This window comes from Mobula hypostoma, chromosome 28, assembly GCF_963921235.1.
Source record: "Mobula hypostoma chromosome 28, sMobHyp1.1, whole genome shotgun sequence".
NCBI classification, from domain to species: Eukaryota; Metazoa; Chordata; class Chondrichthyes; order Myliobatiformes; family Myliobatidae; genus Mobula; species Mobula hypostoma.
In genome coordinates this window covers 31,003,178-31,075,266 of record NC_086124.1, presented here as the reverse complement: position 1 = coordinate 31,075,266, position 72,089 = coordinate 31,003,178, and the positions used below count along the sequence as shown (strand labels likewise).

The 72,089-nt window shown below is 44.2% G+C and overlaps 1 protein-coding gene across 1 annotated transcript; it reads right to left on the bottom strand.

The window, feature by feature from the left end:
- Positions 1-19,988: 19,988 nt before the first annotated feature.
- LOC134338979 (probable G-protein coupled receptor 139) lies at positions 19,989-68,627 on the bottom strand. The gene is made up of 2 exons (XM_063035200.1): positions 68,531-68,627; positions 19,989-20,887 (listed from the first exon to the last, which is right to left on the bottom strand). Exons 1-2 carry the CDS (start codon positions 68,625-68,627, stop codon positions 19,989-19,991), a joined length of 996 nt encoding a protein of 331 aa, XP_062891270.1.
- Positions 68,628-72,089: the final 3,462 nt, after the last annotated feature.

The window sequence follows — 72,089 nt, the reverse complement described above, 5'->3', positions numbered from 1 at the left end:
CACGCACCAACCACTCTCTGAGTAAAAAATCTTCATCTAATATCCGCCTTGAACTTCCTACCCCTTACCTTAAAGCCATGTCCTCTTGTACTGAGCAGTGGTGCCCTGGGGAGGAGGCGCTGGCTATCCACTCTATCTATTCCTCTTATTATCTTGTACACCTCTATCATGTCTCTTCTCATCCTCCTTCTCTCTAAAGAGTAAAATCCTAGCTTCCTTAATCTCTGATCATAATCCATACCCTCTAAACCAGGCACCATCACGGTAAATCTCCTCTGTACGCTCTCCAATGCTTCTACATCATTCCTATAGTGAGGCGACCAGAAATGGACACAGTACTCCAAGTGTGGTCTAACCAGACTTTTACAGAGCTACATCATTACACAGTGACTCTTAAACTTTATCCCTCGACTTATGAAAGATAACACCCCATAAGCTTTCTTAACTACCTTATCTACCTGTGAGGCAACTTTCAGTGATCTCTGTACATGTACTCCCAGATCCATATGCTCCGCCAGACTGCCAAGTATCCTGCCATTTACTTTACACTCTGCCTTCCAAAGTGTACCACCTCACACCTCTCCGTGTTGAACTCCATCTGCCACTTCTGTATCCTATCAACGTCTCTCTGCCATCTTCAACAATCCTCCATAATACCCAGAACACCACCAACCTTTGTGTCGTCTGCAAACTTACCAAACCACCCTTCTACCCCCACATCCAGGTCGTTAATAAAAATCACGAAGAGTAGCTGGAACAGTTTGTGGTTAGGGTGACTCGGGTCGCTAATGATCCTTCAGGCCCTTTTTACACACTTGTGTTTGGAAAGGTCCTGAATAGTGGGAATTTCACATCTGCAGATGCATTGGGCTGTCCACACCACTCTCTGCAGAGTCCTGCGGTTGAGGGACTACAGTTCCCAAACCAGGCAGTGATGCAGCCAGGCAGGATGCTCTCAATTGTGTCCCTGTAGAAAGCTCCACTTCAAATTTGTTCAGTGGTCTGAGGTGAAAGAGGCGCTGTTGTGCTTTATATGCCGCAGTGATTACAGACCACATGAGGGCCTCGGTGATGTGAATGCCGGGGAAATGAAAGCTGTTCACCCTCTCAACCCCAGATCCACTGATGATGATAGGAGTTGGCCTGTCTCCATTCCGCCTGTAGTCCACAACCAGCTCCTTGGTTTTTGCGATATTGAGGGCGAGGTTGTTTTCTTGACAATCCTGTGTCAGAGTGAAGACTTCTTCTCTGCAGGCTGCTTCATTATTGTTTGATATTAGGCCAATTAGTGTAGTGTCGTCAGCAAATTTATTTAGCAGTTTGGGGTGTGGGTTGTGTCAAAGTCATGGGGACACAGGTCTCTGGGTACCTGAGTTGAATGTCAGAGTGGCAGAGATGAGGGAGCGCACTCTTTCCACCTGCCGGACATCTGATAGGAAGTCCAGGATCCAGCGACGCAAAGATACACAAAGCGTGTTGAAATGAGACAAAACGTTATAGCCGCTTGCAAAGTTCTCCACAAAATTGTAGAGAAAATCGATAGATAAGATTGGCATTAATGTCATTTGCTGCATGAGAAACAATGTTAAAAACAGAGTCCCAGTTTGAATGTAAGAGACCACACGTGTTCGTGCTCAATGACGCAAAATCATTGAGCGGTATAGTGAACTACGTCTTCAGAGCACAGAACACAGAAAATCGACAGCACAGTGCTGTGCCGAACATGTACTTACTTCAGACCTTACCCTAGGTTACCTATAGCCCTCTATTATTTAAGCTCTAATTTTCTAGGCACCATGCACCTATGCAAGAGTCTTTTAAAAGACTCTATTGTATCCTCCTCCACCTCCGTCGCCGGCAGCCCGTTCCACGCACTCACCGCAGTCTGCGTAAAAAACGTACCCCTGACATCCCCTCTGTACGTACTAGCAAGCACATTGAATCTGCGTCCTCTCGTGTTAGCCATTTCAGCCCTGGGAGAAAGCCTCTGACTATCCACACGATCAATACCTCTCGTCATCTTATACACATCTATCAGGTCACCTCTCACCCTCCGTCGCTCCAAGAGGAAAAGGCCAATTTCACTCAATCTATTCTCATAAGGAATGCTCCCCAATCCAGACAACCCCCTTGTAAATCTCCTCTGCAGCTTTTCTATAGTTTCCACATCTCTCCTGTGGTGAGGTGACTAGAACTGAGCACAGTACTCCAGGTGGGGGCTCACCAGGGTCCTATATAGCTGTAACATTACCCCCAGGCGATTAAGCTCAATCCCACGGTTGATGAAGGCAAATACACCATATGCCTTCTTAATGACATAGTCAACCTGCGCAGCAGCTTTGAGTGTCCTATCATCCCTTTGATCTTCTACACTGCCAAGAGTCTCACCATTAATACTATATTCCGCCATCATATTTGACCTACCAAAATGAATCACCTGACCCTTAACTCTATCTGACACTTTTTAGCCCAGTTTTGCATCCTATTCATATCCCGCTGTAACCTCTGACAGCCTTCCACACCATCCAGAACACCCCCTACCTTGGTACCATGAGCAAGTTTACTAACCCATATTTCCACCTCCTCATCCTTATAAAAATCACGAAGAGACGGGGTTCCAGAACAGATCTCTGAGGCACACCACTGGTCATCCACCTCCATGCAGAATATGACCAGTCTACAACCACTCCTTGCCTTCTGTGGTCAAAGCAATTCTGGATCCACAGACAAGGTCCTATTGCATCACAGACATCCTAACTTTCTGAATAATCCTTGTATGGGGTACCTTATAAAATGCCTTGCTGAAATTCATATGCAGTACAACTATTGCTCTACCTTTATCAATGTATTTTGTCACTTCCTCAATAAATTCAAACAGGCTCGTCAGGCACGACCTGCTTTTGAGAAAGCCGTGCTGAATGTTTTCCTAATCATATTATGACATTCCAAATGTTCTTACACTCTGCCTCTCGGGATCTTCTCCATGCACTTACCACCAGTAAAGTAAGAGTCACTTTCTTGAATAAGGGAACAACATCTGCAGCCCTCCAGTCCCCCGCAACCTCTGCCGTCCCCATTGATGACGCAAAAGTCATCGCCAGAAGCTCAGAAATCTCTTCCCTCGCCTCCTACAGTAGTCTCGGGTATATCTCGTCCCGTCCCGGAGGATTATCCAACTTGATGCTTTCCAAAAGCTAAAACGCATCCTCTTTCTTAATTTTTCTTTGCTTAAGCTTTCAATCCACTGTGAGTCATCGCTACAATCGCCAAGGTCGTTTTCCGTAGTGAATACTGAAGCAAAGTATTCATAATCTGCTACCACCTCCGATTCCATAGACGCTTTTCCACTGTTACACTTGATTGGTCCTATTCTCTCACGTCTTCTCCTCTTGCTCTTACAGACTTGTAGAATGCCTAGGGGCTTTCCTTAATCCTGCTCACCAAGGCCTTCTTTTGGCCCCTCGAGTTCTCGTAATTTCATTCTTAAGCTCCTTCCTACTAGCATTTTAATTTGCCAGATTTCTATCTTTACCTAGTTTTTGAGCCTTTCGTGAGCTTTTCTTTTTTTCTTGCCTAGCTTTTGTACACCACGGTTTCTGTACCCTAGCATTCTTTCCCTATCTTATTGGTACGTACCTCGGCAGAACGTCACGAAAATATCCCCTGAACGTTTGCCATATTTCTGCCTTACATTTCCGTGAGAACATCTGCTCCCATCTCTTTCAACATCAACACTTCCCTGTTGGTAAGATTACGTTATATTCCTGTTGTATAAATTTTATTTCTGCTATCTTCACCATTATTGTCACATTAGAATGGACTCCCAGAAAGAATAGCATTAACGTGTTGTATGAAGCAAAGAACATTACATGTGGCCAAAAAAAAGAAAAGAAACTTCAGCACTTTATTCACTGCCAAGGTATATATGGCCCTTTCTGGGGCTGTGCAGAAACACATTTAACTGCTGTATTATCCCACAGACAGATGATGTACATTCATACAATTTTAACGATGTACTTGAAAATCTAAGATTGGTCACACCGGTGTTTGAGGAACATTTCTAGTCATAATAGTAAACAGCAACTCCCTGAAAGAAGCACGTGAGGTAACAACATCTTAGGCATAATTTGAAAGTTCTAGCGTCATCTCGGTACGAATTACAGCGATCTTTACGTTACATTTTAAGCTCCTTTTTTTCGAATAGAAATGTTACAAAAAAGCAATATAGCATTGGAGGCTGGATATTTTCGCGACTCTGCAATAGATATTATCGATAAAAAGTAAAAGAATGTGCTGAAGTTATACAAAAGAAATCTTTCAGCCGCTTTCTGTGCTTTCCACAAAATTTCGAAGAGAATACAAGTGATAACCTGGAGACGTTAAAGACATTTGCAGCCAAATACGAAATGATAAACCCACTTTGAAAGTAAGAGACCTCACATGTGCGTGCTAACTAACAGAGCAGCATCGTAAATGGCAGAGCGGCATCGTATATTTCTTCCGCTCGAACATAAACTCTTTCTTGTTGCTAAAGTTTCATTATATGCCTGTTGCGTCAATTCTATTTCAATTATCTTCACTAACATTTCCTACTTAATAATGGACTCACAGAAGGAGTATCACTAAAGTCTGGCTTGAAGCAAAGAACATCACATATGACTGAATAAAACCTTGAACACTCTTTTCACTCCCCAGCGATATTTCACCAAAGCATACGCACTGCAGACACTCTCCTAAGGAAAAGTACTTAAAACACGTGCACGCTGTGAAGAAACCCCAATTAAATTTCAACACCTTGAAGCTCTTGAAAGTACATCGGAAAATGCACACCAGGATAGTATAGATGTTAGCGCGACATGTCACAGCTCGGGGGTCGGGGTTTTACGTCCATTGTAAGAAAGGTTTCCTCCTGGTATTTCTCTTTCTCCCATAGTCCAAGCACCGACGGGTTAGGAGGTTAATTGGGGATTGTAAGTTCTTCTGTGATGAAGCTAGGCTGTTATCGGCGGGTTGCTCCTCCATGCGGTTCTTTTGGGCCGAAGGGCTTGATTAGCGCTGTGTCTCTAAATGGTCTGTATCTCTGATCTGTACGATTTCAACGGTGTCGATGATACCCAAAAATATAACTTTCCGAGGATGCACAGACACACAAGTAACTGTTAAATTATCCCGCAGACACATAATGTACATTTATGCATTTATATGACGAAATATCTGAAAATAGGCGATTCGGCACCCTGCAGAAGGAAGAACGATTCTCGGCAGATTACTAGGCACGGATTCCTCTGAAATAAACAAACACAGTAGGGCTCCCAGCAAACACAATCCAACCCAGTAAATCTGTAAAACGTGGAAAGCGAGACAGAAGCGAGAAGACAAAGGGAAAGAACAGAAGGTGAGTTAACTACTGTGAAAAGAGAGAGAGAGAGAGAGAGAGAGAGAGAGTGTGTGTGTGTGTGTGTGTGTGTGTGAGAGAGAGAGAGAGAGAGAGAGCGAGAGCGAGAAGAGGAAATTAACTAGTCTTGACGAAGCCACATCGTAAGGTCTCAGGCAATAATTTATTGACACATCTTTCCATATGCGCGCATTCTAAGAAAAAATAATAGTCATGAAAATTCAAAAAACATCTTATTACTTATTGCAGTGATCCTGATCTATTGACAGATTCGGTGATAAATGACCAATTTAAAACACAAGGTATTTTAGTTGATATATAACGAAAAATAAGTGATTAAACTATGGGATTAAACGTCCATGTTAAAAAGTTGCGGATTTTCCACCGATTTTAGACAATCAGGAACACTTTACTCGTTGGCTCAACTGAGGAAATTATGGGCACTGTCCTTGCTGGGAAAACGGGCTTTTAACCTTCACGCACCTGGTTTATGTTATGTTTATCAGGCATACTGGTGATTGACAAAATGTATGTGACCTCATAATAAAATATACAATACAACTCACGTTTTACCTACAAAGTCGCCGATTCAATATGATCAGGTGTTTCACTACTTTCTTCAGCTCGTCCCTGAATTTCCTCTGGCACAGAGTGTAGATACAGGTGTTGGTGCAGGTGCAGAGAAATTGCAACATGAACCCAACCTCTTGCAGAATAAACAACGGCGAATTAAGGTACCTATCTGTATAATGGTAATTTTGTGCTTGCCACACCAGAGAAGAGACTATAAAGGGGATCCACAATAAAATGAAATTGGCTGATAGAGCGAACAGCAAAATCATTGACTTTCTACGGTTCTCCACCTCTGCATCCTTCTTATTGTCACTGCTGCTCCGGAGACCTCGGCGGACTCTGTTTGCCGCTATGATATATCTGACTGTTAAAACATTGAACAATATAATGAAACCGATTGGCAATGAAGGAGTAATGATAGAATGCAATATCTGGTAAGCTTTCCAAAATGGTGAATTAAAGTAGTCTGCTCCAACACTACAGCGCCATTGAACGTCATTAAAACTCGCGGAATGATCAATTCCAAAGTAAAATGGAGAACACCTTAAACAACTCCCTATGCCCACAATCACTACCATTACAGTCGCCATCCTATCGGTGCAAAATAGCTTCCTCAGTTTTTGGCTGCAAATTGCAATACATCGATCAAATGTGAAAGCCACCGTCAGCCAGACAGAACAGTCCGTGGCTGCGAGCCTTAAGACAACTGACGTAGCACAAATCGGACTGATGAACAAAAATCTCGCATAAACGTAAATCTGATTGATCCGCTCCAATATAACACCAATGATAACACCCAATAGATCAGCTGATGCCATCGCCACCAGGTAACGGGTGATGCATTTGGAGAGTCCGCATTTTCCACGACACAGGATCACAATAGCCAACAAATTAACTGCAAGGAAAACATAAGAGTTAGTTTCAAGCGCACAAAATGCGATTAATTTTAATGGTTTTGCAGACAAAGAACTTTTTAGTGACAATAGTGGCACGATTCTTCCGATTCCAGGGAAGATCTGAATAACATCTGAGTCAGCAAACCTCCAATAGTTGACAACAGAATTACGCAGTTCAGGCATATTAAATAGAGGACGGCTGATCAACACAGCCGTCTTGATTAGGTCCAGCTTTCCATCTGATAAACCTGAACAGAGCATTGATAGTGATATTAATTGGCCTAATCTCAAATAATAATGAAGCAGCCTGCAGAGAGGAAGTCAACACTCTGACACAGGGTTGTCAAGGAAACAACCTCGCCTTCAATGATGTAACAACAAAGAAGCTGGTTGTGGACTACAGGGGGACTGGAGACAGGCTAACCTCGATGGTTATCAATGCATGTGGGGTTGAGAGGGTGAATAGCTTTAAGTACCTCGGCATATGTATCACCGAGGATCTCACGTGGTCTGTATATACCGCGGCTTAAAAGGCAGGAGAACGCCTCTTTCACTTCAGACCGTTGAACAAGTTTTGTGTGGGCGCCAAATCATAAGAACTTTCTACAGGGGCACAATTGAGAGCATCCTGACTGGTTGCATCACTACCTGGATTTATATCCGGTAAAAGAAACATACGTTTGAAACCTAATCAAACCAAACTCCCTCATCAGACAATGCACGATTTGCCCTGGATTTTACGGCGATTATAATGCAGAGAAGCAGACAGGTCAAGGAGAAATTGCAAACATACTCAAGTTACTTACTGGGGATACCAATCGCAGTCAGTACAGGATAATAAACACTTTCTATGTAGTAAATTGCTGGATATCCCATTTTCTGAATGACGTGATGATCAGGTTAAAAAGCTCTAACTCCTACTGACGAACAGCAGAGATGATTGATTTGAAAGCTTTTATAAAGGAGAGGAACTGCATTCTCCAAACTAATCTTACCAGCTTATTAGTCACATCAGAGACAGCCCAGTGAACAAACAACTAACAGAAGGTATTTATATACATTCTGTCACAGCGCGATGGAAATCGCCCGTCGAGGAAATCACATCTATCTTTTGTTCATCCTATCAAACGAGACTGTCATACATTCCCTGTGCATGACACAACATTTAATATGCTTATATGGTAAATTAATGGGAAGAAAATTTTAAACGGTGTTATCAGTTTCAAATCAATATCATTTATAACAGTTGGTGAATTCCTTCAGGACTCCTAAATTAGTAAAGAAAAGTTAAATACTTTTTTAATGAGCTAAAATAATTTAATAGTTGATGAGAAGAAATGTGATGTTGCTGAACATGAGGTACTTGGTTTTCAAACAGAGCAGTGTGCAGTGAGGGTACTCGCAAGGAGAGACTAATGATAGAGAAATTGCAGTCAACAGGATAATTTGCAATGTAAAAGGCGGACCAAATCGAAAAGGGTGAAGATGTTATGTTTGAATTCATGTAGCATATGGAATAAGGTAGTTGAATTTGCAGCACAGTTCGAGATTGGCAGGTATGATGTTGTGGGAATCACTAAATCGTCACTCCAGGAAGTTTAAACCTGGGAGCATTCCGTTCAGGATACTAATTTCATCGAAAGGATAGACGGGGAGGTGGCGTATCGCTATGAAATCACATAATTAGAAAGAGGTGACATAGTGTCTGAACGTGCTGAATTGTTCTGGGGTGAGCTGAGGAACTACAGGGGAGAAAGGACCTTGATCGATTAAACAGACCTCCAAACAGCAGAAAGGATGAGGGCTACAAATTACAACAGGAGATAGAAAATATTTGTCTGAATATAAATGTTTACAATAATAATGGGAGTCTTCAATATGTAGGTAGATTGGAGAAATCAGATTGGTGTTGCACCACAAAAGACGGAATATCGAGAATACCGGCAAGTTGGCTTTTTCGAGTAGCTCATGTTTGAGCCCACCGGGGTCCAGCTATTCTGATTTCTGCGTTGTGTAATGAACCGAAATTGATTAGAGAGCATAAGGTAAAAGAACCCTTCGGCAAAAGTCATCACACTGAAAGTTGGGGAGAAGCAAAAATTAGATGTGTCAGTCTTACAGTGCAGTAAATTGATTACAGAGGAATGAGAGAGATGTTGGCCGGAAGTGATTAGAAAATAACACCGGCAGGAATTATGGCACAGAAGGAATGGATAGAAATTCTGGAAGCAATTCGGAAGGCACAAGATAACTACACCCCAAAGAGGAAGACGTATTCTCATGGCGAGCTGACACAACCGTGGATAGCAAGAGAAGTCAATGCAATCATAAATCGAAAGAGAGGGCATATATTAGAGTAAATATTCGTGGGACGTTGGAGGATTGGAAATGACCGGAAGAATGCAAAGTGTAGGAATTAAGGTAGCCTTTTCTTCTGTGCTTACTCGTGTTCCAGATGTAGCTGTTTCCATCATATGTAAGACGGAATCGATGGCCCTTTCGCTAAGTTTGGAAATGATACGAGAGTAGGCGGACGGCGGGTAGTTTCGACGAATTAGAAAAGTTACAAAAGGAAATAGATAGCGGGGAAGAATGGGCAAAGAAGTGTCAGGACGTGAATGGTCATGCACCTTGGTAGAAAAATAATAAGACCATAAGACCATAAGGCATAGGAGCAGAATTAGGCTATCTGGCCCATCGAGCCTGCTCCGCCATTCAATCATGGCTGATCCTTTTCCTCTATACACCCAACGGCCGAGCCTCCACACATGCATGTGGCAGCAAATTCCAGAAATTCACCACCTTTGGATGAAGAATTTTCTCCGCATCTCTGTTTTGAAAGGACGGCCCTCCATCCTGAGGCTGTGTCCTTTTTTGTCCTGGACTCTCCCATCCTGGGAAACAATCTTTCCACATCTACTCTGTCTAGGCCTTTCAACGTTCGAAAGGATTCAATGAGATCCCCCCTCATCCTTCTGAATTCCAGCGAGTGCAGACTCAGAGTCATCAAACCTTCCTCCTATGCTAATCCTTTCAATCTTGCAATCATCCTTTGGACCCTCTCCAGTGCCATAGAACCATAGAACCATAGAAACTACAGCACAGAAACAGGCCCTTTGGTCCTTCTTGGCTGTGCCGAACCATTTTCTACCTAGTCCCACTGACCTGCACACGGACCATATCCTTCCATACACCTCCCATCCATGTATCTGTCCAATTTATTCTTAAATGTTAAAAAAGAACCCGCATTTACCACCTCGTCTGGCAGCTCATTCCATACTCCCTCCACTCTCTGTGTGAAGAAGCCCCCCCCAATGTTCCCTTTAAACTCCCCCCCCCCTTCACTCTTAACCCATGTCCTCTGGTTTTTTTCTCCCCTTGCCTCAGTGGAAAAAGCCTGCTTGCATTCACTCTATCTATACCCATCATAATTTTATATACCTCTATCAAATCTCCCCTCTTTCTTCTACGCTCCAGAGAATAAAGTCCTAACCTATTCAACCTTTCTCTGTAACTGAGTTTCTCAAGTCCCCGCAACATCTTTGTAAACCTTCTCTGCACTCTTTCAACCTTATTTATATGCTTCCTGTAATTTGGTGACCAAAACTGAACACAATTCTCCAGATTCGGCATCACCAATGCCTTATACAACCTCATCATAACATTCCAGCACATCTCTTCTAAGTTGAGGGGCCCAAAACTGTTCACAATACTCAAAGGGAGGTCACACTGTGCCTTATAAGGCCTCAGTATCACAACTTTGCTCTTGTATTCTAGACTTCTGGAACTGAAAGCAAACCTGGCATTTGCCTTCCTCACCACCGACTCAACCGGGAAGTCAACCTTCATGGTGCTCTGCTCAAGGACTCCCAAGTCCTTCTGCATCTCAGCTCCTGGATTTTTCCCTGCTTAGAAAATTATCCGCACATTTATTTCTACTATCAAAAAGCACGACCATGCATTTTCCAACACTATATTTCATTTGCCATTTTCTTGCCCATTCACCAAATCTGTCTAAGTCATTTTTCATCCTACCTGTTTCCTCAACACTACTTTCCTCTTCACCAATCTACGTATCAGCTGCAAAACTGTCAACAAAGCCATTTATTCCATTATCGTAATTACTTACATATAGCATGAGAAGAAGCAGTCCCAACACCGACCTCTGTGGAACACCACTAGCCACTGGCAGGGAAACAGAAAAGGATCCTTTTATTTCCACTCGCTGCTCCCGACCAATCAGCCAATGCTCTAACCATATTAGTAACTTTCCTGTAATAACATGAGCTCTTAACTTCGTATGCAACCTCATGCGTGGCACCTTGTCTAAGCCCTGCTGAATGTCCAAATGTACAACATCCACTGCAGCCCCTTTCGCTACCTACTTGTAATCTCCTCAAATAATTCCAACAGGATCCTCAGGCAGGATTTTCCCCTGAAGGAAACCATGCTGACTTTGTACTATCTTGTCTTGTGTCACCAAGTACTCCATCACCTCATCCTGAACAATTGAGTCCAAAATCTTCCCAGCCACTGAGGCCAGGTTAACTGGTCTATAATTTCCTTTCTGCTGCCTTCCTCCTTTCCTAAAGAGTGCAGTAATATTTGCATTTTTCCAGTCCTCTGGCACCATGCTGGGGTCTAATGAAGGTATAGAATTTTCTAGATGGAGAGAATATTTAATGAAGGGTAATACAAAAGGACATGGGAGTCCTTGTAAATGCAACCCCCCACCCCGCCCACCAACTGTTAACTTATAGGCTGAGTCAGTGATGAGGAAGCAAACGCTATGTTAATAATCACTTGAAGAGGAATAGAATATAAAAACAAGGATGTAATGTTGAGGCGTTATAAAGCACCAGTGAGACCTCACTTCCTCACTTGGAGCTTTGTGAGTAGTCTAGGTTCCCTTATGTTAGAATGGATGTGCTGACACTGGAGAGGGATTAAAGGGCGTTTACGAAAATGATTCTGGAATTCAGCGGCTTGCCATAGGAAGAGCGTTTGATGGCTTTGGTCCTGATTTCACTGGGATTCAGAAGAATAATGGTTGACTTCATTGTAACCGATCTAATGTTGAAAGGCCACGATAGAGTGCATGTTGGGAGGGTCTAGAACCAGAGGACGCACCCTCAGGATAGAAGTGCGTCCGTTTACAACAACATGGAGAGGAATTTCCTTAGTCAGAGTGCCTAATTTGCGTAATTCGTTGCAACAGGTGTATGTGGAGCCCAAGTACTTACGTATATGAAAGGCAGAGTTTGATAGATTCTTGAATAGTCAAGGAATGAAGGGTTAGAGGGAGAGGGCAGGAGATTGGGCCTGAGAGGGAAAATGGGGCAGCCATGATGAAATGGCGGAGCAGATTTGATGAGCCAAATCTCCGAATTCTGCCCATATATAATGCTCTAAAAACATATGGAAGTGGAAAACTCTCTGTTCCTTTCTCCTGCTAAATTGAAAAAGCCTCATTTATATCGATCTCTCAGTTCGGATTTGCAACAGCATCTCCTCCACGATCTCTATCTGCGCAGATGGACCACGTGGCTGTGAGCTTAACCCCGGGTCCACTCGTGTAATTCTTCTGACTGTGTGCCAAAGCACAACATCAAAGCCATATTCCAGGATGCCGGCAACACCACAGCCGTAGGCCGATTCAAAGGTGGTGACGAATCAGCATGTCGGATGGAGATTGAAAATCTCGATGAGAGGTGCAATAACTGCAATCTCTTACTCAATGACTCTTACTCAATGACGACAAGACCAAGGAGCTGATTATTGACTGCAGTCGGAGGAAAACAGAGGTCCAAGAGCCAGAACTCATCGACGGATCAGAGTTGAGGACAATTAGCAACTTTGCCTGACTCGCAGTGATTGTTCTGGAGGACGTGTCCTGGGCCCAGCATGACACTACAATGACGAAGAAAGCACGGCGGTTTCTCTACTTCCTCAGGGGTTTGCGGAGATTCAGCATGGCAGCTAAACCTTTGACTGGCGACTGTCTATTCGTAGTGGAGAGTGCATTGACTGGCTGCATCCCAACTCAGTATGAAAACACCAATGTTCATGAACAGAAAATCCGTCAAAAAGTAGTGGTTACGGCCAGTCCATCAGACCCCCTCCGCACCTCTGGGCACTTGTATAAGAACAGTTACACCGCTCGACATCAGGCTATGATCTTATGGAGTTGTTGAATCTAACTATGTAATTTTTTCCTGCAGGACGCTAAGGAGTTCAGGTCAAAATTATAAAACAGATTTTCTTTTTCCTTGAATGAAGATGCACTGAAAGCAGTTCAGGGTAATTGAGAGGGAACAGATTAACAGAGAGACTTAAGTCTGTAAGAGTGGCGAGAGCATTCTTATATATTCTATTTAAAGTCCGACGGTATTGTGTTAATATTTGCATAAACTGGGAAAATCGAAGACTGCGTGACGTAATAACATACAGCGAGTGCACCAGAGATGCACACTTCCGGTCGTGATGGCAACTTTATACAATGTTCCTTCTGTTGAAATCTCTGGATGCATCATGAAAACATATATTTCACTTCTTTAATATCCTTTACGTTTGTTTTTCGTCTTGAATATGATTCTGGAACCTTTGGAAGCTGTGAGTCTGGGTGTTTCAGCACTCTGCAGTCTCTGATTCCGGGAGAATGTGGTTGCGTGCGGCGTCCTGACGAGGAGGCTGAGGAACTGATGTTCGACTGCGATCGCAGATTAAAGCTCTCACTGGTCGCCGATTAAAGCGACAAGGGATATTGAAACATCGAGGCGAATCCGCAAGGTTAGCGCCGACTGCCTGCCTTTTAGTCGCTGGTGAAATTGTTCTGCTCCAGAGGGAACAGTTCCTTTGATCGCTGGGCATTGCTCTGCTGCCGGAACGGGGAAATTTCCTTTCATCGTTGGTGGGACCGGTCGCTGCCGAGAGGGAAAAGCCTGCCGTGTGCCCGGAGCAATTTTACCAGCTTTTCTACGTTTTGGACATGGACTTGAATAAAGTTTTTCTGTTTCATTCTTACGGATTTTTATTTATGTTTTCTTCACCATATCTTTCCCGTTATTTTCTGTGCCAGCGACGGGGATTTATGTGTCGATGTGCCTGTGCGTTTTTACCGTTTCTCTTCTGCGGATAGGAGGGATTTGCAGGTTGATAATCGTGCTGCCTTTCTTCTCTATCTCGGTTTCGTGGCCACATGGAGAAGAATCATTTCAGAGTTGTACACTTTGATGATAAATTATCCTTAGAACCTCTGAACCTTTGAAAGTTGATTGTAACCACGTGGAGGAGGAATTTCGGATCGTCGACTTAAAACGCGACTGAAGAGAAAACGAGGTACCAACTACTTTATGTGGGAAAAGCCTCCAAGCGATCACAGCCACGTCGTAGGGTTAGGAGGATTGCGTATCGCAATGAGCTGGAAGCTATGTTGACTGGAGTGAGGACTTCTGCCTTGCATCTTGGTAGGGTAAACCAAGCCTAGCAGTTTCAAGGATATAGGACAGACTAAGTGTGGTCCACCGATCTTCCTGGTTCTGGCTTCAGCTCATGGCTAACAACCCTGACTATTTTTTAAGAAATTGTCATGAAAACACCAATGAAGAATCCGTCTATATCTGTGTGCGAGGGTATGGACAGATGTAGATGGAGAACCTTCATTGCTGCCCTTGCGGCGTCATGGACAGTAAGTCAGGAAGTATTGTGGCAAAATAAGGCATTAGTGACACTCCCTGATATTGGATAAACGCTATCTGAAACAGTTGAGTACAAAATGGGAGAATTCTGCACGAAATGAATAATAGTGATTTGATTTATTATTTGATCTGACTAAAACAGATTTCCCAAGTATTGTAATGATTGCATATACATTAAAATGACAAATGGTTCATATTTAAGAAATTAGTACGAATCGAGTGCTGGAATTGAATTCGGAGGTCGAAAAATACTGCAAGTCGTGCATTTGATGCATACGGTGGAAGACGCTGCCTACGCGGGCAGCTCCCTTCTCCCACATGCAGGGTGTGGGGCCGCTAGACCTGATGCGTATGAATTTCCTGTCAATAGAACCCAATGCCAGCAACACAGCGAATGGCTTAGTCATCAGAGTTCAAGACATCAGATATGCGCAGGTTCTTCCAACCAAGGACCAGAGGGCACCCACGGTGGCAAAAGTATTATAAGATATGAATGTCATTTATTATGGTCTTCCCAGGCGGATAAATAGTGATCATGGACAGGGTTTCGAGAGCAGACTCATCGGTGAGTTACTGGGCATGCATGGAGTCGAGAAGTCGAGGACCACGCCCTATCATCCGCAGGGTGATCCCCAGCCCGAGAGATTTAATCGGACGTTGCTAGACATCCTCGGGACCTTGGAGATCAGCAAAACGAGCAGGTGGAGTCAACATATTCGACATCTGGTCCGCTGTTACAACTGTACACGAAATGAAGTTACTGCGTACTCGCCATACTATCTGATGTTGTTGCCCATTGACCTTTGCTTTGGGACTGACGAGGGCGACCTACCACCGAAGACGTATCTGGAGTATGTGTTTGATATGAGAAGAGAACAGAAAAGGGCTTAAGCAGTAGCGGCCACCGCGGCTGCCAAGCAGAATCAGGAAAATAAGAGGCGGTATGATCAAAAGGTTAGGTTCTCCCAACCCCTGCCGAGAGACCGAGTCCTCATAAGGAATTTGAGGCTATCTGGGAAACATAAATTGGCTGACTGCTGGGCGGCTACGCCCTATGTTGTGGAGAGTCAGATGCCAAACCTACCAGCTTTCCAGGTGAAACAATAGACAATAGACAATAGGTGCAGAAGTAGACCATTCGGCCCATCGAGCCTGCACCGCCATTCTGAGATCATGGCTGACCATCTACTATCAATACCCGGTTCCTGCCTTGTCCCCATAACCCTTGATTCCCCTATCCATAAGATACCTATCTATCTCCTTCTTGAAAGCATCCAGAGAATTAGCCTCCACTGCCTTAGAGGCAGCGCGTTCCACACCTCCACAACTCTCTGGGAGAAGAAGTTCCTCCTCAACTCTGTTCTAAATGACCTACCCCTTATTCTTAAACCATGCTCTCTGGTACTGGACTCTCCCAGCATCTGGAACATATTTCCTGCCTCTATCTTGTCCAATCCCTTAATAATCTTATATGTCTCAATCAGATCCCGCTCAATCTCCTTAATTCTAGCGTGTACAAGCCCAGTTTCTTTAACCTCTCTGCGTAAGACAGTCCGGACATCCCAGGAATTAACCTAGTGAACCTACGCTGCACCTCCTGCACAGCCAGGATGTCCTTCCTTAACCCTGGAGACCAAAACTGCACACAATACTCCAGGTGTGGTCTCACCAGAGCCTTGTACAAATGCAAAAGGATTTCCTTGCTCTTGTACTCAAGTCCCTTTGTAATAAAGGACAACATTCCATTAGCCTTCTTCACTGCCTGCTGCACTTGCTCATTCACCTTCAGAGACTGATGAACAAGTACGCCTAGATCTTTTGGTATTTCTCCCTTACCTAACTCCACACCGTTCAGATAATAATCTGCCTTCCTTTTCTTGCGCCCAAAGTGAATAACCTCACACTTATTCACATTAAACGCCATCTGCCAAGTTTCTGCCTACTCACCCAGCCTATCCAAGTCACCTTGAATTCTCCTAACATCCTCATCACATGCCACACTGCCACCCAGCTTAGTATCATCAGCAAACTTGCTGATGTTATTTACAATGCCTTCCTCTAAATCATTGACGTAAATCGTAAACAGCTGTGGTCCCAATACTGAGCCCTGTGGCACCCCACTAGTCACCACCTGCTATTCCGAGAAACACACATTCACTGCTACCCTTTGCTTTCTATCTGCCAACCAGTTTTCTATCCATGTCAATATCCTCCCCCCAATGCCATGAGCTCTGATTTTACCCACCAATCTCCTATGTGGTACCTTATCAAATGCCTTCTGAAAGTCAAGGTACAACACATCCACTGGATCTCCCGCGTCTATCTTCCTGATTACATCCTCGAAAAACTCCAATAGATTAGTCAAGCATGATATGCCCTTGGTAAATCCATGCTGGTTCGGCCCAATCCTATCACTGCTATCAAGATATGCAGCCATTTCATCTTTAATAATGGACTCTAGCATCTTCCCCACTACTGATGTTAGGCTAACAGGGCGATAGTTCTCTGTTTTCTCCCTCCCTCCTTTCTTAAAAACTGGGATAACATTAGCCATTCGCCAATTCTCAGGAACTGATCCTGAATCTAAGGAACATTGGAAAACGATCACCAATGCATCTGCAATTTCCAGAGCCACCTCCTTTAGTACCATAGGATGAAGACCATCTGGACCTGCGGATTTGTTAGCCTTCAGTCCCATCAGTCTACTCATCACCGTCTCCTTCCTAATGTCAATCTGTTTCAGTTCCTCTGTTACCCTATGTCCGTGGCCCATCCATACATCTGGGAGATGGCACGTGTCGTCCCTAGTGAAGACACATCCAAAGTACTTATTAAATTCGTTTGCCATTTCTCTGTTTCCCATAACAATTTCTCGCAACTCATTCTTCAAGGGCCCAACATTGTTCTTAACTATCTTCCTTTTCTTCACATACCTAAAATAAACTTTTGCTATCCTCCTTTATATTCCTAGCTAGCTTGCGTTTATACCTCATTTTTTCTCCCCGTATTGCCTTTTTAGTTAAGTTCTGTTGCTCCTTAAAAATTTCCCAATCATCCGTCTTCCCACTCACCTTAGCTCTGTTATACTTCTTCTTTTTTAATGCTATGCTATCTCTGACTTCCTTTGTCAACCACTGTGGCCACTTTCCCCCCTTTGAATCCTGCCTTCTCCGGGGGATGAACTGATTTTGCACCTTGTGCATTATTCCCAAGAATACCTGCCATTGCTGTTCCACTGTCTTTTCTGCTAGGATATCCGGCCAGTCAACTTTGGCCAGCTCCTCCCTCATGGCTCCATAGCCTCCTTTGTTCAATTGGAATACTGACACTTCTGATCTGCCCTTATCCCTCTCAACTTGCAGATAAGGACTTATCATATTATGGTCACTACCTCCTAACGGCTCCTTTACTTCAAGATCACTTATCAAATCCTGTTCATTGCACAACACTAAATCCAGAATAGCCTTATCCCTGGTCGGCTCTCGTACAAGCTGCTCCAAAAATGCACCCGGAGGCATTCTACAAACTCCCTATCCTGGGGAAGCCGGAGGATGGGAATGCAGCTGACAAGATTCACCATCGGAATTACTGGCTGCACCTGGAACAAGAGGTGCAGGTAGACCCAGAGCCCGGCCTAGAGCCTCCATTTCGTAAGTGCACTCTGCAGAAATGCGGGGCGACTGCAGGGCCAACAGCAGGAGACGTTAAGCCGGCCCCCTCCCTGAGACCGATACTGATTCAGAGGACCTGAATGGATGGTATATGCTGCCTTAAGCTAACTCCCCATTGATTGAGGAAGAGACTTCTAGATCTTGTCCGGCTGAGTCAGGTGAAATGAGGAATGGCGGCTATCTGTGGACACCCTGGGTTGCAGCGGGACCTTGCAAGACATGAAGGAAGGCTTGGCCAGGGGACAGAATTGTCCGAGTAGCAGGTGCGCAAGGGTGATATGCCGGGGAGGCCGCACAGGTAGACCGGAAGGTTCCCCAGTAGTGTCTGAACCGGAAGTGTAATTTGAAGGGGGCCAGAGGTCTCAGGGAATTAAGAAACCACCGGATAGGCTGGCCTACGTAGCTCCGTGGAGGGCTATTTCACTGCCTTTTACACCTGGATTGGTCTTTGTGTTTTGCAGGAGGGTTTGCGAATTACCTCAACGTTATGAAGGCATCACTAAATGTGGTGCAGCGGGGGAGGAAAGTGCCACGCGCTGTCATACTTTACTGCCAATGTAATGGCCTCTCTATAATGTTTCACTGCTGATGTAATGGTTTCTCTGTAGCAGCAATGTTTGGGTTATGACTAGAGGTAACGGGGGCTTTGGAAGTCGCACCATCCAATGAGAGGCATGATGTTTTATCTTCTGGGTCTGAGAGAAGGGATTTTGCGGTCTTTTGTCGGGCAGAGATGAAGAGAGCAGACGCGAGTTGGTAGACTGCCGAACGGAGTAGACCTGGAGCGAGCGGCCGAAGGTCCGCGACGCTTGGAGGAGGTCGATCGGGAACGAATGGATGGAACGTGAGCTCCAACGTGCTTATTAGACTGTTTCATGTGAATAGGCCATGTTTCTTTTTTTTTTTTTTTTGCTTTGTTTTGTTTCTTTACTAACCTACAGTCAAATTAAGAATTATAAAGCTCGATCGTTTAATTGCATATTGTGTACTGTTTCTTATTTCGTGATATTGAATTGTAACAGGGAAACACATCAGATATATAAAGAAAAATATACATTTAAAAATGGGAACCAAATGTCCATGCTAAAAAGTCGCGGACATTCTACCGAAATTCAACCATGACTTAGGCATAGATCTCGCCTTTGGTGCAGCAAAATTGGGAGAACGAAACCACCTCCATCAGATAAATCATTTCATCACTCGAAAACATCAACGAACGGCCTATTATGAGAGCAAGTCATAGTTACATATTTAGACTTCCATTAAGACTGCATGACAGGACAATGTACATCTCAGACTAGAGTTGTAAAGTTCCCTTTTTCGGGGAACCGTGTGCTTCTTCAATTATCAAAAATAATCCAACGGAGATCCGATTCATACATCTTGGGTTGGTACGTCGAAGGTAAATTTCTCCTTCAATCACAGAGGATGCAGACGCGCATTCAGTAGATCGACGATCCAGTCAATTAGAATTCAAGTTTACCAATTTAAGAATCATGACAGCGTCACATGGTTTGTTGCCCAAGACAGCGAGATTCGTCCAATGAATTTAACCATAGTTCTGCCAAAATAAAGAATAAATCAGCAACACTCTGTTCGATGCACACCTGAGCCTATTAGGCTTGCTGCAGTTGTTGGAAAACGAGCTTCTAACCATCACAAACCTCGTTATGTAGATTTATGGTATATTCATCTGACATACTGATGACTGAGAAAATATATCTGTCATAAATCAACGTACAATTCAACTTACGGTTTATCTACAAAGTCGGCCATTTAATGTGACCAGATATTTCACTCCTTTCTTCATCTCTTCCCTGAATTTCCTCTGGGACAGTGTGTAGATACACGTGTTGGTGCAGGTGCAGAGAAATTGCATCATGAACCCAAACTCTTGCACGATAAACGACGGCGAATTAAGATATCTGTCTGTATAAAAGTAATTTTGTGCTTGCCAGATCATAGCAGAGACTATAAAGGGGATCCACAATAAAATGAAGTTTGCTGATAGAGCGAACAGCAAAATCATTGACTTTCTCCGGTTCTTCACCTCTGAATCCTTTTTATTGTCACTGCTGCTCCGGAGTCCCCGGCGGACTCTGTTTGCCGCTAAAATGTGACTGACTGTTAAAGCATTGAACAATAGAATTAAACCGATTGGCAATAAAGGAGTAATGATAGCATAAAAGAGCTGGTAAACTTTCCACACTGGTGAAGTATAGTAATCTGCCCTGGTAACACAGCGCCAAGGAACGTTTTCAATAATCGCGAAAGACTCCAGTGAAAAGTAAAATGGAACACACCTTAAACAACTCCCTATGCCCACAATCGCTACCACTATGGTCGCAGTCCTCTCTGTGCAATATCCTTTCCGCAGCTTTTGGCTACAAATTGCAATACATCGATCAAATGTGAAAGCCACCGTTAACCAGACAGAACAGTCCATGGCTGCGAGCCTAAACACAAGCGATGCTGCGCAAATCGGAGTGATGAGCAAAACTCTTGCAAAAACATAAATATTATTGATCCTCTCGAATATAACGCCAATTAAAACACCCATTAGATCAGCTGTTGACATCGCCACCAGGTAACGGGTGATGCATTTGGAGAGTCCGCATTTTTCACGACACAGGATCACAATAGCCATGAAATTAACTGCAAGGAAGAAAATAAGAATTAGTTTCAAGCGCACAAAAACTGATCTATGTTGTTTTATTTGCCTGCAGAGGATTGTTTACAGACCGAAGCGAAGCCACCCTTTAAATTGGCTTCGATCCAAAAAGTACTTAACCCGTGCGCCGGGACTTGCTGTTATGTTTGAGGCCAAGGGACGATACAGCTGAGTAGGCAAATTTTCAGCAGTTTGCCACGGGATTCCGCAGTCCGCGGTTTATTTAACAGAGGACTGTTCATCAACGCAGCAATCTTGAATTGGTCCCACATTCTAACTGATAAAGCTGAACGGAGCGTTGATATTTGGAATATCATCGGAAGCAGATAGACTGTTTCCTCTGATTTAACACTTCTGAATTCAGGGATCCGCAGAGTTAAAATTAAGAAGAGAAAAGATCAAGTCGAAAAGGGAAAACGGGAGTCATATTTTCTCTGGTTATTGTTGCAGCTGAAAAGATATTTAGACGATTTCAGTATATTGAAAATGAGATCTCATTTGTTGCATGATGGTGTAAAAGAACCGCAGTTCGGATGCAGGTCGAAGGAAGCAGGCAGTTTAAATGGTTTCAGCCTGGAATTGAGGAGCCGAACGGGATGTTTATGTGCTCAAGTTTTTTCATTAGCTATGTTTCGTGCATAAACCGGAGAGCTCCATGAACATATTATGGGAACAGTAAAGTATTCCTTTCGTTGCTGTGAAGCTTCGGTTTTAGACATCGATCCCTACTCAGATTCAGAACGACATTTACCATTCATGCTTTAGAAGCTCAGGCGAGGGGAATTGTTGGAACTAGATTAATACTAGTGCGAACTCGGTTGTTACAGTTGAGAAACCAACCGGCAATAAAACAGCCAGAGGAAGAAACAAGCATATGTTTGAAACCTGTTAAGACAGAAATACCTCGTCAGAGATTGCACTGTGTATAATGGATTTTTACGGCGCATACAACGCACAGCAGCAGATAGAGCAAGAAGACATCGCACACATTCTCCAGTCAGTTACTTACGAGGGATGCCAACAGCAGTCACTACAGGATAATAAAGAGTCTCTATGTAGTAAATTGCTGGATATTCCATTTTCCCTGTGACGTGACGATTCGGCTATATTGCTCCTACTGCCGAAAGTCACTGCGCTTATAACGGAGACGATAATGCAATCTTCAAAGTAATTTTACCAGCTCATTGGTCACATGAGAGACATTCCAGTGAACAAACAATTCTCGTAAGCTATTTTTAAACATTGTGTCACAACGAAATGGAAATCGATCATCGAGGAAACTACAACAAGCTACACTTTGTTTTATATTTTGTTCACGCATACAAAGGTGAATGTCGCACATTCCTGCTCTATTACATAAAATTTAAGATGCTCATTTTTAACTTCATCATCTCTGTCAAAATAGCATCATTTGCAATCGTAGGTGCAGGTCTTTATGATTCCTGAAATTAATAAAGAAAACTTAATTTGCCTTTTAATAGATGTAAACTAATTTGGCAGGGAACTGGGTAACAGAGTGGTAGTGTTGAGCATGAGGTCACTTGTTTGAAAACAAAGTCAGTGTGTAGTGAGACTCTCAGCAAGGAGAGACTGATGATAGAGCGAAATTGCAATCAACAGGACGTTGGAATGTAAATGGTGGGACAGAATCTAAAAGTTTCAATGCAGGACTGAAATCGTTTCGTTTGAATGCCCGCAGTATAAGGAATAAGAGAGATTAACTTGAGGTACATTCAGATTGAAAGTTATGACCTTGTGGCCATCACTAAATAATGACTCAAAGAAGGTTATGGCTGGGATCCTGACGTCCAGGAATACACGTTGTATCGAAAGGACAGGCAGAAATGGTGGCGTGGCGGTATTAGTAAAAATTATTTCAGACCATTAGAAAGTGGTGACATAGGGTCGGACGTTGTTAAATTATCCTGTGTAGAGTAAAGAAACTGCAAGAGTGAGAAGACCCTGATAGGTGCTATATGGAGACACACCAGCAACAGTATGGATAAAATCTAAAATTGCAGCGGGAGATAAAACACACGCCAAAATAGCAATATTACAACAGTCATGGGGATGTCAATCTACAGGTAGATTGGGAAAATGAAGTTGGTGCTGATCCCAAGAAGGAAATTTTCTAGAGTTCCCCCAAGATGGCTTTTTTATGCAGCCCGTGCTTGGTCCCACTGGAGGGCAGGCTGTTCTGGATTGGGTATTGCACAATTAACGGGTATTGAATACAGAGCTTAAGGTAAAATAACCCTGAGGGACAGTTGATTAAGATATGACAGACCACACAGAAACTTGAGAAGCAGAAGGTGAAATAGTACGGCCCAGTATTACACTGGAGGAAAGGCAATTGCAGAGGCATCAGCGTGGAGTTGGTCTGAACTAACTGGAATAAATGAACACCGGCAGGGATGACGGCAGAGCATCAATGGCTGGAAATTCTGAAAGCGATACTAAAGGCACAGGCTATATATACATCCTAAAGAGGAAGAAGTATTCTAAAGACAATCTGACACAGCCGTTAATAACAAGATACTTCAAAGCCATCTGAGATACCAAAGAGAAGGCATCAAAAATGCAGCAAAAAATTCTGGGAAGTTGGAGGATTGGGTTGCTATTAAAAACCAAAAAAAAAAAGTCATGAAGAAGCTTCAGATAGCATTCCAGAGTAAGCCGCCAATAATATTAAGGGAATAGCACGTTTCTTCAGATACATAAGTTTAAAAGAGATGCGAGAGTGGATATCGGATCTTTGGACAACAATACTAGAGAGGTTGTAATAGGACACAAGGAAATGGTGGGCGTACTGAGTAAGTATTTTGCATCAGTCTTCACTGCGGACGACACAACAGTGCGTCGTCAATTCTCGGCAGTCAATGGTTAGAAATGTGTGCACTTCCTATCACTAGGGAAACGTTTCTTGAGAATCTGGATCAGATTGTGTTATGCCCAGGGTTCTGAAGGAGGTGTCTGAAGAGATTCTGGATGCACTAGTAATGATCATTCAAGAATCACTAGATTCTAGAATGGTTCCTGTAGACTAGAAATATGCAAATCCCACGCAACCCTCCAAGAGGGGGCAGAGGCATACGAAAGGAAATTATAAGCTCCTTAGTCTGATCCCAGTGGCTGGGAAGATGTTGGTGTGGATAGTTAAGGATGTGGTTTCGGCGTACTTGAAGGCACATGATGCAGTAGGCTGTAAACAGCATAGATTCCTCAAGGGAAAATGATGCTTGACAAATCTGTTGGAATTCTTTGAAAACATAACAGGCAGGAAAGGCAAAGGTGAAATAGTGGATCACGTAACGAGGTGCAAACTTGAGGCGGCTTAATATGTTAATAGCCAATGCTATAACAGGAAAGATACTGGCTGACTGGCAGGAGGCAAAGAATGGGAAGAAAGGGAGCATTTTCTGCTTTGTTACGGATGACCTCTCGTATTTCACATGGTCTGTGCTGCGTTCGCTTCTTTTTACGTTACATGACAATGATCTGGGAGGCGGAAGTGAGGGCTTTGTTGCAAAGTTTCTGAAAGATACGAAGATAAGTAGAGGAGCACGAATTCTCGAGGAAGTGGAGAGTCTGCAGAATTATTTAGATAGATTATTCGAATGGGCAAAGAAGTGGCAACTGGAATACTTTGTCGGAAGATTTATGGCCGTGCACTGTGGTAGATGAAATAAAAATGCAGGAGATTTTCTAAATTGAGGTAACATTTAAAAAGGGGAGGCGCAAAGGCACTTCTTGATTCCTTGTGCAGGATTCCTAAACTGTTAATTTGCAGGCTGAAGCGGTGATGAGGGAAGAAAATATGAATGCAAGGATATAGTGTTGAAGGTTTTTAAAGCACTGGCGAAACTTCACTTGAAATATTGTGAGTGATTTTGAGCCCCTTATCTTAGAAAGGACGTGCAGACACTGAAAAACGATTCGCATTGAACGACTTGTCATAAGCAACACACATAAAAGTTGTTGGTGAACGCAGCTGGCCAGGCAGCATCTCTAGGAAGAGGTGCAGTCGACGTTTCAGGCCGAGACCCTTCGTCAGGACTAACTAAAGGAAGAGTGAGTAAGGGATTTGAAAGTTGGAGGGGGAGGGGGAGATCCAAAATGATAGGAGAAGACATGAGGGGGAAGGATGGAGCCAAGAGCTGGACAGGTGATTGGCAAAAGGGATACGAGAGGACCATGGGACAGGAGGTCCGGGAAGACAGACAAGGACTGGGGGGACCCAGAGGATGGGCAAGGGGTATATTCAGAGGAACAGAGGGAGAAAAAAGAGAGTGAGAGAAAGAATGTGTGTATAAAAATAAGTAACAGATGGGGTACGAGGGGGATGTGGGGCATTAGCGGAAGTCATCAGGTTGGAGGCTACCCAGACGGAATATAAGCTGTTGTTCCTCCAACCTGAGTGTGGCTTCATCTTTACATTAGAGGAGGCCGTGGATAGACATGTCAGAATGGGAATGGGATGTGGGATTAAAATGTGTGGCCACTGGGAGATCCTGCTTTCTCTGGCGGACAGAGGGTAGGTGTTCAGCAAAGCGGTCTCCCAGTCTGCGTCGGGTCTCGCCAATATAGAAAAGGCCACATCGGGAGCACCGGGTGCAGTATATCACCCCAGCCGACTCACAGGTGAAGTGTTGCCTCACCTGGAAGGACTGTTTGGGGCCCTGAATGGTGGTAAGGGAGGAAGTGTAAGGGCATGTATAGCACTTGTTCCGCTTACACGGATAAGTGCGAGGAGGGAGATCAGTGGGGATGGATGCGGGGGGGGGGGGGGACGACGAATGGACAAGGGAGTCGTGTAGGGAGCTATTCCTGCGGAATGCAGAGGGGAGGGGGGAGGGAAAGATGTGCTTAGTGGTGCGATCCTGTTGGAGGTGGCGGAAGTTACGGAGAATAATATGTTGGACCCAGAGGCTGGTGGTGTGGTAGGTGAGGACCAGGGGAACCCTATTCCTAGTGGGGTGGTGGGAGGTTGGAGTGAGAGCAGATGTACGTGAACTGGGGGAGATGCGTTTAAGAGCAGAGTTGATAGTGGAGGAAGGGAAGCCCCTTTCTTTAAAAAAGGAAGACATCTCCCTCGTCCTAGATGCGGCGGAGACGGAGGAATTGCGAGAAGGGGATGGCGTATTTGCAAGAGACAGGATGAGAAGAGGAATAGTCCAGATAGCTGTGAGAGTCAGTAGGCTTATAGTAGACATCAGTGGATAAGCTGTCTCCAGAGACAGAGACAGAAAGATCTAGAAAGGGGAGGGAGGTATCAGAAATGGACCAGGTAAACTTGAGGGCAGGGTGAAAGTTGGAGGCAAAGTTAATAAAGTCAACGAGCTCTGCATGCGTGCAGGAAGCAGCCTCAATGCAGTCGTCGATGTAACGAAGGAAATGTGTGGGACAGATATCAGAATAGGCACAGAACATAGATTGTTCCACAAAGCCAAAAAAAGGCAGGCATAGCTAGGACCTATACGGGTGCCCATAGCTACACCTTTAGTTTGGAGGAAGTGGGAGGAACCAAAGGAGAAATAATTAAGAGTAAGGACTAATTCCGCTAGACGGAGCAGAGTGATGGTAGAGGGGAACTGATTAGATCTGGAATCCAAAATGAAGTGTAGAGCTTTGAGACCTTCCTGATGGGGGATGGAAGTATATAGGGACTGGACATCCATGGTGAAAATAAAGCGGTGGGGGCCAGAGAACTTAAAATCATCGAAAAGTTTAAGAGCGTGAGAAGTGTCACGAACATAGGTAGGAAGGGATTGAACAAGGGGGGATAAAACCGTGTCGAGGTATGCAGAAACGAGTTCGGTGGGGCAGGAGCAAGCTGAGGCAATAGGTCGGCCAGGACAGGCAGGTTTGTGGATCTTGGATAGGAAGTAGAAACGGGAAGTGCGAGGTGTGGGAACTATAAAGTTGGTAACAGTGGATGGGAGATCCCTTGAGCGGATAAATTCGATGATGGTGTGGGAGACAATGGCCTGGTGCTCCTGAGTGGGCTCACGATCGAGGGGTAAATAAGAGAAGGTATCCGCGAGTTGTCGCTGTGCCTCGGCAAGGTAGAGATCAGTATGCCAAACTACAACAGCACACCGCTTATCGGCGGGTTTAATAATAAGTTTAGGATTAGTGCGGAGGAAGTGGAGAGCAGAGCGTTCCGAAGGAGTGAGGTTGGAATGGGGACAAGGTGCGGTGAAGTCGAGACGGTTGATGTCCCGTCGGCAGTTAGCGATAAAGAGATCCAGAGCAGGCAGAAGACCAGAGCGGGGTGTCCATGAAGAAGAGGAGGGTTGAAGACGGGAGAAGGGGTCATCGGTGGGGGTGGAAGAGTCCTTGCCGAAGAAGTAGGCTCGGAGACGGAGACGGCAGAAGAAAGGTTCCGCATCATGGCGAACACGGAACTCGCTGAGGTGTGGGCAAAGGGGGACAAAGGTGAGGCCCTTACTGAGAACAGAGCGTTCTGCCTCCGACAGTTGAAGGTCGGAGGGGATGGTAAAGACCCGGCACGGATGACAGTTGGGATGAGAGGGGGGAGTGGGGAAGTTGGGGGTGTCAATGGAGAGGGGAGGGTTGGGGTGAGAGGAAGATGGAGCCTCTGAGGTCCCAGGAGCTGACGGTGGGATCTGAGGGAGACGGAGTTGCAGAGTGGTGGTGGGGGAAGGGGAGACGGGACTCACAATAGCAGCACATAAAGACCCGGCCTGGAGTTCAAGGCTGGAATCTTGAGAGCTCGGATTAGAGGGGGGAGTGGGGAGGCTGGGGGTGTCAGTGGAGAGGGGATGGTTGGGGTGAGAGGAAGATGGAGCCTCTGAGGTCCCAGGAGCTGACGGTGGGATCTGAGGGAGACGGAGTTGCAGAGTGGTGGTGGGGGAAGGGGAGACGGGACTCACAATCGCAGCACATAAAGACCCGGCCTGGAGTTCAAGGCTGGAGTCGCAGTTGGTGGTTGCGCAACCACTTTCAATGTGTCCATGGTCGTTGCTGGAGTCAGGGTTTTGAATATGCCCTGAGGTGTTGGAGCCGGCGAGATCAATGGCAGAGGCAATCTGAAGTTCATGCCTGCTAGTTTCATGGCCAGCAGGCTCTGGAGTCCGTAGATGTAGGATCTTGCGATATTTGCCTAACATGACAAAGTCAAAAAAACGGCGATTGCTTGTCATATGCATTGCGTTTGTTGGCTGCTGTCCTGTATTCTCTGGAATTAAGAATGAAGTGTGACCTCATCGAAAGCCATCTGATGTTGAAAGGCCTCGATATAGTAGATGTGATGAGAATGTTTTCTATGTTGAGGACGTCTAGCACCAGAGGTTACAGCCTTAGCATCCTTTTGGAGATGAAGAGGAATTCGTTTGCAAGAGAGTAGAAGATGTAGAATTCGTGTCCGTAGGCGTCTTTGGAGTCGACGTCTTTCCATATATGTAAGGCAGAGTTTGACAGTTTAATGATTGGCCACGGCATGAAGGGATAAGGAGAAAACGTCCGGACAGTGGGTCTGAGAGGGAAAATAAATCAGCCTTGATGCAATGACGGAGCCGACATAATAAGCTACATGACCTAATTCTGCTCATAAATCAGGTTCTAAACTTCTCTTACCTTAAAAAAGTGAAAACTCACAGTGCCTTTCCCTTCTTACCATGGAAAAGACTCAGCTAAATCGGGGCCATGTCATGTTCCGGTCCGTGAAGTCCGCCTTCCGGTTCACTGTCCGGTCCATCGACCCGTGCTCTAGGTTTTCCTGTCTACCCTGCTTCTGTTCCTGCTGCGCACTAATTGAAGCGCTGATTCTCGTTGGGGATGGCTGCATAAATACCTCCAGAGACCAGGGCGTGGCTGCTTGATTGTTCTTGTCCTCACTCCTTGTATCCCTTCCCCTGCCTTCTGTTTCGTCGCCTGAAGCCTTGCCTTGTCTTGCCGGTAACTCTCGCCTCGCCTGAAGTTCTTGTCTCGCCTTGCATTGCCTGAAGCCTTGCTTGTCTTGCTGGTAACTCTCGCCTCGTCTCGCCTGAAGTCTTGTCTTGGAGTCACCCTGTCCCTAGTTCCCTTCCTGTCCCTTGGCTCCGTCGGGTAAGCCAGGCCGTCTTGCAGTTACCTGAAAAACACATCAAAGTTGCTGCTGAACGCAGCAGGCCAGGCAGCATCTCTAGGAAGAGGTACAGTCGATGTTTCAGGCTAAGACCCTTCGTCAGGACTAACTAAAGCTGACTGGCCTGCTGCGTTCACCAGCAATTTTGATGTGTGTTGCTTGAATTTCCAGCATCTGCAGAATTCCTGTAGTTTGCAGTTAGCTGCAGTTGGTTCTGTCCCTTCCTGCCCCTTGCCTCCATCGGGTAAGCCAGGCCGTATTGCCGTTACCCTGAGGTTGGTTCTGTCCCTTCCTGTCCATTGCCTCCGTCGGGTGGAGTACCGCGCCCTGCCCAGTTGATCCGTGCCCTGCCCAGGTGATCCGAGCCCTGCCCAGGAGGAGCCTCAAGACCCCAAGACTCGAGCCTCTCCCCCAGCCAAGCTTCAAGACCCCAAGACTCGAGCCTCGCCCCAAGCCAAGCTTCAAGACTCCAAGCCTCGAGTCTCTGGTCTCCAGCCTCGCCTCAACTCTCTGGTCTCCAGCCTCGCCTCAACTCTCTGGTCTCCAGCATCGCCTCAAGTCTTTGGGCTCCAGCCTCGCCTGAAGTCCCTGGTCTCCAGCCTCGCCTCAAGTCTCTGGTCTCCAACCTCGCCGCAAGTCCGAAGAATGCAGCCGCGTCCTGCCTGCCAGCCAAGTCACGTCCTTGCCTAGTTCTGGGGTCCCAGCCAGAGGCAAGACCCAGGTTTTAGGTCCTAGTCCTGTCACTGTCTCGGAATCCAAGCCCGGGCTCCTAGCTCTTTTGTCCAATCCTGTTCCGGGTTCCCGGTTTTCGTCTCCATGTCCTAGCCCTCACCCTGTACCCTAGTACTGTCTCTAGTACTTCAGTGTCTGTGTCTTGCACCTAGGTCCGTTCCCAGCCAGCTCCGTATGACAGGCCAGGCTGTTCGGATTGGCCACAAGGTTTCCACTACGGTCTCCATCAAGACAGATGTACCACACAACTGTGTACTAAGTTCCGTCTCTCCTCGCGTTACACTTGAAACTATGTGACTAAACACAGCATCAAAACCATCTTTAGGTCTGTCGTAAACCGAATGACAGGTGGTGACTAATCAGAATGTCGGAGGGAGACTGAACATTGGCTATAACTACAACCTCTTACACAATGACCTCAAGACCAAGAAGATGAATATTGATTTCAGTAGGAGGAAACAGAGGTCCATGAGCCAGTCCTCATCGAAGGCTCAGAGATGGACACAAATCGGCAACTTTACATTCCTCGCTATTATTGTTTCAGAGGAACTGTCCTGGGCACAGAACGTAAGTGGAATTTCGAGGAAAACAAGGCAGCATCGCCACTTCCCTACGAGTTTGCAGCGATTCAGCATGGCATCTTCAACGTTGATTAGCTACAAAAGAGTTGTATGGTGACTGGTTGCATCACAGCCTGGTATGGAAACACCAATGCTATTGAAGTAAAAATGCTTCAAAAGCTACAGTCCCTCCCCACCACTGGCCTCTTCTAAACGAAACGTTGATGCAGGAAAGTGGCATCGATCATCAGGGAACCTCCACCGCCCAGAATATACTCTCTTTTTTCTGCTCCCACCACGAAGAAGACCCAGCAGCCTCATGACTCACTCCGCCAAGTTCAGGTAAATTATTAAAGCTCAACCATCGGGCTGTGATATTATGGAGTTACAGCGTCCTTGAAAGTGGGTGCGTAGATTACGGAATCTCGACAGAATTAAGGTGCCTGATGTTATCCACGGTGATATGATCCTGATGGTCACAAAGTAAGTACTGTTCCTGAACCTGCTGGAGTGGGTCGTCAGGGTGCTGCACCTTCTCCCAAAGATAGAAGCGATAAGAGAGTGAGAACTAATTACAAGAGTAAACGTCCCTTCCTGTGCTGTAAGGGGATGCAGATAGCGGGAGCGGGCTGGTTATTACCAACAGGAATGGCTTAGATATATGTAATGAAAGGCCTTAGGTGGGTCAAATGACAAAATCCTGGCGGCGACTGAGGGCAGCATGCATGCGTTCACAAGATATTTGAATTGGCCAGTCATGTTGAGGGAAAAATGAGAAATGTAGTGGAAATTTCAGAAATGATGGCAAGAGAGTAAAGGTTTCAGATTCAGATTATTTCGGTGGTGTTGCAGCAGCTCCACAGCATTGAATGTATTTTGATTGTGAAGGGTCAGATCCAGCCGCTGTAGAAATCGTTACCATAGATGAGCAATTGGAAAATGTAGACATCTAGTTTCTATTGCACAGGGTAAGGAATTAAGCAGATGTTTGTTTTATATTTTTTCCTTGATTGCGGAGGCACGTATAGCAGGTCTGCGTATCATATGGGGTGGGGGGGGGGGGCGGGGCGCTGGGAGCGGACCCAAATGCTAAACACAGACACTGAACTACTCGGAACAAGACTTGACGAGACAGCTGGGACAAGAAAACAGACTTGGGCTAGGACATTGGCTAGGCAAGAGGGACCAGGACAAGGAACTGGGAACTAGGAGCCTGGGCTTGGACTCCGAGCCGGATAATGGACAAGGACTCAGAACCTGGGTCTTGACTCAGCCTCAGAACCCGGAACTATGCGAGGACATGACGTGGTCTTGGGAGACAGGACTAGGCGAGGCTGCAGGACAGAACGACAGGGTCCAGGGCAAGACGAGGGAACTCCAGTACAAGACGAGGGAACTCCAGTACAAGACGAGGGAACTCCAGTACATGACGAGGGAACTCCAGCAAGGGACGAAGCACATGGACAGGACGACAACACGAAGCCTTGACTTGGTACTCAGGAACAGCCAAGCCTCGGACTTGGGACGACAGGAACCTCGGAACCTAGGACTTGGGACACAGGTACGCAGAACACAGAGCCTTGGTCTAGACCACGGGAATACGGAGCCTTGGACTTGAGAGACACGAACAAAGGGACATTGAACACAGAGCCGGGACCTCTCCTTTGGAACAGGACTTGGGGCCAGGGTTCTTCATGAAATGCTGAACACGACGAGACAATTCTCAACACTAGGTAGCGGCAAACAGCCGGACCTACCTAGCGAAGCCGTGGACACAGAGACAGTTCCCAACACTAGGTACCGGCAAACGGCCGGACCTACCCAGTAAAGGCGTGGACACAGAGACAGTTCCAACTCAACGATAGACAGTTCCTTATCCTGACACAGCAAGTTTCGCTCCGGTGGTTGAACTTGACAAGGTTACAGGCAAGGCTCCAGACACAGTTTGCGGGCAAGGCCCCAGACACAGATTGCAGGCAAGGCTCCAGACACAGGTTGCAGGCAAGGCTTCAGACACAGGTTGCAGGCCAGTCTTCAGAAGGAAGGGGTAGGGAAGGGAACAGTCAAGCTTCAGGGTAACGGCAAAGACGGCCTGGCTTACCCAACGGAGGCAAGGACAGGAGAGACAGATCCAACAGCAGGGTAACGGCAAAGGCGGCCTGACTTACCCGACAGAGGCGAGGACGGGATACTGACGAGACGAACCAGCAACCACACCAGAATCCAGTGCCACTGATTTTCACAGCCCCAAGACGAGCATCAGGTGCCTATGATTAACCTCAAGTGAAACAAGAGCTAGCCGGAAGACCCGGAGTCCGTAGTCCACGGACCGGACCGTGAACCGGAACGTGGACGTCATGGACCGGTAACCATGACACTAGGGAAACGATAGAAAACATTTAAACAGAAAGGCTTAAATTTGCATGAGTGACGAAAGCATTTTTTTTTCTGACTGTGTTGGGTTATTGCAATATAAATTGAGTAATTCGAAGTATGCTTGACGATGATGATATAATAATCTCTAGAGAGTGCACGAAAGATGCACTCTTCAGTGCAGGTTAGCGCCTGCGCACAACGCTCATTTGGTCGATGTCAGCTGAATCGATCATAAAACCATTTATTTCATCTGTCATGTGTTTTACATTGTCTTCTTGTCATGAATGTCATTCTAGAATTGCTGCAGCCTTTGGGTAGCAGGTTGGAGCTCAACTGGATGTTTCGGTCATGGTCCGGTCCGTGATGTCCCCATTCCTGTTCACGGTTCGGTCCGTGGACTCAGGACTCTGGGTCTTCCAGATGCCCTTTGTTTGAGTTTATCATAGGCACCTGATTCCCATCTTTGGGCTTGCAATATAAGTAGCCTTGGGATTGAGTGTGGGCTGCTGGTTTGTCTCGTCAGTCCCCCTTACAGCAACCTGCTGATGGAAGGCTCGTGAAACCATTTGTGATCTCTAGGCCTGGTTGGAGGACCACTGCTTCATGGGGCCTTGTTGCCACTCGTTGGAGTGATCTGTGCGGTATGGATTTGGCTGTTTCCCTGGCCAGATGAGTGGCTGCCAGCCACTCTGAGCTAGGTAGGGATCCGGCTGTTTCTGTAGCCAGCTGAGGTTGCTGGCCGAACTGAGACTTGGAGCTACCCTGGAGCAGAGATGGAACTGTCAGTCGTTCTTTGGTATTTTCCTCTGTGGGGTAAGCCGGGTTGTTTTGCCGTTTCCCTGTGGGGGTGGTGGGGCCTGTGTATTCTTGTCTTGTTCTTCCCTCTGTTGGGTAAGTCCGGACGTTCTGCCGTTACCTGACGGAGAGACCTGTCCCACCTTGGTGTGGAGAGGAAGTTGAGTCCCGGCTTGTCTGAGGATAAGTCCGGGCTCTACGTTTATGTTCTGTCCTGTCTCATGTTAGTTTCGTGTTAAAGATGAGTCCCGGTTTGTCGAAGGATAAGTCCTGGCTCTATGTTGATGTTCGGTTCCCCGTCTGTCTCTGAGCTTCAAGAACCCAGGCCTCGACGATCCCGCAGCCAAGCACAAGACTCAAGAACCCAAGCCTCGAGGATCCCGCAACCAAGCTCAAGACTCAAGGACCCAAATCTCGAGGATCCCGCAGCCAAGCTCAAGACTCAAGAACCCAAGCCTTGAGGGTCCCGCAGCCAATCTCAAGACCCAAGACCCCAGCCTCAAGCCTCAAGAGCTAAGACCCCAGCCTGTCTCCAAGCTCAGGCCTCTAGACCGCAGTCACATCCTGTCCTGAAGCCATGTCATGTTCTTGCCTGGTTCTGGGGTCGGAGCCAGACGCAACATCCAGGTTTTGGGTCCTTGTCCGGTCTCGGGCTCGGAGTCGAAGCTTGCCTCTTAGTCGATGGTTTCTAGTCCTGGTCACGCTTTCGCCAGCCCAAGTCTGCGTTCTTATCCCTGCTACTGTTCTGAGTCCTGTCACGTCCCTGTTCCTTGTACTTCAGTGTTTGTGGCTGTTCCCAGCACCTCATTGTGACAGTTTCAGCACTCTGGCGACTCCGAGAGGATTCTGGGAGACAGCGTCAGCATGCGGGAACCTTGCGAGGAGTGCGAGATGATCAGACTGCGGAGAAATCTCGATGAGCAAATTGTCTAATTCTGACCCTATATCTTACGGAATACTGTCAAAACCGATTTCCTGCATGCAGAAGATTCCGTTCAGGTGGCTTAGGTGTGACAAATATAGCACATTTGGAATTTAACTAAACGGTTAAACGGTAAGTGCATTTATGTACCTTTAAGTTCTAAATGATATGTGGTCAGCTATGAAGAATGCAACGACTCTTTTTTTCATGGAGCTCCTTGAACATTTTGGACAGGTTGAGTAACCACCCTTTCCAGCGGACAAATTTATCTTTCGATCTGAAACACCGGAGCCCTCTTCCACCGAAGTGCGACTTCATCTCGCCTCTCACCAGTGATATTTGTTGCCGTTACGTGTAGTTGTATTATTTTAAGACACTAATCATTGTTATTTTGAAACATTTGACACTCACTGAATCTGTTACGATTTTTCCTAATGTTTGCAAACAGTATATTGCCTATACGCGGTCAGATATCAATAAGTTTTGAAGCCAGCAGCAACGATTTCATCACTTGCTGATAGGCGCCTTGTATTAACGCCATTGATAAGAACGACAACTTCACTTTCTCCCGGTTTCACTGCATTTCCAAAAAACACACCCGGGCCGCCTATGTTCGCTCCAGATGATTACCAGGCTTAATTATATTTCAGATATGTCCCTCATAAACATGTGAGCACAAAGCCCCACACCTTGCTAACGCCTCCATTAAGCACTTTACGACCAGTCCTTCATGTCGTCAGATCTCAGGCATTAATCTCAGAGCAGCAGATAGAGCAAGAAGAAATCGTACAAATACTCCAGTCAGTTACTTACGAGGGGTACCAATACCGCTCAGTACATGATAATAAACACACCCTGTGTAGAAAATTGCTGGATATTCCATTATCGTGTGACCCGACGTATCAGCACAAATGTACTACACGAGTGTGTACTACCCTTCCGGCTCGACTCGCGTTACTCTTGCGACTGTGTGTCTGAGCATAGCATCAAAGCTATATTCAGGTCTGTCTTAGGCCGAATTAAAGATAGTGACCAATAAGCATGTCAGAGGAGGATTGAAAATCTGCCGTAACTACAACTTCTTACTCAATGACATTAAGACCAAGAAGCTGATTATTGACTTCAGTAGCAGCAGCTGTTCTCTTGTGATGCAACCAGTCCTCATCGAAGATTCACTAGTGGAGAGAATCTGGCACATTATTTTTTTTTCTCGCTGTTAATTGTTTCAAACGAACGGTCTTGGCGCAGCAGGTAAGTGAAATTGCGGAGAAAACAAGGCAACGCCTTCCCTTCCCTTCGAGTTTCTGGGATTCGGCATTACATATTAAACGTTGACGATCTACTATAGATTTGTAAGTTAAGCAGCTGCATCACAAGCTGGTATGGAAATACCAAAGCCATTGAACGAAAAATCCTTCAAAAATAGTGGATAGGGCACAGTCCAATTCACACCCTCCTGACCGCTGGGCACTTTGGTACGAAACGTTGATACAGGAAAGCGGTATCGATCATTAAGCAACCTCCGCCACTTAGGATATATTCTCTTTTTCTGCTCCAACCAGGAAGAAGGTACAGCAGCATCATGACTCATACCAGCAGGACCAGGTAAAGTTACTACATCTCAACCATCAAACTATAGTCTTATGGGGTTAAAGCGTCCTTGAAAGTGGGTCCGTAGATTATGAAATCTATACAGAGTTGAGGTGGCTGATGTTATCCACGCTGGTCATGATCCTGATGGCCGTACAGTAATGACTGTTCCTGAACCTGCTGCAGTGGGACCTAAGGATGCTGCACCGTCTGCTCGATGGTCGAATCGAGAAGGGATCCAGAAACGAACACGAGGGGAAACATGCCTTGTTGGGCTGTGAGGCGAATGCAGGTAGCCGGTTCGGGCAGTTACTTCCAACAGGAATCCAGGGTTACTTGCCTTGGATATAATGCATTGAAAGGCCTTCGGTACGTGATGTAACATCCAATATTTTCATAGCTCACCATCAAAATGCTGGCGGTAACTGACGGCAACAAGCATGTTTTCACAACACTTTTATATTGGCCACTCAGGTTGAGGGAAAAGTGAAGAATGTAGTGGAAATATCGGAAGTTATGGCAAGAGGGTAAGAGATTATTTTATGAAACAATGAATTTAAACAGAATAGGATAATTTACCTCCCAACAGCAGGTGTTCTAAAAGCTACACAGTATTGAATATATTTTGATTGTACGGGGTCATGTCGAGCCCTAGTATTGATTATCATACGAGAGCAATAGGAGAATGTACAGATGTAGTTTCCACTGCAGCAGGTTAAGGAGTTAAGGTCGAAATTACAAATCTTTTTTTTTCATTGAGGAGACACTGAAAGCAGGACTGGGGAAATAAGAGGAATGATTTAAACTTAAAGACATCAGTTTGAATGAGAGTAAGGGATATAAAGTGGCGAGAGCATTGTTCAGTGATATTTACAGTCTAACAGGATTGCGTTAATATAGCATAAACTAAACAATTAGACGTCCTTGTGACGATGGTGCTGTAATAATCAAAAGAGGGTGATTGGAGGAACTACTTTGAATGGTCAATTTAAAAAGTATCTTCAGAGTAAACGAGATACCAAACCGTTCTACATCTACAATTACGCGAAAACTTTTCAAGCGGACTTCAAACTTGTCGTAGGGTTTTGAAGTTTGCGAGCCTCAATGACCCCGACAGTTCTGTCGGCTTGATTCAGGACCTTGAGCTTTGGCGCTTGACAGGGTCACCCGTAGAAAACAGGTCAAAGCGTAGAGGTCAGACGAAGAGTGGTCCACCTGTCCCCCAGGCTCGGGAGTTCAGCTCACTGCTGACAACTGTGACTGGTTATTGTGGTTAACCGTGAAAATGTTACGGAAGCAGCAATTAGGAATTCTTAAATATATACGTGTGCGATGGTATGGACAGAGCGCGATACAGGACCTCATTCCTGCGCCAGCGAGGTAACGCAGTAAGTCAGTCAGTATGGTGATACAATAGATATTAGCGATGCCAAGGTTAAACACCATCAGGGACGAATGAGCTCAATATGGGAATTCTCCACACAATAAGTGAGTGATACGGTTTATTCTTTGATCTCAGTAAAACAGATTTCGAAAGCGATGGAATAATTGCCTATGAATATCGATGGTAAAGCATTGAAATGTAATCAATTAGCATAAAATAGCCAATTAATTCGCATTATAATTTCATAAAATTATAAAAAAATATGTCGTCCGGTATGGCCGTGAGAACAGGACAAATATTCTACAACGTTGCAATAAACCTTCTAAGTTATCGGACAAGTGGCTTCCGGTTTCAGTTTAACTTCCCGTTTCTTTTTTAGTTAAATATAAGTGAACAGTAATGTTATCAAAAACGAGAAATAGGAATGGCGGCTGGAGAAATTTCGCAATTCAGCAATAGGTATTGTTCGATAAAAAGTAAAAGAAGGTGGTGAAATGAGATCAAAATGTTGTAGCCCCTTGCAAAGATTTCCAATAATTTGCAACAAGAAAATCAGCGATAAGATGGCGTTATCAAGGTCATTTTTAGTCTGAGAGGAACTGTTAAAAGTGGAGTCGCAGTTTGAAAGGAAGAGACCACGCGAGTTCGTACTAAACGACAGAACACTATGAAGCGGCAGGGCGAAATCCTATCGCCTGAACATAAACTCTTTCTTGTTTCTGAGGTTTCATTATAAGACTGTTTCTTCAACTTTATTTCAACTACCTCCACAAAAATTTCGTAATTCATAACGGACTAACAGAAGAAATAACATTAACGTTCTGGGCACGAAACAAAGTGCATAACTTATAGGTAAAAAATAATTCTGTTTTCACTGGCAAGATATTTCAATCACTCCAGATATTCTAGTCAGGGAAAGTACTTGAACACATTCACTCTGTGAAGAAACACATATTCATTATTAACATCCTTAACCTCTCGAAAACATATGCATAAATTGGACGTCACCGTAGTGTAATTTTGGACAATGCACACAAAATGCTGGAGGTACTCAGCAGGCCGGACAACATCTATGAAAAAGAGTGCAGTAGACATATCGGGCCGAGGCCCTACAGCAGGATTCCCTTTCAATAGATGCTGCCTCGCCTGTTGAATTTCTATATGTTGCTGAGATTTCCAGCATCTGCACATTTGCACTTCCTTAGCTTGCCTTTGGTGCAGCGAAATTTCTAGAATGAAATCATATCGATTAGATAAATCATTGCATCTCCCGAAAGATAAATCGATGTTCTATTGTGAGGGTGACGTCGAGGTTGCTGTTTTGATTCATTAAGACAGCAAGGCAGGACAATTTTCGTGTCTGTCTCGGGATTCATATGTCTTATTTTGTATATTCCCCGTTTTCATGCATAGTGAGTTTCCTCAGCTCTTGAACCAGGTACAACGGAGATCGTATTCTTATATCCAGACTCTCAGAGGGTGCACACGAGTGTTCAGTGGATCGCTGATCAGTCAATTAGTATATTATTCTAGCAATGTAAGAATCAGACCAGCATCACGCAGTTCGTTGGCCAAGCCTCCGGTATTAATCCAATGACATAAAAATAATTATGCCAATGTAAATATCACATCAGCAACACTTTATTTCGGTGGCACATTTGAAGAAATTAAGTTTGCTGCTCCGGTTTGAAAACGGCCTTCTAACGCACAGGAACCCAGCTACGCAGATTTTTGTTAGACTTATCAGATCTGCTGACGATTATAGAACATGTATGTGACCTCATAATAAAAAATACAATTCAACTGACGTTTTCTGTACAAAGTCGGCCATTCAATGTGACCAGATGTTTCACTCCTGTCTATATCTCTTCCCTGAATTTCCTCTGGCACCGAGTGTAGATACACGTGTTGGTACAGGTGCAGAGAAATTGCAACATGAACCCAAACTCCTGCAAGATAAACGACGGTGAATTAAGATATCTGTCCGTATAAAAGAAATTTTGCGATTGCCTGATCATCGTAGAGGCTATGAATGGAATCCACAATGAAATGAAATTGGCTGATAGAGCGAACAGTAAAATCATTGACTCTCTCCGGTTCTCCACCTCTGAGTCCTTCTTATTGTCATTGCTGGTCCGGAGTCCTCGGCGGACTCTGTTTGCCGCTATAATATTTCTGACAGTTAAAACATTGAACAATATAATTAAAGCAAATAACAATAACGGTGTAATGATCGTATTAAACATCTGGTAAGCTTTCCACACTGGTGACGTGAAGTAATCCGCCCTGACAATGCAGCGCCAGGGAACGTTGTCAATAATCGCAAAAGGTTCTACTGCAAAGTAAAATGCAACACACCTAACACAACTTCCTGTGCCAACAATCAGAACCATTATAGTCGCTGTCCACTCAGTGCAATATCGTTCCCGCAGTTTTTGGCTGCGAATTGCAACACATCGATCAAATGTGAAAGCCACCGTTAGCCAGACAGAACAGTCCATGGTTGCGAGCCGAAAGACAAGTGTCACAGTGCAAACCGGAGTGATGAGCAAAAGTCTTGCAAAGACATAAATATTATTCATCCGGTCGAATATTACGCCAGAGATAACAACCATTAAATCAGTTATTGCCATCGCCACCAGGTGATGCATTTGCAGAGTCCGCACTTTCCACGACACAGGATCACAATAGCCATTAAATTAACTGCAATGAAGAAAATAAAAGTTAGTTTCAAGCGCACAATATCGGATGTATTTTCCACGACGCATACACAGAATTGTTTACGGACAGAAGGGAAACCATTCTTTTGGATCAATTCCGGATTAAACTGGCTTCGACCCACAAAAAGTTTACACAGTTTGTCCGAAGTTGCACTCATGCCTGAGACAAGGCAGAATTGGAATCTCAGCTCAGTCGGCAAATTTCCAGCAGTTTGCGATGGGATTCCGCAATCTTTGGCATATTTACCAGCGGGCTGCTGATCGATTACGTCCTTCATGCGAGCTGTTAAAGCTGAAGTGAGCATTGATAGTGAGAATATAATGTGCGCAGACAGATTGTTTCCTCTGATGTGACACATGTGAGTCTCGGAACCTGCAGCGCTATAATTAAAGCCGGGAAAAAACAAATCCAAAAGGGAAAACAGGATAGCCAATTTTTGCAATTGAAAAGATACTTTGAAATACATATTGAAAATGAAACGTTATTTGTTGCGTGATTCTGTAAAAGAGAAATAATCCTGGAGCAGGTCGATGGGACTAGGGTGAGACTTAGAAGGATAAAAACCATCAATGCTTTGGAAGCTCGGGTGGATAAAATGCTGGAACAAAATCAGTTATTGCAATTGGCAGAGAAACCAGGGAAAAGAAAATAACTATACATCCTGAGAGAAAATAGAAAACATATCCTTCAAACCTGATTAGACCGAAATCCCTCGTCAAAAAAACACTTTGTGCAATGCATTTCACTGCGAATATGATGTTGTGCGGTGGGTAAAGCAAGGAGATATCGCAAACATACTCCTGTTACTTACTGGGAATACCAATCGCAGTCAGTATAGGATAATATGCACTCTCTATGTAGTAAATTGCTGGATATTCCATTTTCTGTATGGCGTGATGACCAGGTTATAATGATCCTACGGCCAAAAGCTACTGGTGATTGCTTTGAAAGCGCTTATAAAGGAGAGGGTACTGCAACCATCAAACCATCTTACCAGCTCATTAGTCGCGTCAGAGACAGCCCAGTGAACAAACAATTCACGTGAGCCATTTCTAGACATTGTGTAACAGCGCAATGGAAACCGCTCATCGAGGACATCACAACAAAATAACATTCCTTTTATCTTTGTTCAGGCCTTCAAAGGGGAATGTCACACATTCCTTCTATATGACACAAAGTTTGAGTCCTGCCGAAGGGTCTCCACCCGAAACGTCGACTGTACTTTTTCCCAGAGATGCAGCCTGGACTGTTGAGTTCCTCCAGCATTTTGTGTGTGTTTCCAAAGTTGAAGATGCTTATTTTTAACTTTATTGTCACTCTCTAGTAAGTATCATTTGTAACGGATTGCCCAGCCATTCACGACTCTAAGCTAATAAAGGAAATTAATTTGATTTTTAAATGACCTTAATTATTTAGCAGTGGCTGAGGACAAGAGTGATAGTGCTGAGTATGAGGTAACTCGTTGACAAATAAAGGCAGAGTGTGATCAGACTGTTAGCAAAGAGAGATTGATGATGGGGCAAAAGTGCAGTGATCAGAATGAGCTGCAGTGTAATAGGTGGACAAAATCGAAAAGGGTAAATGCAGGATTAAAGTTGTCTTGTTTGAATCCACGCAGTATACGGAATAAGGTAGATGAACATGAGGCACAGCTACAGATTGTCAGGTATGACGTTGTGTGTATTACTAAATCATGACTGAAAGAAGCTTATTGTTGGGAGCTTAACTTCCAAGGATACACATTGTATCGAAAGTATAGGCAGAAGGGATAGCGTGGCACTATTGGTAAAGATGAAGTCAAATCATTCGAAAGAGGCGACACACGGTAAGAAGCAGTTGAATCCTCTGGGTAGAGCAAAGGAACTGCAAAGACGAAAACGCCCTGATGGGAATTATATACAGACCCCCAAGCAGCAGTAAGGATAATGTCAACAAATTAAAAAATGGCATCCATAACACATGCCAACAGGACAATGTTACAACTGTCGTGGGGGTTTCAATAGGCAGGTGGATCGTGAAAATTAATTTGTGCGGCATCCCGTGAATGCCTCCAAGATGGCACTTTAGAGCAATCCGCATTTGAGTCCACGAGGAGGCAAGCTGTTCTCGATTGGCTGTTGTGCAAGTAACGGGAATCCATTACAGAACTATAGGTAAAAGTACCCGTCGGGCAGAGTGATCATTATATGATAGAATTCGGGCAGATATTTGCGGAAAACTGAATAAGTATTTTACATCAGTCTTCACTGTGGAAGACAGAAGCTGGAATTTTGAGTGAGTCAGCGGTTAGAAATGAGTGAATTTGTCATGAGTAGTGGGACGTTGCCTGTGTACCAGAAAGGTCTGAAGATAAATAAGTCACCTGGACCAGATGATGTTGTGCCTAGGGTTCTGAAAGAGGTGGCTGAAGAGACTGTGGATGCCCTAGTAATGATCGACAACAGATTTGTAATAGCGTGTATACTGACTGGTTACCTCCAGCCTAGTATGGAAACACCAATGGCCTTGAACGGAAAATCCGTCAACAAATAGTGCATAAGGCCCAGCTCACCACAGTATTTCTACACATTTGGGCACTTACATACGAATGGTTGCCACAGAAAGGTGGCAACAATCATCAGGGAACCTCCAGCAAACAAGGCATACTCTCATTTCTCTGCTGCCACCGTAAAGAACGTGCAGGAGCCTCATGACTCAAACCACCGGGTTCAGGCTATGGTCGTAGGGAGTTGTAGCATCCTTGGAAGTAAGCTCGTAGATTATGGAATCTGTACAGAGTTGAGGTGCCTGTCCTTATGGAGGCTGGTAATGTTCCCGGTGGTTGTCCGGCAATAACTGTTGCTGAAGCTGCTCGAGCGGATCCTGCCGTGTGGTGGAAGCGAGAAAAGAGCGAGAGCGAATAAAAGAGGAAACGTTCGGCCGAATGGCAGACTTCTGCTCCGATGTCTTATGGTCTTATGGTCTTATTTCACTTCCTTTTTGTCTGTTCCGTTTGCATTTCGTCTTGAATGTGTCTGTGACCTGAAGATTGCAGATCATTTGGGTGCTTCGGCGCTCTGCAGTCTCACAGAGGATTCCAGGATACAATGGCAGCGTCGTGGCGAGACAGCTTCAGGACGGGGCGCGAGCCGATGTTGGACTTCATTTCGCTGATTAAAGAATTCATGGTTCGCCGATTAAACCGCTGAGAGAGATTGATATATCGAGGGAAATGCAGAAGGTGAAAGCCAGCTACCTACCTTTTGATCGCAGGAGAAATTGCTCTACAGCGGTGCAGGGAAACTGCATTTTCATCGCTGGTGGCATCGACTGAGGCCCGAGAGGAAAAGGCCTACCGCTGTTCACGGAAAATGTTAACCAGGTTTTCCGCATTTTAGATATGTCCTTTTCTTCAGTCCTGTAGTTCTGGTTCTGTTTCACGTTTTTACTGTGCGAGAGAGAAGAACTTGGGGGTCGATTTGCCTGTTCCGTTTTTGATCGTTTTTTGTGCGGTTAGAAGGGATTTGGGGGCTGATCATCGAGTGCCCTTCCATTTGTTTCCTGGTTTCGTGGCTATCTGGAGAAGAATAATTTCGGAGTTGTTTACTTTGATAATAAAGGAACTTTTAAACCTTTGAAAATTAGCTGTGGTAGAGGAAGTTTGGATGATCGACTTAAAAAGCATCTTAAGATGAAACGTAGTACCATCTATGTTTTATCCAGAGCTCTGGGAAAATCCACTAAGCGGATGACAACATTTCGGTAGGGTTTGGAAGCTTGCGTCCCTCAGTGACTTGGAGAGCTATGATGGTTGGAGTGAGGCCTTGTGCTTTGGTTCTTGTTAAGGTCCCCCATGTCAAACAGATCAACGGGTAGAGGCCAGATTAAAAGTTGTCCACCGGTCTTCCCGGTTCTTACTTCAGCTCATGCCTAACAACCTCGATTGCTGTTACAAAAACTTTAACACAAACAAGAGAAGATATGCAGATGCTCGAGACAGGGAAAAGCGGAAGGGAAATGGTGAAGGATGGTAGGACATTATCGGAAGTTCGTAAAATCAATGTTCATACCATTACGTGGAGGCTACCCAGACGCAATATAAGCGCTGTTCCTCCAACCTGAGCGTGGCCTCATCACGACAGCACAGGAGGCCACGTATTTACATATCGGAATGGGCGCCAACTGGGTGATCCCGCTTCTGTTGGCTGACGGAGCTTAGGAGCTCAGTGGAAAGGTCTCCCAACCTACGTCGGGTCTCTCAGATATGCAAAACCACACCGGGGTCACCGGACACAGTAGAAGACCTAAACAAACTCATAGGTGAAGTATCACCTCACCTGGGAGAACCGTTTGGGGACCTGAATGGTAGTGAGGGAAGAGGTATAGGGGCAGGTGTGGCACTTTTCCGCTTGAAACAATGTGCTAGGACTGATGCGTTGGGATGCAATGGGACTCATCGAGCAGACAGCGGAGTCGCGTAGGGAGCGATTCCTGCGGAATAAGAAGGATTCAGAGATGGAGAATTGGAGAAAGTCAATGATTTTGCTGCTCACTCTGTCAGTCCATTTCATTTTCTTGTGCATCCCCTTTATAGTCTCTGCTATGATCTGGAAAGTTCAGAACTGGTTTTACACAGACAGATACGTTAATTAGTCGTCGTTAATCGTTCAAGAGTTTGGGTTCAAGTTGCAATTTCTCTGCATCTGCACCAACACGCGTACTACACACCATGCCAGAGGAAATTCAGGGAAGAGATGGAGAAAGCAATGATACATCTCGTCACATTGAATGGTCGAATTTGTAGATAAAACGCAAGTTTAATTGTATCTTTTGTTATGAGTTCACACACATTTTCGCAGTCATCAGTAGGTCAGTTCGAGTTTGATGATTGAGATCAACTTGAAATTTGACAGGAAGAAATAAAGTCCGATGTTGCAGAATTTTAGTGGAGTAAAGGGAATTACAGTGGTATGAGAGGAGGTGGCCAAAGTAAATTGGAAGGAGATTCTGGCAGGAATGACGGCAGAGCGTTAATGGTGTAGCTTCTCAGAAAAATGAGAAAGATGCCGGATAGATACATTCCAGATATGAAGCAATACTCAAATGGCAGAATAGCACAACGGTGGCTGACAAGGAAAGCCAAAGCCAATGAGATGCTGCTGTGATTCTTACACGGTAGAATTCCAGTCTAAATGACTGGATCACCGATTCTCTCAACGCACCGGTAAATCCTCCGCGACTGGCGGTGAAATTTACCTGTCGCATAAGAATCTTATGTCAAATATAGAAAGTCCATATGTAACTGAGACGTGCCCTCACAATAAGACATCGCTATATTTTAGGAAGATGCAATGATTCAGTTATTAGATGTTATTTCGGTTTCCGAATTTCCACGCTCCAGAGGCAAGATATATGCTCAGAATCATGATCCAATTTCGGTGTAATACCTGCGGCTTTGTAATATGGGCGTTTGTTTCCCATCTTTTAATGATGTTTTCAATTAGTCTCTCTCTCGCAAATTAATTCAATTCAAACTCCCTCGTTATGTTGTTACCTCACCTTTTGTTTTTCTCTTTGCATTGGCGCAGATTCAGCCTCGGATTCCCGTTTCTGCAAATTTACTCAGTTGGATTGGGTTTGTTGGGAGAGTCCTGTTTTAATTTATTCTTCTACCTCCGGTGCGACGAATCTTGGATTTTCATGTGTATCGTGATAAAATGCCATGAATGTATATCATGTGTCTCTGGGATAATATAGTAGTTAAGTATGTTTCTGCACAGCCCAGGAAAGGATCATATGCATTAGTCATATTTATCTTGGCAGTGAACAGAGTGCTGAAGTTTATGTTATTTTTTATTTTTTTGCTTTTTTAGCTACACGTAATGTTTGCTTCATACAACACGTTAATGCTATTCGTTCTCGAAGTCAATTATAAAGTGAGAATAATACAGCAGGAATAAAATGTAATCTTACCAACAGGAAAGGGTTCATGTTCAGACAGGAGTCGTTCACTCTGCCACTCATTAATGTTCGTCATTTAACACGAATACGCGTGATCTCCTACTTTCAAACTGGAACTCTCTTTTCACATTTCCTCTCATGCAGCAAATGACAGTAAATTACTCTACCTTACCGTTCGCTGTCTCTTTGAAATTTTGTAGAAAACATTGCAAACGGGTATATCCTTTTTGTCTCTTTTCACCACTTTCTTTTCTTTTTATCGAAGAATAGTCATTGCTGACTTGAGCTATTTCTCAAGCCGCCATTTCTAATCCGTTCTTGGCAACATCTTTATTCGGGTTATACTTAATTATGTTTATTCGGTTATATTTAATTTTAGTTTAACATGGAACTTAAAGCCCTTTCTTGTACGAAAACGTCGAAGAGTTGTTGTAATATTCGAGAATATTTCGAGCCACTGGTTGATTACTTTTTTTCATTATTAATTTTATCAGAATGTAATAGATATTGCATGGATATTTTATGCTAATTGCTTAAATGTGAGCTATTTATAATTTAAATTCCAATGCAATCATTATATTGCCTTTAAAGTCAGATGTGCAGAGATCAAACAATAAACTAAATCAACTTGATTCATTGTGTGCAAAATCTCCCATATTGTGCTGATCGGTCTCTGATAGCGTTCATCTAATCCCCTGAGCAGCACTAATAATTTTCCACAACACTGACTGACGTCCTGCGTTACACCACTATCGCTATCTTTTGTCCATACCGACGCACCTACATCTAGAAGGATCCTTTATTGCTGATTCCGTAACAGTTTTAATCAGTCAGGGTTCGCATGAGCTGAACACCCGAAACTGGAGGACTGGTGAAATGTTCTCTAACCTTTTATCGCTTTTATTTGGTCGCCCTATCTGTAGCCACAGCAGAAGGCCAACAAAGATCTCACGGGCATTGAGGCACGCAGGCTCCAAAACCATTTGTTGTGGTCCGCTTGGATGATTTTTCCACAATACTCCACATTTAAGAGTTGTGCCTGTTTTTCTCTTAAATCCACCACGCAAAATTCCTCCTCCACTCAGTTACAGTCAAATTTTGTGCACTCTCTGTTGATTATTACATGAGCGAAGCATCTTTTCAGGGCACTATTTTCAAGGCATTCCTGTGCGATACGTCCACCCAAATCCAGGTTTGTGAACCCACCGCAGAGCCCAGTAAGGCATGGTTTCTAGGTTCTCGCTTCTACCATCGGGCACAAGGTGCAGCATCCTTATGTCCTACCAGGAAGGTTCACGAACACTTTTCGATGTACGATCCTCAGGGCCATTACCAATACGGGCCCAGTCGTAATCCAGTTACTTACGACGCATAAGAATCGCAGTCAGTACAGGATAATAAATTGTAGTAACTTGCTGTAGACTCCATTTTCAGTGTGATGTGACGTATTTGTATGATTATAATGTTGCTGTTGCTATTAGCCAATTGCCTAAGCAGCTGCTTTACGGAGAACTGTGTCAGGGCAAGCGCTCAGTCGGGGGGCAGAAGAAACGTTACAAAGACTGCCTCAAAGCGTCCCTCAAAGGCCTGGGTGTCGACATCAACACGTGGGATACGCTTGCCCTCAACCCTCCAGCTTGGCGCAGCAAGATCACCACAGGAGCCCGTGCAGCTGAAGTCAGGCGCATCATCGAGGCGCAACGAAAGCGTGCTGTGCGCAAGGCCCGAGCAGCATCCACTGCCACGACAGCACCCACCCGCTTGTGTCCCACATGTGGGCGAGCCTTCAGGGCCCGGATTGGCCTCATCAGTCACCTCCGGACCCACAGCCACCAATCTCCCATTTGACTTTGAAGCCATGAACATCTTCGATTGCGAAGGACGAACAACAACAATATTGCTGTAAATTATCAGTGAGTGCTTTGAACGCGCTTACAAAGGAGAGGATACTGCATTCTCCAAGCTAAGCTTACCAGCTTCGTAGTCACAGAAATAGCCCAGTCAACAAGTAATTAAGGTAAGCTGCTTCCATACATTGCTTCACAGCACAATGGAGTTGGCTCATCAAGAAATTCACAACAAAACACATTTTGTGGTTTTTTTTTGTTCAGACTTCCAGAGGATAATGTCCCATATTCCTTCTCTATGACACAAAAATTAAAGGTATTTATATGGAAAAATGATTGGGGACAATATATTTAACTTTATTATCATTTTGAAATAAGTATATTTTAATTTGCGGCGGTCAGTGCAGCAATTTATCACTATTAAATTAATAAAGGATATTTAATTCGTGTTTCAATTAGGTAAACTAGTTTTGCAGTGGATGAGGACAAGTGTGACAGTGCTGAGCATGAGGTAGTTGGTTCACGAAGAAAAGCTCTCCCAGCAAGGAGAGAACCAATGATAGGTCATAATTGCAGTCAATAGGATAAGTTGCAATGTAAAAGGGGAACAAAATCGATGAGGGTGAATGTAGGACTAAAGGTGTTTTGATGGAATCCACGCACTTTCTGGAATTACGCTAATTACACAAGGTAGGTGAATTTGCAGCACGGTTACAGAGTGGCAGTTATGAAATTTTAGCTATCAATAAATCGTGACTCAAAGAATCATACAGCTGGGAGCTTAACGTCCAAAGATACACATTTTATCGAAAGGACAGACGGAAGGGGTGACATGGCGCTAGGGTAAATAATGAAATCACATAATTAGAAAGAGGTGACCTCGGGTCGGTAGGTATTGTATCGTTTTGGGTAGGGATAAAGAACTGCAAGGGTTAAAAGACCCTATTGGAAGTTATATACAGACCTCCAAACAGCCGTAAGATTTAGATCAACAAATTACAACGGGAGAAGGAAAATACATGCCGAAAGGGCAGTGTTGTAATGGTCATAGGGGATTTCAATATGCAGGTAGATTGGGAAAATCTTATTCGTGTTGGATTCCAAGGGCGGGACTTTCTAGAATGCCTGCAAGATAGCTTTTTAGAGCCGCTCATATTTGGGCCCACGAGCGGAGCATCTGTTCTGGTTTGCGTATGGAGCAATGAATGGGAATTGATTAGAAAACTTAAGATAAATGAACCCTTCGGGGACAGTGATCTTAATATGCTAAAATACACACTGAAATTGGAGGAGACCCTAAATTTAACAGTGTCAATGCTACACTGGAGTGAAGGAAATTACAAAGGCAAGAGACAGAGGTTGTCTAAAACTGAATGGAAGAGTACATTGACGGAGATGGCGGCAGAGCGGCAAAGGCTGAAAATTCTGCAAGTAAATCGGAAGGGAGAGGATGTGTACATCCCAATGAGGAAGATGTGCTCCAATTGCGAGCGAACACAAACATGGATACAAAGAGAAGTCACTGTCATCATATAACCCAAAGAGAGCCCTATAATAGAGCAAACATTAGTGGGAAGTTACAGGACTGGGAAGCTTTTAAAAACCATCAATAGGCACCAAAAAAAGCATAAAGAAGGAAAAAAGGGAATGCGAAAACAAGACAGCCACATATTAACGAGGATACCATGTGTTTCTTCAGATACATAAAGTTTAGAGGAGAAGCGCGAGTGCTTATCAGATCACTGGGGAACATGCCAGACACGTTGTAAAGGGAGATAAGGAAATGCGGGACGAACTGTATAAGTATTTTGCACGTCTTCACTGTGGAAGGCATTAGCAGAGTGCCACAAGTTCGAGAGTGCCAAGGGTTCAGGACTGGATGAAGGTGTCATTCCTGGGGAGAGGTTTTTTGGGATACTGAAAGATTTGAAGGTAAATAGGTCACCTAGATCAGATAGTGTACAGCTCTGGATTCTGAAAGAGTTTTCTGAAGAGTCTGTGGATGCATTAGTATTGATCGTTCAAGAATCACTAGATTCTGGAATGGTTCAGGGAGAGTAGAAAATTGCAAATGTCACTCGACTCTTCAAGAACAAGGAGAAGCAGAAGAATGGAAATTATACGCAGTTGGTCTGACCTCAGTGATTGGGTAGGTGTTGGAGTCGATTGTTAAGGATGGCCCCTGCAGAGGTGGAAGACGTTCGGCAGCATTTGTGTAAGTTGAAAGAAGCTGCGATCATCACCGAGTCCCGAAGTCCCTATGCGTCCTCAATTATAGTGGCACGAAAGGAGAATGGCAACGTACGGATGTGTGTGGACGAGAGGACTCTGAACAGGCGCACCGTCCTTGACCAATACACGGTCCCGAGGATCGAAGACGAGCTGGCCTGTCTGACTGGTACAACGTGGTTCAGTATGCTGGACTTCAGGATTGAGTTTTATCAGATCCCATGAGTGAAGCTGACAAAGAGAATATGGCATTTATATGTCCCCTGGGATTTCCAGTTCGAAAGTATGCTCCAGGGTATATCGGGTCCCTCTGCAACATTCCAGCGGGTCATGGAGAAGACGGCGGGGGATGTGAACTTGCTTGATGCATTGGTGTATCTGGATGCCCTGATATTGTTTGGATCCACCTTGGAAGAACAAGAACCGAGGCCACTGAAGGTGCTGGACCGCCTGAAGGATGAAGGGTTAAAACTCCCTCGACAAGTGTCAGGTCTGCAAAACGTCTGTTAGCTGCTTTGGGCACAAAGTCTCACGGGATGGATTAGTCACACATCCGGCAAATATAGAGGCGTTGACCACTTGGCCAAGACTACACAGCAGTTGCTGGTGAACGCAGCAGGTCAGGCAGCAGCTATAGGAAGAAGTACAGTTGGCGTTTCTGACGAAGGGTCTCGGCCAGAAACGTCGACTGTACATCTTCCTATAGTTGCTGCCTGGCCTACTGCGTCCACTAGCGTTTTTTGTGTGTGTTGCTTCAAGTTATTTGACATCTGGTTCACAGTTTCATCTGTACCAGAAAAGAGGCTACTGGGTACTACTCATACTATCTGATGTTGTTGCCCATTGACCTTTGATTTGGAACTGACGAGGGCGAATTACCACGGAAGACATCTGAAGCATGTGTCTGATATGAGAAGAAAACTGAAAAGTACTTACGAAATAGCGGCGGACGAGGCTGCCAAGCAGAATCAAGGAACTAAGAGGAGGTATGATCAAAATTCCTCATAAGGAATTTGGGGCTACCTAGGAAACATAAATTGGCTGACCGCTGGGCGGCCTATGTGGTGCAGAATCAGATGAAAAACCTACCAGTTTTCCAAGTGAAACTGAAGGAAGGGAATAGGTCTGACAAGATACTCCATCGGAACCACATGCTGCACCTGGGATAAGAGTTCCAGGGAGAACCAGAGACAATGCTGCAGCCTACACCTTTTAAGTGGACTTTGCGGAAGCGCGGGGCGACTGCAGAGCCAACAGCAGGAGAGATTAAGCCGAACTCCACCTCTGAGAAGGATACTGATTTGGAGGACCTGGGTGTGTGGTATATGCTGCCTTTTGCTAACTCCCCATTGATTGCGGAAGAGAATTCTAGCCCATGTCCGGTTGAGTCAGGTGAAGTGGGGAATGGGTGCTATCTGTGGACAGCCTGGGTTGCAGCGGGACCCTGCAAGGGATGAAAGGGGCCTTGGCCACGGGGCAGAATGGTCCGAGTTGCAGGCGGGTACGAGTGACAGGCCGGGGAGGCCGCGCCAGGTAGACCAGAAGTAACCCCAGTACTGGCTGATCCGGAAGTATTAGATGAGGATGGAATGAGGTCCCGCGGAATTAGGAGACCACCTGATATGCTGGCCTACGTAGCACCGGGGGAATAGAGTGTGACCCCTTCTGTGAGGAGCGATGTCATTGCCTTTTACACCTAGATTGGTCTTTATGTTTTGCAGGAGAGGTTGGCGAATTATCTCAACGTCATGAGGACATGACTAAATTTGTTGGCGGGGGGGGGGGAGTGTGTAACGCGTTGTGAAGTATTACTGCTAATGTAATGACCTCTCTATACTGCCTCACTGATATTATAATGGCTTCTCTGTGGCAGTAATCTTTGGGTTATCACTAGAGATAACGGGGGCTTTGGAATGTTCCCCCTCCAATGATAGGCATTGTGTTCTTTCTTGTGGATCTGAGAGAAGGGATTTCACCATCTTTTGTCGGGAACAGATGAAGAGAGAAGACGGGAGTGCAGATAGTTGGTAGACTGCCGAACGCAGTGGACTTGGAATGAGGGTCCGAGGGTCCGCGACGCTCGGAGGAGGTCGATCGGGAACGAATGGACGGAACCATGAGCTCTAACGTGCGTATTACACTCTTTGTTGTAAATGGGCCCTATTTCTCTGTTTTTGTTTCTTTACTAAAATATAATCAAATTAAGAATTATAAAGCTCAATCGTTTAATTGCATATTGTGTACTGTTTGTTATTGCGTGGTACTGATTTGTAACAGGTGAACACATCACATATATAAAGGAAAATATACATTTTAAAATGGGAAACAAATATCCACGCTGAAAAGTCGGGGATATTCCAGCCAAACTGGATCTTGACTTTAGACATAGGTCTTGCCTTTGGAGTGGCAAAATTTGGAGAACGAAACCACCTCTACTAGATAAATCGTTGCATCACCCGAAAACTTCATCGAAATTCTATTATGAGAACAAGTCATAGTTACGTTTTAGACCTCAATTAAAACTGCATGACAGGACAATTTATGTGTTAGTCAAGGGTTTTATTTGTCAACTGTTGTATACTTCCATTTTTCAGGGGACTGTGTGCTTCCTCATTTTTCGAAAGTAGCCAGAGATCCGATACAATTTCTCCTTCAATCAGAGAGTATGTACACGCGTGTTCAGTAGATCGACGAGCTAGTCAATTAGAATTGAATTCTACCAATGTAAGAATCATACCATTATTTGTTGCCCAAGGCCCCACGATTCGTCCAATTAATTTAAACATCTTACTGCCAAAATAAAGGTCACATCGGCAACACTCTGTTCGAGGTCGCTCCTCAGGATATCACGTTTGCTGCAATTGTTGGAAAACGGGCTTCTAAACATCGCAAACCTCGTTACGCAGATTCGTGGTATATTTATCTGATATACTGATGACTGAAATAAATGATATGACCTCATAACAAAATATACAATTCAACTTACGCTTTAACTACATATTCGGCCATTGACCAGAAGTTTCACTCCTTCTTCATCTCGTCCCTGAGTTTCCTCTGGCACAGAGTGTAGATACACGTGTTGGTGCAGGTGCAGAGAAATTGTAACATGAACCCAAACTCTTGCACGATAAACGAGGGCGAATTAAGATATCTGTCTGTGTAAAAGTAATTTTGTGCTTGCCAGATCATAATAGAGACTATGAATGGAATCCACAATAAAATGAAATTGGCTGATAGAGCGAACAGCAAAATCATTGACTTTCTCCGGTTCTCCACCTCTGAATTCTTCTCATTGTCATTGCTGCCCCGGAGTCCCCGGCGGACTCTGTTTGCCGTTAAAATATGTCTGACTGTTAAAGCGTTGAACAATAGAATTAAACCGATTGGCAATAAAGGAGTAATGATGGTAAAAAAGAGCTGGTAAACTTTCCACACTGGTGAAGTAAAGTAATCTGCCCTGGTAACACAACGCCAAGGAATGTTGTCAATAATTGCGAAAGGATCTACTGAAAAGTAAAATGGAACACACCTTAAACAACTCCCTATGCCCACAATCGCTACCACTATGGTCGCAGCCCTCTCTGTGCAATATCCTTTCTGCAGCTTTTGGCTACAAATTGCAACACACCGATCAAATGTGAAAGCCACCGTTAACCAGACAGAACAGTCCATGGCTGCGAGCCTAAAGACAAGTGATGTTGCGCAAATCGGGGTGATGAGCAAAACTCTTGCAAAAATATAAATATTATTGATCCTCTTGAATATAACGCCAATTAAAACACCGATTAGATCAGTTGTTGCCATCGCCACCAGATAATGGGTGATGCATTTGGAGAGTCCGCATTTCTCACGACACAGGATCACAATAGCCATGAAATTAACTGCAAGGAAGAAAACAAGAATTAGTTTCAAGCGCATTAAATCTGATCCATGTTGTTTGATTTGCATGCAGAGAATTGTTTAGGACTGAAGCGAGACCATCCTTCTGATTTCATCCCGTCTTAAATTGGCTTCGATCTATAAGGTGCTTGCACCGTTCGCCAGGACTTGCTGTCGTGCTTGAGGCCAAGGGACGATCGGAGAAACAGCTGAGTAGGCAAATTTCCAGTAGCTTGCCACGGGAATCCGCAGTCCACGGTACATTTAACAGACGACTGTTCATCAACACAGCAGTCTTGAATTGGTCCCATATTCTAAATGATAAAGCTGAACGGAGCGTTGATATGTGGAATATGATCGGACGCAGCAAGACTGTTTCCTCTGGTTTAACACTTCTGAATCCAGGGACCCGCAAGGTTAAAATTTTAAGGAGAAATGAACAAGCCCAAAAGGGAAAACGGGGAAGTCATATTTTCTCTGGTTATTGTTGGAGTTGAAAAGATATTCCGACGAGTATATTGAAAATGAGATCTCATTTGTTGCATGATGGTGTAAAAGAACCGCAGTCCGGATGCAGGTCGAAGGAAGTAGCCAGCTTAAATGTTTCAACATGGAACAGAGGAGCCGAACGGCATCTTTATGTGCTGTAGTCTTCTGTGTCAGTAAGAATGTTTCGTGCATAAACCGGAGCGCTCCGTGAACATATTACGGTGACGGTGAAGTATTCTTTCGTTGTTGTAAAGCTTCGCTTTCAGTCATCGATCCCTACTAAGATTCAGAACGACATTTACCATTCATGCCTTAGAAGGTCGGGCGAGGAAAATTGCTGGAATTACATTAATATTAGTATGAACTCGGTTGTTAGATTTGAGAAACAAACCGGCAATAAAACGGCCAGAAGAAGAAAGAAGCATGTTTGAAACCTGTTAAGACCGAAATACCTCGTCAGAGAATGTACTATGTATAAAGGATTTTTACGGCGAAAATAACGCAGTGCAGCAGATAGAGCAAGAAGAAATCGCACACATTCTCCAGTCAGTTACTTACGAGGGATACAAATGACAATCAGTGCAGGATAATAAACACTCTCTATGTAGTAAATTGCCGGGTATTCCATTTTCCCTGTGACGTGACCATTAGGTTATAATCCTCCTACTACCGAAAGATTTCAAAGCGCTTATACAGGAGACAATTCTGCAATCTTCAAAATAATCTTACCCGCTTATTAGTCACATCGGAGACAGGCCAGTGAACAAACAGTTCACGTAAGCTATTGCGACACATTGTGTCACAACGAAATGGAAATCGATCATCGAAGAAATCACAACAAGCTACACTTTGTTTTATATTTTGTTCACGCTCACAAGGGTGAATGTCGCACATTCTATCTCTATTACACTAAATTTAAGATGTTTATTTTTAACTTCATTATCCCTGTCAAAATAGCATCATTTGTAACAGTAGGTGCAGGTCTTTATGATTACTGAAATTAATAAAGGAAATTGAATTTGTCTTTTAATAGATGTAAACTAATCTGGCAGGGCAGTGTGTAGCAGGGTGATAGAGTTGAGCATGAGGTCACTTTTTTTGCATACTAAGTCAGTGTGTAGTAAGACTCTCAGCTAGGAGAGAGTGGTGATAGGGCAAGATTGCAATCAACAGAATGTTGGAAATTTAAAAGATCGACAGAATCGAAAGTTTCAATGCAGGACTGAAATTGTTTTGTTTGAATGCACGAAGTAACGGAATTAGAGAGAAGAAATTGAGGCACATTCAGATTGAAAGTTATGACCTTGTGGCCATCACTTAAGAGTAACTCAAAGAAGTTTATGTCTGGGATCGTAACGCCCACGAATACGCATTGTATCGAAAGGACAGGCAGAAGTGGGGGCGTGGCGCTATTAGTAAAAATGAATTCAGACCATTAGAAAGAGGTGACATAGGGTCGGAAGCTGTTGTATTATTCGGTGTAGAGCAGAGAAACTGCAAGAGTAAAGAAAAAACGCTGATAGGTGCTATATCGAGACACAAAGCAAATAGTATGGATGAGATCTATAACTTACAGCAGGAGGTTAGAGAGACAGAAGGTGAAATCATACATGCCAGTATTACACTGGAGGAAAGACAATGCAGAGGCACCAGTGAGGAGATGGTCTGAACTCACTGGGACAAAAGAACACTGGCATGGATGACGGCAGAGCAACACTGACTGTAAATTCTGAACGCGATATTAAAGGCACAGGCTATATACATCCTAAAGAGGAAGACGTATTTTAGCGACAAGCTGACATAACCGTAAATAACAGAAGTCAAAGCCATCTTATAGGCCAAAGAGAAGGCATAAAATTAGTGGGAAGTTAGAGGATTGGGTTGCTGTAAAAAAACAAAATAAAATGTCATGAAGAAGGTTCAGATGGAATACCAAAGTAAGCAGCCAATAATATTAAAGGAATAGCACATGTTTCTTCAGATACAAACGTTTAAAAGAGATGCGCTAAGTGGATATCGGATCGTTGGAAAACAATACTACAGAGTTTGTAATAGGACACAAGGAAATGGTGGACGAACTGAGTAAATATTTTGCATCAGTCTTCACTGTGGAAGACACGAGCAGTGCGTCAGAAGTTCAAGACAGTCAATGGTTAGAAATTTATGCAGTTCCCATTACTAGGGAAACGTTTGCTGACAACCTGGACCAGATTGTGTTATGCACAGGGTTCTGAAGGAGGTGGCTGAAGAGATTGTAGATGCACCAGTAATGATCATTCAAGAATCACTAGATTCTAGAATGGTTTCCGTAGACTAGAAATGTGCAAATGCTCCGCCACCCTCCCAGAGAGGGGAGGGGCAGACGAAAGGGAACTATACGCCGGTTACTCTGATCACAGTGGCTGGGAAGATGTTGGAGTCGATAGTTAAGGATGTGGTTTCGGCTTACTTGAAGGCACGTGATGAAATAGGCTGTAATTAGCATATATTTCTCAAGGAAAATCATGCCTGACAAATCTGTTGCAATTCTTTGAAGATATAACATTCAGGACAGGCAAAGGTGAAATAGTGGATCACATGACGAGCTGCACATTTGAGGCTGATTAATATGTTAAGAGCCAATACTATTACAGGAAAGATACTGGCTGACTGGCAGGGGGCAAAAAATGGGAAGAAAGGGAGCATTTTCTTCTTTGATACCGGTGACGTGATGTTCCACATGGTCTGTGCTGGGTTCGCTTCTTTTTACGTTACATGCCAATGACCTGGGTGGTGGAAGTGATGACTTTGCTGCAAAGTTTGTGAAAGATACGAAGGTAAGTGGAAAAGTGGTAAAGCTGCAGAATTATTTAGATCGATTAAGCGAATCGGCAAAGAAGTAGAAGCTGGAATACATTGTCGGAAAGTTTATGATCATGCATTCTTGTAGATAAAATAAAAGTGCAGGCTATTTTCTAAATCGAGATAACATTCAAAAAGGGGAGGCGCAAAGACACTTCTGGAGTCCTTGTGCAGGATTCCCAAACTGTTAGTTTGCAGGTTGAGGCGTTGATGAAGGAAGAAAATATGAACGCAAGGAGGTGTTGAGGGTTTTTAAAGCACTGGCGAAACAGCACTTGAAATATTGCGAGTGATTCTGAGCCCCTTATCTTAGAAAGGATGTGCAGACACTGGTAAAAGATTTCAGGATTCAACGACTTGTCATATGCATTCCGTTTGTTGGCTGTGGGCCTGTATTCTCTGGAATTAAGAATGGAGGGCGAGCTAATCGAAAACCATCTAATGTTGAAAGTCCTCGATAGATTGGATGTGATGAGGATGTTTCCTTTGCTGATAAAGTCTAGGACCAGAGGTCACAGCCATAGCATCTATTTGGAGATGAAGATGAATTTGTTTGCAAGAGAGAAAAACGTGGAATTCTTTTCCGCAGACGTCTGTGGAGGTCATGTCTTTACATATATGTAAGGAAGAGTTTGTCATTTTCATGGTTGGCCACTGCATGAAGGGATACGGAGAAAACGGCCGGAGAGTGGGGCTGAGAGGGAAATAAATCAGCTAGGCTGTTTGGATTGGCAACAAGGTTTCCTCCACGATCTCCATCCTGACAGATGTACCACACGACTGTGTACTAAGTTCCGTCTCTCCTCGCGTTACTCTTGAAACTGTGTGGCTAAACACAGCATCGAAGCCATATTCAGGTCTGTCGTAGGCCGAATGACAGGTGGTGACCAATCAGCATGTCGGAGGGAGACTGAACATCTGCCATAACTACAACCTCTTACTCAATGACCTCAAGACTAGAAAGCTGAATATTGATTTCAGTAGGAGGAAACAGAGGTCCAAGAGCCAGTCCTCATCGAAAGTTCAGAGATGGACACAATCCAAGCCTCAAGACTCGCCCCAAGCCAAGCTACAAGACCCAAGCCTCGAGTCTCGCCCCAAGCCAATCTTCAAGACCCCCAGCACCTCGACCCTCGCCACAAACCAAGCTTCAAGACCCCAAGCCTCAAGCCTCGCCTCAAGTCTCTGGTCTCCAGCCTCGCCTCAAGTCTCTAGTCTTAAGCCTCGCCTCAAGCCTGAAGACTCCAGCCTCGTCCTGCCTGCCAGTCAGGTCTCGTCCTTGCCCAGTTCTGGGGTCCGAGCCAGAGGCAAGACCCAGTTACTGGTTCCTTGTCCAGTCTCTGGCTCGGAGTTCAAGCCCGGGCTTCTAGCTCTCTGGTGCAGACCTGTTCCGGGTTCCCGGTTTTCCTGTCCATGTCCTAACCCTCACCCTGTATCCTAGTCCTGTCCCTAGTACTTCAGCGTCTGTGTCTTGCACTTGGAACGGTTCCCAGCCACCCCCTTATGACAGATCCATTTTATTTAATTTGCATGCACAGAATTGTTGGCAGACTAAAGGGAACCATCCTTCTGATTCCATCCCGGTTTAAATTGGTTTCGATCCATAAAATGCTTATACTATTCTCTAGGGTTTTCACTCATGCTTGAGGCCAATGGAGGATCCGAGTAACAGCTGAGTAGGCAAATTCCCAGCAGTCTGTAGTGGGATTCCGCAGTCCACGGTATATTTAACAGAGAAATGCTAAACAACGCAGCCATCTGGAATAGCTGATAAAGATGAATGGAGCATTGATACATGGAATATATTCGGATGCAGATAGACTGTTCCCTCTGATTTAACACTTATGAGTCCAGGTACCCTCAGAGTTAAAATTATAACCAGAAAAGAACAAGTCCTAAAGGGAGAACTGAGAGTCATGTTTTTGTTGGGTTATTGTTGCAATTAAAAATATATCTCGACAATTATTTTGAAAATGAGTTCTCAGCTGTTGCATGATGGTGTAAAAGAACTAGAATCCCGATGCAGGTCGAAGGAAGCAGGCAGTTTAAATTCTTTCATCATGGATGTTCCAAAGAGTCTGTTTCTGTGCTATGGTTTTATATGACAATAACTATGTTTCCAGGATAAACCAGAAAGCTCCGTGCACATATTGTGGTGACGGTAAGTATTCTTTCCGTTGCTGTAAAGCTTCGGTTTTGCGCATTGAAACCGACTCAGATTCAGAACGACATATACCATTCATGCTTTGGAAGGTCGGGCGAGGGAAATTGCTGGAACTAGATTAATATTAGTGCGAACTAAGTTGTAACAGTTGAGAAACAAACCGGCAATAAAACGGCCGGAAGAAGAAAGAAACTTACGTTTGATACCTGATCAGTCCGAAATACCTCTTCAGACAATGCACTATGTGAAGTGGATTTTTACGGCGAATATAATACAGAGCAGCAGATAGAACAAGAAGTAATTGAACACATACTCCAGTCAGTTACTTACTAGGGATACCAATAGCGGTCAGTATCGGATAATAAACACTCGCTATGTAGAAAATTGCTGGATATTCCATTCTCCGCGTGTGGCCACGATCAGGTTATAATGGTCCACTGCCGAAAAGTGTTGGTGATTGCTTTGAAAGCGCTTATAAAGGAAAGGATTCTGCAATCTCCAAACTAATTTTACCAGCTTATTAGCCACATCAGTGACAGCCCAGTGATTAAACAATTAACGTAAACTATTTCTATACATTGTGCCACAACGAAATACAAATCGGTCATTTAGGAAATCACAACAAATTACATTTTTACGCTTTCAAAAACAGATGTCGCACATTCCTTCTCTATTACACAAAAGTTAAGAAGCTTATTTTTAACTTCATTATCTTTGTCAAATAAGTATCATTTGTAACAGCAGGTGCAGGTCTTTATGTTCCCGAATGTCAGGGTAATCTTTCAGAGGAGAGACGCAAACGAAGGAAATTGCAGGTCTGCGATCTGACTTCGGTGGTTGGGAACACGTTAGAGGCGACTGTTAAAGATGTGGTTTCGGCGTGCTTGAAGGCACATGTTGAAAGGGAGGCGGGAGGAGGCGATAGCAGAGCGCCGGGCGCGCGCAGCTCTCCGGTGAAACTGATATCGTATCCGTTAAATAGGGGCCGTGGGCAATTCTGATTTGATGGAGACGGACGTGAAAGCACAGAGGAACATCTGGAGAAATTTCTGAAGCTCCACTTCGCTGCCGCTGTTACTGTGCGATCGAGAATCTTCCAGATGGATAGGCCTCAAAATCCTCGGCTTTGCCTGCTGCTGGTGACCGATACTGAGGTCAAATCTTTCGGATAGAGATGGTGCTCGGTACTCGGTGTCGGAGGGCTGATCGGAGGCTCGAAGATTTCGGACGACTCAGAGTCAGACTGTGGTCCGGCAGGGCAGGGAGAGTTTTTTTCCTTCTCCCGTCTGCGTGAGATGTGGGACTTTGAGAAACGTTGAACTCTTTTACTGTGCCATGGACTGTGCTTCATCAAGTCATGGTATTGTTGCACTTTTGTAACTATATGTTATAATTGTGTGGTTTTGTTTTTTTTTTAGTATTGGTCTGTCCTGTGTTTTGTGATATCACACCGGAGGAATATTGTATCGTTTCTTAATGCATGCATTACTAAATGACAATAAAAGAGAACTGCGTGTCCTCATAATATTAAAAAATAGCCCGTAATGAGCATGAATTCCTCAAACAAAAATTGTACCTGACAAATCTGTTAGAATTCTTTGAAGACATAATAGGCCGAATAGACGAAGGAGTACCGGTGGTTTTTGTTGTGTACCTATATTTTCTAAAGGAACTTAACAAGGACCACACATGAGACTGTTTAATTAGTTAAGAGTCCATGCAATGAATAGGAATAAAGGGAGCGTTTTCTCCTTGGCTGTTGGTTGGTGACCAGTGGTATTCCAGATGGTCTGTGCTGGGTCCGCTTCTTTTTACTTCATATGTCAATGACTTGGGTGATGGAATTAATGGTTTTCTCTCAAGGTATGTGGACGATAAAAAGGTAGGCGGAGGGCAGGAAGTTCCGAGGATGTGAAGAGGCTGCAGAATAACTTGGATAGATTTGTTTGTGTAGATTAGAGGGATACCAGTGGGCAAAGAAGTAGCAGATGGAATATAGTGTCGGAAAGTTTATGGTCATGCATTCTGGTAGATGAAATAAAAGGGGAAACAATTTGCTAAATTGAGCGAAGATTCAAAAAGGAGTCCTTATATAGGATTCTTGTACAGTTAATTTGCAGGCTGAGGCGGTGGTGAGGGTAGCAAACGCCATATGGTATTGATCTCAAAAGGACTAGAATATGAGGGAAGGATGTAATGTTGATGCTTTTTGAAGCACTGGTGAGACCTCACCTGAAGTATTGTGAGCAGGTCTGGGCCCCTTATCTCAGGAAGGACGTGCTGCTACTGGAGAGGGTTCAAAGGAGGTTCAGAAAATGACTTCGAGGGGTTTAAGCTTTCGGGAACCTCGTGGCGAGAAGGCCACGGGATGGGGTACGAGCGATTAACGCTTGCATTGTTCGCGGATTACTGACACGAGGGAGATTGAGGAAACGTGCGGAAGATGGGTGCCAGCTGCTTGTCTTTTGATCGTGGCGAAACGCCTCTGCAACCAGAGTGGGGAGATTGTCTTTTCATCTCTGTTGGGAATGCTCTCCCTCCCAGAAGTGAAGGCCTGCCGCTGTGCCACGAGAATGTTACAGAGGTTTTCTGCATTTTGACATGGCCTCAGGCTATCGGCTTGCTGTAGCATTATAGTTTTATATTATCCGAGTTTTTCCTCGAAATTTCTCGAGTTTGTTTGTGTATCGGAGGGAGGGGTTTGGAGGTCAATATGCCTGTTCCGTTTTTATTCATTTTTTTGTGCCGGGGAGGAGCGATTTGGGGGTTGATGATCATTCCATTCTTAGTTTCATGTCTATCTGGAGAATAGTCTCAGAGCTGTATACTTTGACGATAAATTTGAACCTTTCTGGATGGCCGAGTGCATATAAAACGGCGACAGAATTGTGGGTGATATTTATAGTCGTACAGTGCTGCGTTATAGGAAGATAAAATGGGTAACTAAAAGTATGTGAACGACGATTTAATAACCAAAAGAGAGTGCCAGAAGTTAGTTGTAACCGCGTAGATGAAGAACTTTGCGTGGTCCTTTTAAATAGCATCTTAAGAGAAAACGAACTACCAAACAATTCCATATCAAATTGTGAAAGACTCTTCCATGCGAACCACAGCCTTGTCCTAGGGTTTGGAGACTCAATGACCCGCAGAGTTATGTTGGTTGCAGTGAGGGTCTTGTGCTTTGGCTCTTGACAGGGTCATCCGAGCCAAAAAGGCCTAAGTGTACAATCCACAGTAGGAGTGGTCCTCCGGTCTTCTGGGTCCTGGCTTCACTTCATGGTTAACAACCCTGACTGGTTATAAAATTGTTATGGAAACAGCAATGAAGACAGCTTCTACATCAGTGTTCCACGATATAGACAAGCACAGATGGAGGACTTTCATTGCTGCCCATGCAGCGTAATGGGCCGTAAGTCAGTTATGCTCAGGGGTATTAGATACACCCTATCAGAGGCTGCCGAGCGCAATATAAGTGCATTCTGTACGCAATAAACGAAGGTGATTTGCTTTATACTTTGATCTCAGCAAAACGGAGTTCGAAGGCAATGTAATGATTCCATCTCCATTTAAACGATATATAGTTCACATTTAAGAATTTAGCATAAAATACGCAAGCAAGACTGGATATATGACGGCTAGAAAGGAAGTCCAGAGAAATAAGATGACAGATGGACAGAATCAGTATTTTACATCCGTCTTCACTGTGGAAGAGACTCGCAGTGTGCCAGATGTTGAAGGGCACGAGGGAAGAGGAGTAAGTGCAGTTACTATTACAAGGGAGAAGGTGATCAAAAGACTGACAAACCTAAGGGTACAAAAGTCACTCGCTAAAGTTGAACTGCACCGTAGGGTTATGAAAGGGGTAGCCAAAATTCATTGGACTCGGGCATGGCCGCAGGAGCGGAAGCTGAAAATGTCAGTCCACTCTTTAAGAAAGGAGGAAGGCAGCAGAAAGGAAATTATTGAGCAGTTAGCCTGACCTCGGAGGTTGAGAAGATGTGGGACTCAATTGTTAAGGATGAGGTTATTGAGTACTTGCCGACACAGGAGAAGATAGGATGAAGTCGGCATGGTTTCCTTCAGACAGAGCCTTACCTGAAAGAGCTGGCATTCTTTGAGGAGATTACAAAATAGGATTGATAAAGTGGATATAGTGGAGTTTCTATATTTGGACTTTCAGAAGACCTTTGACAAAGTGCTACACATAAGCCTGCTTCCCAAGTTAAGATCCTGTGGTATTGCAAGAAAATTACTGGCACAGTTAGAGAATTGCCTGATTGGTAGAAAACAACGAGTGGGAATATAAGGATTCTTTTTCTCGTTGGCTGCTAGAGACTACTGGTGTTCCGCAGTGGTCGGTTTCGCTACCGCTTATTTTTATGCTTATATCAATGGTTTAGATGATGGAATAGATGGCTTTGTTGCCATGTTTGCAGATGATATGAAGATTGGTGTAGAGGCAGGTAGTGTTGAGGAAACAAGAAGGCTGCCGAAGGAATTAGTCAGATAAGGGGAATGGGAAAGAAAGTGGCAAATAAAATAAAATATTGAAAAATGCATAGTCATGCACTTGGTAGAAGGAATTAATGTACAGATTATTTTCTAAATGGGAGAAAATGCTAAACCTTCAATGCAAAGGGACTTGGGAGTCCTTGTATAGAACATTCTAAAGATTAACTTGCAGGTTGAGTCGGTGGTGAGGAAGGCAAATGCAATGCGAGCATTCATTTCAAGAGGTCTGGAATACAAGAGCAGGGATACGATGATGAGGCTTTATATTGTGAACAGTTCCGGCTCCTCATCTGAGAGAAGATCTGCTGGATTTGGAGACGGTTCAGAGAAGGTTCACAAGGAGAATTTCAGGAGTGAGCGCGTTATCATACGACGTACGTTTGATAGCTCTGGGTCTGTACTCGCTGGAATTTAGAAGGATGAGGGGGCATCGCGTTATAAACTTTCGAATGTTGAAAGGCCTAGACAGGGTAGATGTGGAAAGGATGTTTCCAATGGTGAGAGAGTCTAGAGCAATAGGGCACAGCCTCAGGAGCGAGGGGTGTCCACTTACAACACAGCTGCGGACTTATCTGTTCAGTCAGAAGTGGAGAAATTGTGGAAGTTATTACCACAGGCAGCTGCGGAAGCCAGGTCTCTGGGTGTTTTTAAGGCAGAGCTTGATGGATTCTTGATTGGATACCGCATCAAAGGTTCCGGGAAGAAGGCCTGAGAGTGGGGCTGAGGAGGGGAAGAGAGGATCAGCCATGATTAAATGACAGAGCAAACTCGATGGACCAAATAAAATAAATATACTCCTATTTCCTCTGGTCTTATGGTCTAAATACGTGTTAAGTTTTGATAAAAAACGTAAAAGGGAAACGGTCGGCCGGTAATGGCTGTGAGAACCTAACAGCTATTCCTCATTGTTGCTGTTAAATGGTCCAGGTTATCAGACAAGTGGCTGTACATTCTGTTTTAACGTTTCGTTTTTTTTGGTTAAATATAATCGAATAAGCAAGTTGCCTTTAAAGCAATGGTTTTGACGGCTGGAGAAATTTGGCATTTGAGCAATAGATATTGTTCGATAAACAGTATAGGATAGTGGTAAAATGAGAAACAAAAACGTTATAGCAGCTTGGAAATTTTTCCACAAATTTCCAAAGCGAAAATAAGTGAAAAGATGGAGTCATTATGGTCATTTGTAGCCTCAGAGGAAGTGGTAAAAGCAGAGTCCCATTTTGAAAGTAAGACACTTTCTGTCATGTTCAATGACGAGCAACACACATCAAAGTTTCTGGTGAACGAAGCAGGCCAGGCAGCATCTATAGGAAGAGGTACAGTCAACGTTTCGGGCCGAGACCCTTCATCAGGACTAACTGAAGGAAGAGCTAGTAAGAGATTTGAAAGTGGGAGGGGGAGGGAGAGATACAAAATGATAGAAGAAGACAGGAGGGGGAGGGATGGAGCCAAGAGCTGGACAGGTGATTGGCAAAACGGATATGAGAGGATCATGGGACAGGAGGCGCAGGGAGAAGGAAGGGGGGGGGTAAAAAATCCAGAGGATGGGCAAGGGGTATAGTCAGAGGGACAGAGGGAGAAAAAGGAGAGAGAAAGAAAGAATGTGTGTATATAAATAAATAACGTATGGGATACGAGGGGGAGGTAGGGCATTAGCGGAAGTTAGAGAAGTCAATATTCATGCCACCAGGTTGGTGGCTACCTTGACGGAATATAAGGTTTTGTTCCTCCAACCTGAGTGTGGCTTCATCATTACAGTAGAGGAGGGTTAGGGTTGTTAGACATATCAGAATGGATAGACATATCAGAATGGGAATGGGATGTGGAATTAAAATATATGGCCACTGGGAGAACCTGCTTTCTCATAGGCTTCCTCCGCGTGCTTCGCTGTCCTCCCACAGTCCAAAGTCTTACCGGTTAGGAGGCTAATTGATAAATGTAAATTATCCTGTGATTTAGTTAGAATTAAATTGGTGGATTGCTGGCTTGCACGGTTTGTTGGGCTGGAAGGACCTGATATCCAAATAATCTGTACCTGTGAATTGTAGCATTTCTGCAGAGGTGCCGATGATACATTACAAAGGAATATAACTTTCAGGCGCTGTGCAGAAACACAATTAACTGTTACGTTTCCCTACAGATACAAGATGTACTGTTACGCACTTTTCTCACGATATGCATCAACCTACGATGGAAAAACGTTCCTTGCCATAATATTGAAGGGAGATTCCACTGAAATAAACAAGCGGCGTTAGTCTCCCAGCCAACCCAATCTGAACGAGTAAACCTGAAAAAAATGGAAGAAGGTTACCTGTTGTTACAATTTTATTTCAATTAACACCATCATTTCTTACTTTATAATGGACTCACAGAAGAAATACCATAACCGTGTTGCTTGATGCAAAGAACATTGCGTCTGGCTAAAAAAAGAAAATTATCAACACACTTTTCTCTGACTAACTATATTGAACCAAGCAACACACAGAAAAGTTGCTGGTGAACGAAGGGTCTCTGCCCGAAACGTCGACTGTACCTCTTCCTAGAGATGCTGCCTGGCCTGCTGCGTTCACCAGCAACTTTTGCGTGTGTTGCTTGAAATTCCAGCATCTGCAGATTTCCACGTTAATCCTTTCACACTGATTTCCATCGTCACCCATTATAATGAAGAAAATGGCCCGGATCATCTGGAATCTGGAATCATCTCTGGTTCGAATTACACTGATCTTATTCTGTTGACAGCTTCGGTGATAACAGACTAATTAAAATACATTTTTTTGATGGAAATATAAAGAAATATGTGTGTGTTTAAACTATGGGAAACAAACGTACATGCTACAAAGTCAAGGATATTCCACCAAAGATGGATGGTGATTTTGGACATAGAGCTTTCCTTTGGCGCGACTAAATTAGTGGAATGAGACCACATCGATCAGATTAATCATAGCATCGCTCGAAAAATATAGCGATGTCTTATTTTGAGGTTCAAGTCGCAGATCTGTTTTTGATACCAACTCCATTCATAAGGACTGCAAGAAAGGACAATTTGCCTGTCAGACCAGGGGTTCATTTGCCATCTGTTGTATACTTTCCTTTTTCAGGAGAAAGCGTGTTACCTCAATTCTTGAGACTTGAACAACAGAGATCCGGTACATAGAACCGGACTCACTTTACCGGAAACAGGATTATTATATCCAAGGTAAATTGTTCCGCCAGTCATATAGAATGTGCAAGTGTGTTCAGTGGATCGTGATCAGTCAATTAGAATATAATTCTACAATGTATGCATCACGCAAGCACCACATGGTTCGTTGGCCAAGAATACGGTGTGAATCCAATCATTTTAAATGGAAATCTGCCGATATAAAATCATAGTTTATTCTTTGGGACTCCAGGAAATTCAGTTCGCTGATCTTGTTGCAACAACAAGCTTCCAATCTTCAGGTACCTGGCTACGCAAATTTATCGTCTATTTCTCGGACCATAATTCAGAAAATTTCTGTGACCTCAATTCAAAACATACATTTCTACTTCCGTTTATCTACAAAGTTGGCCATTTAATGTGACCAGATGTTTCACTCCTTTCGTCATCTCTTTCCTGAATTTCCTCTGGGACAGTGTGCAGATACACGCGTTGGTGAAGGTGTAGAGAAATTATAACTTGAACCCAGACTGTTGCAGGATAAACGATAGAGAATTAAGATATCTGTCTGTATAAAAGTAATGTTGAGCCTGCCATATCGTAATGGAGACTATAAAGGGGATCCACAATAAAATGAAATTGGCTGATAGAGCGAACAGCAAAATCATTGACTTTCGCCGGTTCTCCACCTCTGAATCCTTCTCATTGTCATTGCTGCTCCGGAGTCCTCGGCGGACTCTGTTTGCCGCTATTATGTGCGTGACTGTTAAAGCATTGAACAATACAATTAAAGCGATTGGCAATAAAGGTGTAATGATACAATTAAACATCTGGTAAGTTTTCCGCACTGGTGAAGTAAAGTAATCCGCTCTGCCAATACAGCGCCATGGAAAGTTGTCAATAATCGCGTAAGGTTCTAATGAAAAGTAAGATGGAACATACCTTAAACAACTCCCTGTGCCCACAATCACTACCACTATCATCGCCGTCTTCTCGGTGCAAAATCGTTTTCTCAGCTTTTGACTGCAAATTGCAATACATCGATCAAATATGAAAGTCACCGTTAGCCAGACAGAACAGTCCATAAGTGCGAGCCGAAACACAAGCGTCGTAGCGCAAATCGGACTGATGAGCAAAAAGCTTGCAAAAACATAAATATTATTGATCCGCTCGAGTACAACGCCAATGATAACACCCATTAAATCAGCTGTTGCCATTGCCACCAGGTAAAGCGTGATGCATTTGGAGAGTCCGCATTTTCCACGACAAAGGGTCACAACAGCCATCAAATTAACTGCAAGGAAGGAAAAAGGAGTTAGTTTGAAGCCTACGAAAATCCGATCCATTGACTTGATTTGCATTGTTAAACTAGCATCGATTCATTAAGCATTCAGAGAATTCGCACCTTCCACTCATACTTGAGACCAAGGGAATATCCGAGTAGCAGATGAGTCGGCAAGTTTCCAGCAGTTTGAACGGCTTTTTATAGAGAGGACTGCTGATCGACGAATCCATCGCGATAGCTCGATCACTGTGGCAGATAACGCCGAACGGAGCACGGACATTGGGAGCGTAATGGGCACAGATAGTCTGTATCTTCTTACCTATTGCATGTGCGTAGAGGAAACAGCGGAGTTAAGATTAGAAGCAGAGCAAGTCCTCAAGTGAAAATGGGACCTGTGTATTCTGTTTCTCTTTGTTGATGCATTATTGTCGAAAGGAACAATGGTCCCAGTGCATGTCGTTGGGAGTAGGCAGTGTAAGTGGATTCGGCATGGCCGAATGGCCTGCTTCTGTGCTGTGCTGTGCTTTTCAATGGCTCTACGACTCTGACCGAAATCTCCACGGAAATGTTGTCGTGACGGTAAAGAGTTATCTTCGTCCCTGTAAAGCTTCAGTTTTCGGCACTGGTACCTAATCAGACTTTGAAAGATACATACCATTCATGTTTTTTAAGGTCGTGCAAGGCAAAATGCAGAAACAAAATAAATATTAGTTCTAATTCAATTGTTATATTTGACAAGGATAGCAGCAATGAGTAACGATATGTAAAGCACGCTTTATGGCGAGTTTAAGCCGTGCAGAAGAGAGAGTAAGTAGAAGCCGCACGCATACTGCAGTTATTTACTGGGGATACCAATCGCAGTCAGCACAGGATAAAAAATACTCTGTATGTAGTAAATTACTGGATATTCCATTTTCCGTGTAAGGTGGCGATCAGCTTATACCGTTCCGACTGACGAAAGCTACTGGTGATTGCTTTGCACGCGTTTATAAAGGAGAGGATACTGCGATCTCCCAGCTCGCATTACCAGCTTATTAGTCACATCAGCGACAGCCCGTTGAACAAACAATTAACGTAAGCTATTTCTATACGCTGTGTTAGAGCGAAATAGAAATCGCTCATCAAGGAAATCACAACAACTTAAATTTTCTGAAAAAATTGCTGGTGAGCGGAGCAAGCCACGCAGCATCTCTTGGAAGAGGTACAGTCGACCTTTCGGGCCGAGACCCTTCGTCAGGACTAACTGAAAGAACAGATAGTAGGAGATTTGAAAGTGCGAGGGGGAGTGGGAGGGGAGATCCGAGATGATAGGAGAAGACAGGACGGAGAGGGATGGAGCTGAGAGCTGGACAGTTGATTGGCAAAAGGGATATGAGAGGATCATGGGACCGGAGGCCTGGGGAGAAAAAAAGGGGGAGGGGGAAGCCCAGAGGATAGGCAAGTAGTGATAAGGACAGAGGGAGAAAAAGAAGAGAGAGAAAAATAAATAAATAAATAGATAGATAAATAGATAAATAGATAAATAAATAAATAAATAGATAGATAAATAGATACAAATTAATTAATAGATAAATAGATAAATTGGTAAATAAATAGATGAATAAATAGATAGATAAACAATTAAATAAATAAATAATAAATACATGCGTAAATAAATAGATAGATAGTTAGATAGATAAATAGATAGATAGATAGATAGATAGATAAATAGATAGATAGATAAATAAATAACGAATGGGGTACGAGGAGGATGTCGGGCATTAACGGAAGTTAGACAAGTCAATGTTCATGCCATCAGGTTGGAGACTACCCAGACAGAATATAAGGTGTTGTTCCTCCAACCTGAGTTTGGCTTCATCTTGACAGTAGAAGAGACCGTGGATAGACATATCAGAATGGGAATGGGACGTGGGATTAAAATATGTGGCCACTGGGAGATCCTGCTTTCTCTGGCGGACAGGCTGAGAGACCGTTTCGCTGAACACCTGCGCTCATTTCGTATCTCCCTCTCCCCGTCCCACTTTCAAATCTCTTACTATTTCTTCTTTCAGTTAGTCCTGACGAAGGGTCTCGGCACGAAACGTCGACTGTACCTCTTCCTATAGATGCTGCCTGGCCTGCTACATTCACCGGCACTTTTTGTGTGCGTCGCTTGAAATTCCAGCGTCTGCAGATTTCCTCGTCTTTGCGAACTTACATCTTCTTTTATTTTCGTTTACGCTTTCTCAGGAGAACGTCATACATTCCTTCTCCATAACATAAATTAATTGGAACACTATTTTTACCGTTATTTCACTTTCAAATAAGTATCACTTGTAACCGGAGGCCCGGTGCTTTACGATTCCTCAATTAGTACAGTAAATTGAAGTTGTCTTTTACATGAGTAAACTAATTTGGCAGGGAATTGACAACCGGAGTGATAGTGCTGATAGTTAGTTTACAAACAGAGGCAGTGTGTAGTGAGCCTCCTAGCAAGAGGCTGATGAGAGGGCAAAATTGTAGTCAACAGGATAAGTAGCAATTCAAAAAGGCAGACAAAATTGAAAAGGGCGAAGACCGGACTGAAGGGGTTTTATTTAAGTGCATGCTGTATTTGGAATACGATCGATGATTTTTTGCACAGTTACAGATTGGCAGGCGGGACCTTGTGAGCATCACTGAATCATGACTGAAAGAAGATTATAGCTGGCAGGTTAATGATCAAATCTGCACAATCTATCGAGAGAACCAAGGGGTAGGCAGAGGGGCTGGCGTGGCTCTGTTGGTAAAAATGAAGTGAATTCATTAGTAAGAGGTGGCATGAGGTCAGATGGCGTTGAATCGTTCTGGGTGAAGCAAAGGACCTGCAAATGTGAAATGCCCGCGATAGGAGTTATATACAGACGCCGAAGAATTAGTATGGATGTGGTCGCCAAATTTTAACGAGAGATAGAAAATGCAAGTCAAAAGGGCAAGGTTGCCATGCTCATGGGCGGGGGGCAGGGGCGGGGGAGGGGGTTTCTGAAATTGGATCATGGTTTTGGAAAAGCAGCAACATTCCTTTCGTTGGCTTACTTGAGCAAATTAACTTGCTGACCTTGTTGGAGAAATGTGTGTCTAACCTTCACGCACCTGGCTACATAGATTCATAGTATATTTGTCAGACATACTGATGATTCAGAAAATGCATGTACCTCATGACAAAACATACAATTCAACTTGCTGTTTATCTAAAAATTCGGCCATTCAGTGTGACCAGTTGTTTCACTCCGGTCCTCATCTCTTCCCTGAATTTCCTCAGGCGCCGTGTGTAGATACACGTGTTGGTGCACGTGCAGAGAAATTGCAACATGGACCCAAACTCTTGCAGGATAAACGACGGTGAACTGAGATACATGTCTGTGTAAAAGTAATTATGGCCTTGTCAAATCATAGTAGACACTATAAAGGGGATCCACAATAAAATGAAGTTTGCTGGTAGAGTGACCAGCAAAACCATTGACTTTCTCCGGTTCTTCACCTCTGAATCCTTCTCAATGTCATTGCTGCTCTGGAGTGTTCGGCGGACTCTGTTTGTCGCTATAATACGTCTGACTGTTAAAGCATTGAACAATAGAATTAAACCGATTGGCAATGAAGGTGTAATAATAGTATTAAACAGTTGGTAAACTTTCCACACTGGTGAAGTAAAGTAATCTGCCTTGTCAATACAG

What these genes read in the sequence shown, in the direction of transcription:
- LOC134338979 (XM_063035200.1), bottom strand. Translation starts at nt 68,627, where the DNA reads ATGGATTCGTCGATCAGCAGTCCTCTCTATAAAAAGCCGTTCAAACTG. An exon ending in GGATATTCCCTTGGTCTCAA is followed by an intron (nt 20,888 to 68,530) that starts GTATGAGTGGAA and finishes TCTTCCTTGCAG; the next exon opens with TTAATTTCATGGCTATTGTG.